The following is a 72,089-nucleotide window of genomic DNA, read 5'->3' on the forward strand; positions in this document are numbered from 1 at the left end:
GTGGCTCACCACCACCACCTTCTCACTAGCAATGAAGGAGGAGCAATAAATCTGAATACTACTGTCAGACCCTGAACTGTAGAGTGAGTTTCTGAGTACTACACTTAAAAATAAACTGTAAGTCTGAATGAAAATGCTAGATGTTGAAATCTACAGTGAATCTCAGGCCTTTACAATGAGTTTCTGAATATTACCGAGTCTCTAGAGCAGGGGTTCCCAGCCCGGGGTCCACAGCCCCTTGCTTAATGGTATTGGTTCATGGCATAAAGAGGGTTGGGAGCCCCTGCCCTAAACAATTGAATGATATTCCAAACAGTTCAGTGAGAGTCTGAGGTGCACAGTGAGATCTTGAATGATGCGTCAGGACTCTTAACGAGCTTCTGAACTCCGTTGTGTGATTCTGAGTGTTCCATTAATAGTGAAGGGTGTTGACTGCAGTGAAACTGGAATTTGCAGTAGTATTCTATTTCAGAATGTTGCAGTGGCATACATGAGATGGAACATAGAAAACATAGAAAACCTACAGCACAATACAGGCCTTTCACTGTGCCGAACATCTACTTACCTTAGAAATTACCTAGGGTTACCCACAGCCCTCTATTTTTCCGAGCTCCATGTATCTATCCAAGAGTCTCTTAAAAGATCCTATCGTATCTGCCTCCACCACCGCCGCCAGCAGCCCATTCCACACACTCAGCACTCTCTGCGTAAAAAACTTACCCCTGACATCTCCTGTGTACCTACTTCCAAGCACCTTAAAACTGTGTCCTCTCGTGTTAGCCATTTCAGCCCTGGGGAAAAGCTCCTGACTATCCACACAATCAATGCCTCTCATCATCTTATACACCTCTATCAGGTTACCTCTCATCCTCTGTCGCTCCAAGGAGAAAAGGCCAAGTTCACGCAACCTATTCTCATAGGGCATGCCCCCCAATCCAGGCAGCATCCTTGTAAATCTCCTCTGCACCCTTTCTATAGTTTCCACATCCTTCCTGTAGTGAGGTGATCAGAATTAAGCACAGTACTCCAAGTGGGGTCTGACCAGGGTCCTATATAGCTGCAACATTACCTCTCGGCTCCTAAATTCAATCCCACGATTGATGAAGGCCAATGCACTGTATGCCTTCTTAACCACAGAGTCAACCTGCGCAGCAGCTTTGAGTGTCCTGTGGACTCGGACTCCAAGATCCTTCTGATCCTCCACACTGCCAAGAGTCTTACCATTAATACTATATTCTGTCATCATATTTGACCTACCAAAATGAACCGCCTCACACTTATCTGGGTTGAACTCTATCTGCCACTTCTCAGCCCAGTTTTGCATCCTATCAATGTCCAGTTGTAACCTCTGACAGCCCTCCACACTATCCATAACACCCCCAACCTTTGTGTCATCAGCATATTAACTAACTCAACTCTCCACTTCCTCATCCAGGTCATTTATAAAAATCACGAAGAGTAAGGATCCCAGAACAGATCCCTGAGGCACACCACTGGTCACCAACCTCCATACAGAATATGACCCGTCTACAGCCACATTACACTGTGAACATTGCAGTTAGCCTCTGAAGCCAGTGAAATTTTAAGTGATAATGAGACACTAACATTTACTGTGAGTCTCTCACCTCGACACTGAAGTTCTGGCTGCTGCAGCCTCTGAAATCTATTGTATCCATATGTTACAATGTGAGTCTGATTCTGATCTCCTCAGTGAAACACTGAATCGTAATCTAAACAGAGCAGTAAGAATCTGTAAACTACAATCAAAATCTCAACAGTGCAGTAACATCCGGAATGCAACGGTGAAAGCTTGAAACGTTCTGTAAGGTTCTGAATTATGCAGCAAAATTCTTAATGCAAAAGTGATACAGTGGATTCCAGTTAACTAGGATACATCGGGGCCAGTACATTTTGGCCCAATTAAGCAGCTACCCCAATTAGCCAAAGTTGCATGGAAATAGTTTAAAGGTATAAAAAGACAAACTGAGTAACAAATTATGTTTTCAAATGAAATACAGAACAAATTGGAACACTACCAATACTATTACGGTACTATAAAACTGCATTAGTTCCTAATAGTGTATGCTGATGTGCTCTTTTGATTGGCAGTACATGAACAAAGCCAGCTCAGACATCTCGTGCAGATAATGGACTGCCTTCAAAAAGTGCTTTCGGTGATTACATTCTCCAATTTTTCATTTTAACTGTAACATTCAAGATGATTGTCGATACTTTCAAATTCTTTGCAGTTCCTAACTTGGTGAAGTCATGAAATAATTTCAAATTCACTCCCAGCTGTTTCTGACACTCACCAAGAAGACCTCTGCAGGATTCCTGAATACTTTAAACCGCAGTGAGCAAAACAGTTCTGAATTGTCTTACTGTTTATTGCCACAAACATGCAAGTGCACTAAAAATTTTTGTTCGAAGTATGGTGTAGTATCGAACGGTCACAGAAAAACATGCGACTTATACTAGTTAGAAACTGTTCAGCAACAATATCCTGTCCCAATTAGTTGGAACAGTGGCCCAAATAACCAAAGGGAATCCGAGCAATTTTCTCGATTAGATTTTGTTCTTTAAGAATTATCCCAAAAAAGCAGCTGTCACAATTAACCAATGGACCAATTTAACTGGAATCCACTGTATTCCTAACGTTATGGTGAGACCGTAAACTCAACAGTGTGTCAGTGAATCCTGCTGCAAGGATCTGAATGTGATGGTGCAAATGAAAAGCTGTCAGTTCTCAGTGTTACTGTGAGACTCTGAAAAATACAGTCAGATTCTGAATGTTACTGACAGATCACCGGAGCAGCTATGCATGTGCAGGGAAGGATGGGCTCTGGATTGGCATTGTCCTCAGAGATGTCAAACTAGCGGGAGAGAGCATCAGCCTTGGTATTCTTACTGCCAGGATGGAAGGTGAGGGTGAAATTAAACCAGGTGAAGAACAGACCCCAATGGGCTTGATGGGAGTTGAGTCTTTTGGTATCACGAATGTAGGAGAGGTTCTTGTGATCTTTCCATACCAGAAAGGGGTGCTCTGCTTCTTCCAGCCAGTGCCAACATGCCTCCAGGGCTTCCTTGACAGCCAGACATTATCAGTTCCTGACATCTTAGTTACACTCTGCAGGAGTCAAGCAAAGGGGAAAAAAATCAGAGGTGCAGTCAGTTATCTACTGAAGAGCATTCAGAGAATACATCTCCAATGCTGACATCAGATGCATCAGCTTCAATGACAAATAGAAGAGATGGGTCTGGATGATGCAGCACTTGGGCACTTGCTTTAGCACTGATAAAGCTTGGTCTGCTTCATTTGTCCACAGGAATCCTGCAGAGGTCTTCTTGGTGAGTGTATTTATAGGAGCCACGATGGAACTGAAGTTTCTGATAAAGCAGTGATAAAGGTGTGCAAACCCCATGAAGCACCTCACCTGTTTGACTGCAGGTGGATTGGGCCACTCCGTGTCTGCCTGAACTTTACTTGGGTCCATTTGAACACTGGAGGGGCTGAGGATGTAGCCCAAGAACGACACCTGCTCCTTGTGGAACTCACACTTCTCTGGTTTGGCAGTAAATTTATTCTCAAGGAGCCAACTGAGACTTTCTGACATGCAGGATATACTCCTGTTGAGAGCGGGAATAGATAAGAATAAAACCAAACTGATTCAACATGTCCCAGAGCATGTCATTGACCAGGGCCTGAAAAATAGCAGGGTCACTGACCAGACCAAATAGCATCACGAAGTACTCATAGTGCCCAGTGGAGGTGTTGAATGCTGTCTTCCATTCATCCCCTTATTGAATGAAAACCAGGTTGTAAGCATCGCACAGATCTATCTCAGAAAATATGGTTACTCCCTGGAGATGTTCGAACGTAGAGGCAAGCAGGGAAAGAGAGCAGCAATTCTTCACTGTGATGTTGTTTCAGGCCCACAATTCATGCCATCTTTCTTGCTCACAAAAAAAGAAGCCCGCCACTGCTGGTGAAGTTGATGGACGGATAAACCTTAAGGCCAATGCTTCTTTGATGTATTGTTCCATGGCCACCGTTTCAGGACGAGAGAGGGAAAAGAGATGGCCCCGGGAGGACTGGTACTGGGTAAGAGATGAATGGCACCATCATATATCAAGTATGGAGGTAGGGAGGTGGCCTTTTTCTTTCTGAAGACCTCAAGAAGGTCAGCATATTCGGCTGATTCACCAGACAGGTCCACACCAGCAGTTAACTCAGGAGGGGATAGGCTGACAGGGGCTTGAGCTGGACAGACAGGAAGACAGGTATGCCAGTCCCCACTCTTGGAGCGCCTTTAGACACCAATTGACCCACGGGTTGTGTTGAGAGAGCCAGGGAAGGCCAAGCACCAGTGGCGGTTCAGGTGAAAGCTATTCCCTATGGTTGTCCTCTAGCACAAGTTGGAGGGTACTGTGGAAAGGTGAATCTTGCCAGTGCCTAGAGGCCGACCATCCAGAGCCTTGATATCAATATTCTCTCTCAATTGTTGAGTGCAAATTCCCCATCTGTGAGGCATCCATGAGGTTCCTGGCTGCATGTGCATCAATAAATACCAGAGGCTGATGGGTCTGAGACCCCCACAACAGGAAAGCTGGGAGCATTACTCGATTAGGGGATAATATTTTGCAGGGAGAATTGACCTGTCAGAATTTTCCTTCTTACTGACGGGTCTCCTCTTTTACTTGGGTGCTTGGGACATGATGCCTAGAAGTGCCCTGGAGAGCCACAGTAGAGGCAGCAATCTGCTCATTCCCCCTGAGATAGGTGCAGACCTCCCACATGCATGAGCTCCTCTGTGGACTGTGTACTGGGTGACAGGAGGGGGCAAAAGCAGGCAGTGATCTAATGAGGAGGAAGCTTGGGGCATTCTCTCTCTGCACCACCCAGCTGCCTGGTTGCCTATTCAAATGGCCAGATTTATCGTCATCTAGGCTGTCCCGTTCTTCATACACTGCGATTTCATGTGGGACCACTGTGCACAGCTCACGCTAAAAAGTAGTAATTGGAGATCTCTTTTCCACGTGGTCTCAACCGCAACCATGCAGAACTTCACTGCACAGTCCCTCACTGGCCCTCTCCCTTGGCGCGTCCAGGAGTTAGTAGGAAGCCTCCTGACTCCATACTAAAAGATCAAGCACTCTTTTGAACTCAACCAGAAGTTGCTGGAAAGACTGTTATTGCAGGGAATTGAACAGGCTGAGTGGTGGTCCACCTAAGAGATTCACCATATAAGCCAGTTTAAGCTCATAAACACCAAACCACCCTGGCTGGGCTTGGAAAGTCAGCTGACACTGGGTAATAACGTTCCGGCAGCTATCAGGGTCACTGCAGTATCTGCCTGGCAGAGTGATGCTTGGTTCTGGTCTGGAAGCTGCCAAGTGGATTGGGGCGTTAGTGGCCGAGGCTGATGAGACTGTTATAGAGGAGGGTGGGGAGGTGCCAGTGCTGGGAGTGGGACTGTCCCGACAGAAAGCTGCTGATCAGCAGCAGCAGGGGCAGTAATGGCTGCCAGTCTGTGGTGAGTTGCAGAACCATGTGCTTCCACCTGTTCTTCCAGCTTGGACCAGGGTACCACTCCAAGAGTAGTTGTCACACTGCGGGAGCCATTGCAGCCAACACAGACTCCACTGTCTTTAGCTTCTCCCCTGCTTGATCAACAAGCTTCTGTACCTCTTTCCAAATGGTAGTTGTGAGAAGATGGCATAACCCAGATGATGGGGATCTTTGATGATAAATGTTGCCTTTTTGAGGCAGCTGCTCAAGTAGATACTATTGGTGGTGTAGAGGGATGTGCCAGTGATCTATTGGGCTGAGTCCACTGCTCTCTGCGGCTTCTTACGGTCCTGCACCTTCAAATTGCCATACCAGACCATGATGCTACCAGTCAGGATACTTTCAACAGTACACCTGTAGAAGTTTGTTAGAGCGCTCAGTGACATACCAAACCTCCTTAACCTTCTAAGAAAGTAAAGGCGCAGGCGTGCATTTCACATGGTTGCGTCTATGTGCTATCTACTCTGATTACTATAGTGAGAGATTCCCACTGAAATTTCTGAATAATACTGTGAGTATTTGTATACAGAAGTAAATGTGCCTTATTACAATTCCATAGGGTCTTATTGTGATTTTATTGTGTACAGTCTTGATCTCCCTACTTAAGAAACAATCTACCTACCATAAAGGGAGTTCAGCAAGGACTTATGTTTTCTCTAGAGCAAGGGTTCCCAACAATTTTTATGCCATGAGCCCTTGTCATTAACCGAGGGATCCATGGACCACAGGTTGGGAGCCCCTGCTCTAAAGGTTAAAAGAATGAGAGATGATCTTATCAAAACTCAAACCTAAGGGCTTGACAGACTAAAGACAAGGAGAATGTTTCCATGGCTGGGGAGTCTAGTATCTGAGGGCTGAGTTTCAGAGTGAGGGATAGGTGAACAAGGGCTGTACTGAGGAGAAACTTCTTCACAGAGGTTGATAGAAACACAATCATTGTATTCGCTCTAATTACAGATTGATAGATCTTGGAACATGAAGTTATTCTGGGGTTATTGGGATAGCCCTGGAAAATTGTACTGAGGTAGAAGATTAACCATGATGTTGACATTCTTGAATCAGCTTGTATAAACCCCAACCATTACAGTTCGACAATGCTATGAACACTTCAATTATTTTGCTCGAAATAGACTTTTTGTTCTAGCTGTGATTTTTTTTCTAAAATACAGTGTATAATTTATGTTTTTTTTTCTTATGAATGCTGCTTATCTGATGCTTTGTGCCCATGAAGCTGTTGCAAGATTTTCAATGCATGGAGTCATACATATACAGTACTTGTGCGTATGACAATAAACTTGACTTTGCTTTTGAATGGTGGGGTAGACTTGAAGAGCCAGACAGACTGTCCTGCTCTTGTTTCAAAAAGTTCAAAAAAAAGTTTAAAAGTAAAATTTATTATCAGCGTACATGTATGTCACCACATAAAACCCTGAGATTAATTTTACCTGTGGGCGTGCTCAGCAAATCCATAGAATAGTAATTGTAAACAGGATGATTTAAAAATCAAGAAGAGCATAAAAGACAACTAACTGTGCAAATACAAATATAAATAAATAGCAATAAATAATGAGAGCATGAGATAACAAGATAAAGAGTCCTCAAACTGAGATCTTTTGCTGTGGGAACATCCCAATAGATGAGTGTAGCTATCCTCATTTGTTCAAGTGCCTGATGGTTACTATGAGATTAAAATCTGGAGTGAGATTCTAAATTCTATGATCAGACTGGGAAATCGGCAGTGAGCTTCTGAACCTTAAGTTAAGACTCTAAGTACAGAGAGGATCAAAATTCAAAGTATTAGTTTAAGGCAGAGCACTACTGAGGTTCTGAACAGGACACTGAGACTCTGGATGTGAATGTAACTTATGTCAGGATGCTGTTCATCGACTACAGCTCAGCATTTAACACCATCATTCCCACAATCCTGACTGAGAAGTTACAGAACCTGGGCCTCTATACCTCCCTCTGCAATTGGATCCTCGACTTCCCAACTGGAAGACCACAATCCTTATGGATTGGTGATAATATCTCCTCCTTGCTGACGATCAATTCTGGTACACCTCAGGGGTGTGTGCTTAGCCCACTGCTCTGCTCTCTCTATACCCATGACTGGGTGGCTAGTCATAGTTCAAATATCATCTATAAAATTGCTATTCATACAACCATTGTTGGTAGAATCTCAGGTGGTGCCGAGAGGGCGTACAGGAGCGAGATATGCCAATAAGTGGAGTGATGTCGCAGCAACAACCTTGAATTCAACGTCAGTAAGACGAAAGAGCTGATTGTGGACTTTAGGAAGGGTAAGATGAAGGAACACATACCAATCCTCATAGAGAGATCAGAAGTGGAGAGAGTGAGCAGTTTCAAGTTCCTGGGTGTCAAGATCTCTGAGGATCTAACCTGGTCCCAACATATTGATGTAGTCATAAAGAAGGCAAGACAGTGACTATACTTCATTAGGAGTTCGAAGAGATTTGGTACGTCAACAAATACACTGAAAAACTTCTATAGATGTACTGTGGAGAGCATTCTGACAGGCTGCATCACTGTCTGGTATGGAGGGGTGGGGGAAGGGGCTACTGCACAGGACCGAAAGAAGCTGCAGAGGGTTATAAGTTTAGTTGGCTCCATCTTGGGTACTAGCCTACAAAGTACCCAGGACATCTTCAGGGAGCGGTGTCTCAGAAAGGCTCGTCCATTATTAAGGACCTCATTACCCAGGGCATGCCCTTTTCTCACTGTTACCATCAAGTAGGAGGTACAGAAGCCTGAAGGCACACACTCAGTAATTCAGGAACAACTTCTTCCCCTCTGCCATCTGATTCCTAAATGGACATTGCTCACTTTTTTAATATATATTATTTCTGTTCCTGTATGATTTTTAATCTATTCATTATATGTATACTGTAATTGATTTACTAATTTATTTGTTAATTATTTTTTTCTTCTTCTGTGTTATGTATTGCATTGAAATATTGCTGCTAAGTTAACAAATTTCACGACACGTGCCGGTGATAATAAACTTGATTCGGATTCTAGTCATTTCAAAGATGCATTCCAAAGAAGTTGCACTTCCTACATTCCTATACGTGACTGAGTAATGAAGCCAATAACCAAGTTTTGAACTTCCACTTTAGCAACCTTCACATGACACCAAGATGTAACCTGCTGTCAAATGACTGCAATGATCCTTGACCTATAAGAATATGGGATCTAAGATTTGCACTCCACAGCAGCATTGAACAACAGAGTCAGATTGTGAATAGTGCAATGAAACAAAGAATGCCACAGTGAGTCTCCGAACTGAACAATGAGACTCTGCACTCTTTCACAAGCACTGCAGTGAGACTCGAAATGCTGCCATCTCCACTGACTCCACTGAGATACGAAACCTTAGAGTGGGACTGAACTCCACAGTGAGATTCTGAGTACTCTGTGAAACTGATATTGAGCACCACAGTGGTTCTGAATATAACGCTGAGACTCTCAGCAACCAGAGTTGTCCACTAGAATCAGCTGCACCTCAGTGAAGTTCCACTTCCTACATTCCTGTATGAAAACAAAGAAATGAAGCTGATTGCCTCTTTTTGAGCTTCCTGTTTATTGACCTCCGCGTGACACTGAGTTCACACCACAAGAAAGTTAAGGTTTGCAAGGACCCAGTAGGCAATCAGCAAAAGTGACAAAACTCAAAAATAAATGCCATCACACAGCCTGCTGTCTGCTTTCAGTTCAGCTCTTAGATAGTCTGTGCTCCAAGAGAGATGTCCGACAGGCACCTGACCACAAGCAGAACAAAACTGTTCCAACTCCACAATTCAGTGCTTACCTCTCACGTTAGTTCCTCTTTCCATCCCTATAAGTATACAGACCTTGCAAGAAATTTCAGGGATGAAGAGACTATTGAAAATTAAAGAAGAAGGGGGAGGGAGCAGGGAGAGGTGGGAGAGGAGAGGAAAAGGTAGAAGGAGACATTGATAGACCATGCAGGACTCTGTGTGAGGTACACAGATAGGAGGAAATAGTGTTATTCGCAGACAATGAGTATGACATGCAAGCAAGAGCAATTTTTTCCCTATTGACTGTATTTCTACAAGGCACAAATCCATAGTATACTTCCTAATCCAAAAGAATTTTTGAATAACCAGTCTCTTCATTGCTAGAGAAATGTGTAGGTTAGCCCATGAGTGGCTGGTCACATAGGTGGCATGAATCCCAGACTTTTGTTGTTACTGATTGATTTCAGAAGTCACATAGGAAGCCCAACCTAGCTGTACAATATCTATCCATGTGTGGAACTCTCACAGGCACAACATTCAAGCAGAAAATCTGCCCCAATTGGTGTGGCTGAATCTGCAAACAAGGTTGCCTTCGTTGATTTCAACCTGCAATTCAGGTAAGGTCTGCACTTTTAACTTACAGGTGAGCGACAATTCATCCTCCTCCTATTGCCCACTTTTCCAGTTGAGCCTGCAGTATTCCATTGGTACTTGAATAGGCTTTAGCATTGCAACAACAGCATCAATATTCAATGTCCCTTCCTACCTATATCCGTGGCTTATTTACCTTGCTTTAACACGTAATTGTGGAGTGCTTGAGAGAAAGGCCTCTGGTATAGAGCACCATACATTGCCTTAGGCCGTGGTTGCTTCTGAATTTCCCATTTGATAGTCCTGGAACAAAATGTCCTTTGGACCACCTTGAAATGAATGACTAACGTGTCCCTACTGATGAATAGGCAACTGCTTTTTAATATGCAGATCTGTGGACCTGCAACGCATGTTAAAACACTGTTCTACGTATGGGATACTATGATCTGTCATGGAATAAGATCTCTGCTACCATTTTGTGATTTATCAAAAAATGCTTCCTGCAATAATCCCTATTATTATGCTTAGGAAGTGAGGTAATATTGAACTTATTGATGATCCAATGTGGAAGTCATAAGTAAGATAATATATGTAGTTAATGTTAAATGGACAGAGGAATGTGAGATGCTTGGTGTGTTACTATGGAGTTTGTGGTGGCATTGCTAATTAAGGCCATTAAAAAGAAAAAAATGAATCTTTGGTTTCTCAGCAAGATGTGTAGAAAAGAAAGATAAGGAGGAAAGACACTAGTTTTACCAGATCTTCTCTAGGTCACAGTTGAGGTACAAAGACGTACAGCAATTCACATGAAGGAAATGAAGCCAATGGTAATGTTTCAACAGATATCTGCAGATATGAGAAACTCAGGCTTTCTTATGGTAATGTTACAGCTATATAAGACCTTGGTCAGACACCACTTGGAGTACTGTGCTCAGTTCTGGCCACCTCACTACGGAAAGGATGTGGATACTATAGAGCAGTGGTCCCCAACCACCGGGCTGCAAAGCATGTGCTACCGGACAGTGAGGAAATGATATGAGTCAGCTGCACCTTTCCTCATTCCCTGTCACGCACTGTTGAACTTGAACATAGGGTTGCCAACTGTCCCATATTTGCCAGGACGTCCCATATATTGGGCTAAATTGGGTTGTCCTGTATTTCCCCTGCTAAGGTAGAGCGTTCCGATGAAACCTTTCGTGCCAAAATGGCGTAAAGCGCAGAAGCAATTACCATTAATTTATATGGGAAAATTTTTTGAGCATTCCCAGACCCAAAAAACACCTACCAAATAACACATAAAACCGAAATAACATTAACATATAGTAAAAGCTGGAATGATATAATAAATACACAGCCTATATAAAGTAGAAATAATGTATGTACAGTATAGTCAGGAAGATTAAGGCAAAACCGATTTGTGGGGAAAAAATCGGCACACACGCGCATGTGCACATAGGTTCCCGTGCAAGGCTTCATGGTCATGGTAGTCTTTCCTGGGGTAAAGTGTCCCGGGATTTGACTGCTACTTTTGTCCCTTATTTGGGAGTGAGAAAGTTGGCAACCTTAACTGTAAAAGACATGTTGAGGTGAGTTTAATCCTACTTGAACACCCGCGCCCCCCCCCCCCCGGGTCGGCCGGTCCTCAAGAATATTGTCAATATTAAACCGATCCGCGGTGCAAAAAGTTGGGGACCCCTGCTATAGAGAGAGTGCAGAGGAGACTTACAAGGATGTTGCCTGGACTGGAGGGCGTACCTTATGAGGATAGGTTGAGTGAACTCGGCCTTTTTCCCTTGGAGCGACGGAGGATGAAAGGTGACCTGATAGAGGTGTATAAGATGACGACGAGCATTGATCATATGGCTAGCCAGAGGCTTTTTCCCAGGGCTGAAATGGGTAACACGAGGGGGCATAGTTTTAAGGTGCTTGGAAATAGGTACTGAGGAGATGTCAAGGGTAAGATTTTCACACAGAGTTGTGGGTGCATGGATTGTACTGCCGGTGGTGGTGATGGGAGCGGTTACGATAGGGTCTTTTAAGAGCCTATAAGATAGGTGCATGGAGCTTAGAAAAATAGAGGGCTATGTGGTAGGGCAATTCTAGACAGTCTCTAGTGTAAGTTACATGGTCAGCACAACATTGTGGGCTGTAGGGCCTGTAATGTACTGTAGATTTCTATGTTCTATGTTACTGAAAGTGTGAGACGATTTAATATTGACCTTTGGAAGGTTTTCAGGATATTTGAGGCATATAATAATTGAAATAATGTTAATATGTTGTAAAAAACAAAAGACATAGAATTAAATAAACACAGAAACACAATTGTCAATCTGGATGATCAGAATGTGACCTTCTCTTGTTAAATCAGGTTTGAAACTAAGTGAGGAACTATGACATTAATAATCTAGTATATGACAGGACGGGGTCTAATATTAGTAAACCAATGTGGGATTAGATTAAGTGCCATTTTATTGGGCTAGTTGGTCTTTTACAACACTTACAACGAGCTTTCATGGTAATTTTTCACGGTGTATTGTGATGGGATTATAACGTGAGCTCTCACTTCAGCAGTTTAACCATGAAGTACCTGTATCCTTACCATGAGTGTGAGGCACCATTCAAAACACTGGAATCTGAATCCTTCTTCATGCAAATTTGTTGGGAGTACATGCCCATGGTGCAGCACTATTTTGGAGTTGAAAGTGTGATGAGAAAAGGATAGATATCACAGTGGCACTATGGGTTTCTCCTGTTATCCCAGAGAAGTGCTGCAGTCCATACATGTCTCTGAATTATGAGGTCTCTTCTCTCTGAGACGTGGAGAGGCCAATCCTGACTTTAAAATACACAATGGTTGCACTACGTTTAAGTCATCCACAGGCCTTGTTTACGTAATCTTGCCTCACAGAGACGACTGAAATTGTATTACAAATTTTCAGTAACTTGAACATTTTGTTTAGGGAATAGAGTCCAGATTTACATTATCCCAGGAATGAAGAAAGCTTTCCAACCACTAGATTGAATAGGCAAATCAGATGGCCGATTCTAGATTCCTCACCAGATGAAGGAGTCTATCCTTTCAACGTTTCAGTGATCTCAAACACCTTCATTAGATCATTACTTTATCTTCTATAAATCTAGGAAATATAAGCCCAACATATGCTGCTGTCCTCATGGTTTTATCCATTTAACACCTGTCTGATGAGTAATGGCTTGCATTGTCAACTGGCTCCATAATGAAATCAAACCATTTCTCATGTTTGTCAACGGGCAGAGTAATTGAGGGCCACAGTGAAGCTATTGGCATCCTACAGGAGGAAGTGCTGTCCTAGAGGCTAAAACTGGCTCCTCCTCACCTCTAATTGTCTTTGTGGGTCTTACCTAGCCGCTGGATGATTCACTGAGGGAGAAGAGGACATGACGCCTGACAAGTTCATGGTGGCATCTACTTGACACTTTGGCATTTGGACAATTGTGTAAAATGGACTTGTCAGATCAGGCACAAGTCATACCTTTCAAAAACTGCATTTTCACTGAAGTTGGTAAAAATAAGTTACTGTTTTCTACACACCTTAATTTGAAGATCACTGCACTGCCACTTAGTCTCAAGCTGTTCTGATCTTAATTGATTTATTTAATATATTGTGACCTGAAGGCATTAGCTGAAACTTTTGATGTGTGGTGTAGTTAGTTATTCAGTCTCTGCTTTTCAGCATCAGCTGTCTGCTTGGTGTTTGAAGTAAATTGGTCACAGACAACTAGAGATGGTTGACTTCTCTTTAAATGTACACTTCTGTTCCTTGCCATAGCAACCACATTGTAAACGCGATTAACTGCAGTGTGCTGTCTTCGTCATTAGTTAATCACCAGAAGAAGGAAGGAGGTTAATCACTGGTCAAAGGTTCATTCACAAGAAGATATATTAGTAAGACATTCTAGTTCTAATAATCACAGTAAGCATTACTTTATTATCCCTTCGTTATAGTTACTGTAGTTGCAATTCTCCTCTGCTTGTTGGCATTGCAGAGATAAAGAAGAATGCAATTGTAAAATGAGTCTTTATGTTTTATGAAGGCATTAACTGTAACACAGACAGGTTCCTTCATAAAAACTTCATCTGTATTTACTCAGTTACCTTCCATTTCTGAATTCTTTGCTTTTAATGGAATACAATTATATCCAAGACTAACTTGTGACAGGGGAGTAGTAGGTGAAAGTTAGTAGGGATTCTGACAAAGAGCTCTGTATTACAGAAATTTAATTTCATTCTGCCTAAAGCTCCGGAAAATTGCTACAAATCCAACGTAGAGAGCATTCTGACTGGCTGCATCACAGTCTAGTATGGGGGTGCTACTGCACAGAATTGAAGTAATCTGCAGAGAGTGGTACAATTAGTCAGCTTCATCATGGGTACTAGTCTCCATAGTATCCAAGGTATCTTCAAGGAGCAGTGCCTCAAAAAGGTGGCATCCATCATCAAGGACCCCCACCACCCAGGACATTCCCTCTTCTCAGTGTTACCATCAGGAAGGAAGTACTGAAGCCTGAAGGCACACATTCACGCTGACAGAATTGTATTTCTAAGCTATATTGACTGTTCTGTAATATATCTTACTGTACATACTATTTATTACAAACTAGTATAATTTGCACATTGCACGTTCAGACGGAGACATAACGTAACGATTTTTATTCCTCGTGTATGTGAAGAATATAAGAAATAAAGTCAATTCAATTCAATTCAATTCAATATTTCAGGAACAGCTTCTTCCCCTCTGCCATCCAATTTCTGAATGGACATTGAACCCAAGAACACTTCTTCACTACTTTTTTATTATTTCTGCTTTTGCACTACTGTTTGTAATGTAACTAAGATACATATATATACTTACTGTCATTGATTTACCTTTTTCTATATTTATCATGTATTGTATTGTACTGCTGCCGTCAAGTCAACAAATTTTACGACATGTGCTAGTGATATTGAACTTGATTCTAATTCAGTGAAAATCCAGCTCTTGCTCCTCGACTTATGTATTTATTTTTCTATATATTTAGCTCAATAAAAAAAATGAATAACATTATTGATAATGATAGGGGTTTACTTTAAGATATGCGATAACACCACAACTTAACATGAATTGCATTGTTGTATGTTTGCAGACAAGTTGCCAATCATATTCCATTGCTTTTACAAATTGAAGTGATAGTGGTTCAGAAGAAGTCATTAGTCAAGATGCCAAGATCTTTACTATTGACTGAGTCACCAGAACAAGGAAAACAATTTTGGACTTCATATTTCACTCAAACCACCATATTTCTTGGATTACTTTGTCGTAAAGAGAAATCCTCTTCTCAGTGCTAAGGACATGCAGAAAGTGTTTTTCTTTATTAACATTGGTCACTATAATGATGTATTCTTTTGCCAGTGAATCAGGTCACCTCCATGCCAAAATTTCTGCTTTCTTGGATCTGAAGCAATATACCAATCTTTCGGAAACATAAATTCAACAGAAGAAAAAGATTTAAACAGGGCCTGAGGGGGAAATTAATGGGTGAATTGGTTGACACCCAACTACCTTAAACATTCATTTCCCCACAACCAGCTGACTTTTGAACAAAATTGGTTAATTAAGATTACACCTGACTTAATTGACTATTAACACAAAGCCTAGTCCTATACCAATTTTTCTGCACAATATCATCGTGTTAGATCTGTAATGATAACACAAGTGTTGACAATGGACCTGTAAATGAGCTACTAGAGCTGCATTATGAATAAATCAATTGAAGTTGCAGATATTGGCATTGGACCTGCATTGTGATGCCCTGGGTCACTAGTCTCATTTTGAATCTAATGCAATAATAATATCACTGTACTGGTATGTTTTGGTGCTCATTATAACTGATAATGATATTGAGCTGCAGTAGCCTCTACTGATGATCGCTGTCACAGATATTTTAATTCATATTTTTGTAAGGTGAGGTGTTACTGTTTTAACCACTGATAACTGTGCTAGAGAAGATGGTGGTAAGCCACCTTCTGAAATTACTGCAGTTTTTTGGATGTAGGGGTCCCACAAAGTTGTTGAGTAGTGAATTCCATGAATTAGATGCTGTGCAAATGAAGGAAAAGCTATTTATTGATATAAACACATGGACTGAATTGAAGAGGCTGAAGGCTGGTTTCTGAGATGCAGAGGATCTTGGATTGAAGGCAAGATGAATCATCCACTGACCACGTCTGGCTGAACATGGTTGCAAAGAGCCTCAGACCTCTCTTTATGCTTATGTGTACTCACAGATTATTCATTTTCTGAAGAATATTGAATAGAATTGAACATTGTACAATCATGCAAACTCATCTATGTTGTGATGAAAAGGTCATCAATAAAGCAGTAGGAGAAGAATGGACCTAGGGTTCTTCTTACCCTTTGGAAAACCTGCAGTAATAACATAGGGTAGGGATGGCTGACCTTCAACATCCACCAGCATTCTGTAGAGGTGTGATTCCAACCATTGAAGTATCTTCCTTTAGAAGTTCATTAACTTTGGTTCCACCAGGTCTCACTTGGTCACATGCTGTCCTGATATCCAGGGAAGTTATTCTTATTTGGAATTTAATTCTTTGATCCATGTTTATGCCAGACCTACAGTGAATCAGAATCGGATTCCAATTCTGGTTAAAATCGCATGGTCCTAGTGAAAACCAAACTGGATATCGCTGAGCAGGTTTCTTGAGAGTAAATTCTGCTGGGTTCAAAGTTCAAAGTCAATTTATTATCAGAGTACATATATGCCACCATATACAACCCTGGGATTCATTTTCTAGTGGGCATACTCAATAAATCCATGGAATACTAACCATAACAGAATAAATGAAAGACCACACCAACTTGAGCATTCAGTCAATGTGCAAAAGACAACACACTGTGCAAATACAAAAAGAGAGAAATAATAATAATAAATAAATAAGCAATAACTATTGAGAAAATGAGATGAAGTGTCCTTGAAAGTGAGTCCATAGGCTGTGGAACAATTCAGTGATGGGGCGAGTGAAGTTGAGTGAAGTTATCCCCTCTGGTTCAAGAGCTTGATGGTTGATGGGTAATAACTGTTCCTGAACCTGATGGTGTGAGTCCTGAGGCCTCAATACCTTCTTCCTGATGGCAGCAGTGAGAAGGAAGCATGGCCTCCGAGGGTCCCTGATGATAGATGCTGCTTTCCTGCGACAGTGTTTTGTGTAGATGTGTTCAATGTTGGGGAGGGCTTTACCTGTGATGGACTGGGCTGTATTCACTACTTTTTGTAGGATTTTCATTCAAGGGCATTGGTATTTCCATACCAGACTGTGATGCAGCCAGTCAATATACTCTCCACTACACATCTATAGATGTCTGTCAAAGTTTCAGATGACATTGCTAATGATTGGAAGAGGACCGACTGGGCAACAATCAGCCAATTACATTTGTCCTGCTTTTGTATGGACAGGACATGTGAGAAATCTTACACATTGTCAGGAAAATTGAAGTGCTGTCATTGTATTTGACTGGAGGCATGGCATTCTGGAGTGAGTGTTTACTACGTTTTCTCTAGTCCCATAAACTTTGCCATATACAGAGTTCTCAGATATTTCTTGATGTCACATAAGGGAGCCACAAGAAAGTGATGCAGGCCATAGGGTTTCAAGCTATGGTGGTGGGCACTTTTACTTTTGTTTATAATCTACAGTACCTCATAAATGCCAGGGATTCAAACCGCCATGTATTTATCCTACTTAGTGTGAGTACTATGCCAACCTTGCTATGGAAGATATAGTCCGAGCTCACTTCTGTCATGGGCAAAAGCATCTGCAACTGAAAGATTGACCAAGATTAGGGCAAACAGGTTTAACCTTTCATTGGGTTGCTGTAGAAAGCCACCTGGAAGGCAGAGGTTGTTAGGTTCTTGATTAATCAAGGCGTAGAAGGTTACGGGGAGAAGGCAGAAGAATGAGGTTGATAAGGAATGGCAGAGCAGACTCGATGGGCTAAATGCCCTTCTGCTCCTATGTCTTTATGTACAAGAACTAGAGTTATAAACTAAAGCAAAGGAACAATATTAATGAATTGAACTTGGGACTGGTAACACCAATAATAGTATCAGATACTTTCCAGATATCAGTTATTCATCCTGCTGGACCTTCTTAGATGTTTATTCATTTCAGTAGGCATTTGCCTTCCCTTCAGCTTATAAATTATTGGAAACTAGTCTTCACGAAGCAAGTGAAATATGTACCTATTCTGAGTTTAAAGCTGATTTCCAGCATTACAGGTGTTCTGTGTACAGATCTGCACCATGGCATCAGTAGCCACCTATCTAGGCTCATCTGATAGCATTGGCTCATTCAAGGCAAAAATATATGAGTCCAAGTTCCATTCAGATTCAGGACAAAATCTGCACTCTGCTTCTCTATCCAATGTGCTTCCTGACCTGCTGTGTATTTTCAGCACACTCTGTTTTTATTTTGGCTTCCAACATCTGTGACTGTTTTGATTTCAGTTGAAGAACATAATTTAGATTGACGTTTCAATGCATTTCTGAGCCAGAGATTCAAAGTCACAGTGCACTCTGATGCTAGGCTTGCACGAAGTCAATAATGCAGTACTTAAAAAAACACGATATATTTGAAGTTTTAGCCTCTATATGAATGAGATACTAAACAGATCATTGCTTGCTTTTCAGTTGTGTGTAAAGGACCTTGTAGCACTAAGGAAAAGCTGCAGTGTTATAACTAATACGTATGCCTCAAATAATATTACTAAACTATGCAGTCATAAACACAAGAGATTCTGCAGATGCTGGAAACCCAAAGCAACACACACAAAATGCTGAAGGGACTCAGCAGGTCAGTCAGCATCTATAGAAATGAATAGATAGTGAGCATTTCAGGCCGAGACCCTTCTTCAAGGCTGAGAAGGAAGGGGGAAGATGCCAGAATTAAAATCGGGGGGAGGGAAACGAGGTTAACAGGAAGGTGATACAGTAGGTGAAGCCAGGTGGGTTGGAAAGGTAAAGGGCTGGAGAGGAAGTAATCTGATAGGAGAAGTGAGTGGACCACAGGAGAAAGGGAAAGAGGAGGAGACCCAGGGGGAGGTGATACATGAAAGGAGGGAAGAGGTCAGAGTGGGGAATAGAAGAAGAGGAGAGGAAGAGGGAATTTTTTTAACCAGAGGGAGAAATCGATACTCAGGCCATCAGGTTAGAGGCTACACAGACAGAATATAAGGTGCTGTTTCTCAGCCCTGAGGGTGGCCTCATCTTGGCACAAGAGGCCATGGACTAAAATGTTGAAACTATGCAGTCGGTCATTTATCGCCTTGCTTTTTGTGGAACTTTGATTAGCTCAATTGGCCAGTCATCCTACATTACAAATGTTCCACAGCTCAAAAGTACTGTTGCCCATCAAGTATCTGGGAAGCCCTAAGGTTACAAAAGGTCCTTCATAAATCCAAATTTCTTCCTTCTAATAACCACAGGAAAAATACCTCCATCCCTGCCCCTCTCCATATTGTTAGTTAAACTAAATTTATTTTATTTTATTATTTATTTATAGATACAGTGTGGAATAAGTCCATCCGGCACTTCGAGCTGCGCCTCCCAGCAACCCCCAATTTAATCCTGGCCTAATCACGGGACAATTTACAATGACTAATTAACCTATCAAACAGTACGTTTTTGGACTGTGGGAGGAAACAGCAGCACCCGGAGAAAACCCACGCGGTTACAGGGAGAACGTACAAACTCCTTACAGGCAATGGCAGGGAGATAAGACACAGTGACAAATATCTTCCAAAGTTGTTATAAAAACACCATTTTATTGATATCAATACCACCAGAAAGCTGAGGAACATTAGTGCAACTTGTTCTATATATGCATGAAACCTGTTTTTTTTTCCAACCATCATGAAACAAAGTATAAATAACATACAAAAGCAGAGAGAATGCACGTTAACCACATGACTAATGTGCTTTTTCACTGCCCAAGGTGATCCAAAAGGGTTTTCACTTTTTGATATATAGAGATGATAAATAAGTTAAATACACTTTAAGATTTTATTTACCTAGAGGCTGTACACATGAGGTAGAAAAATAATTTTACTTTCCCTTAGAACACCACAGATAAATTAATAAAGCAATGGGGTCTGCTCTCGTTCCTTAATGGTCCTTTTAGATGGCATCAATTGATCCTATCAAATAAGTCACAGTGCATCATGTCATAGGGTTCACAAGGAGATAGATAAAGAAGTATTATCATAAAATGTGTTACTTTTCATGACTCCTTCATGATGAAGCTCCAAGTGTTAATAACCCTAACTTTCACTGCCTTCTCTTGTTGGAGTGTTTTATAATATGCAATCTCTCACAGCAGCATGTTTAGCCAAACTAATATTAATGATCCACTGTGACCTGTGCTATTTCTAATTACTTTTAATTTTAATTGCAATAAATCAACTGTTTTTAAGCATTAAGGGACAACTTTTCTTTCTGGACTACTTTCAGCACATTTGTTAACATGTGCGCTCATGATAAATTCCAATCTACGTCACTGTAATTTTGCCTTGAGTTGAGGACAGTACATAACAGGATGGTGTTGTTTTTGTAGTGATTGTACTGAACTGATTCAAAAATATATTTTAAATAGGTTGAATGTTGCATTAAAATAATAGACAGAATTTTTATTCATCAAGCCAAAATATTACACAAAATTAAATAAACCCTAAAGCACTGCTAATCATAAGTGAAATTTAATCAGCTTTGCTTAGCAAAGTGTGGAATTTCCTTTGTACAGAAAGAAAATTTAAACACAAATGTCACTTGAGAAGCTGTGCTTTTCTTTAATACAATGGGAGACAAAATTTGGTAATATCGTCAGCCCTGTGTACTGCTGCCATGCCTTATGCAAATGCTTTAAAATTACAATTCAATGAAGAAGTCAACAAGGTAAATAAAACAATCCCTCTATTTCTTTTCACCACCAAAACCTCCTCATAGGGACTAAACTCAAATGTCACAAACTTCTCTGTACTTCGAGCGTGTCTCAGGCAATGAACAGAGAATATATACCATTTGTCTGAATATCCATCTATGTACAACTGAAGGAAATTTGAAAAGTTAATGGAAATTCTTGTGAATAAATATGAATACTTAATGCCCAATTGCTGAGACAAATATTATAGAATTATGAGATTCTATAGACTATAGAATCTCATAAAATTATTTAGAAAGGTATAAGAAATGGTAAAAAAAAATATAAAATAGTTTGGGGAAAGAATATGGAAATGGGAATAAAATAGAATTTAAATTAGCTATTGCCAGCAAAGGCAATGAGGCCTGTGAATGTCCTCCCACTGTCATCTTCAGGAGACTTTGAGGGAAACATACTTATAGTACAGGCCTTTGATTTCCTCTTCTGGATCAGACTGTTGTCTAAAATTACTGTCATATAGTAACTGAAGATTTGTCAATTGTCTTTTATTCCCATTTCCATTATGGTCACCTATAAAGTGGAGTTATGCTTAATTAAACACTTTAATATTGATCAAGTAGATGAACACACTTAAGATTCGAGAAGCCATTTGGCCCATCTTCTCTCTTCTATCCAGGATAAGAAATTTGGACTCATTTTGACTAAATGTTTCTGAATCAACCTCGAGCTTTTAAGTACACCACCATGGCTAGTGATTATTTCATTAGTCATAGCAATCTTCCAGCTATCTCCCCTAAATGACCCTACACCATGTTTAACCTATTATCCTAGGCTCTACTAAGTTATAAAGTGCTATTATATCCCAATAAATGCATTACCATAAATAACATTTGGATCTAGGTTTCTTTATGCAGAGTTGAATCTCATAATTACTGTTAATTGAATCATGTTTTTCATTCGTCTACCGTAAACTCTAACAGTATCAAAGGGAGATGCATAGACAAGGTCTCCCCAGATTTCTAAATGCTGCTAGCTCATTTTCAGCTAAGTAGGTTGACTTAATTGACATCATATGAGCCTTCTGTTTTTTTATAAACTTGCGGAACAAATTACAATATTGTGGATTGTGCCATCATAATCTCATCTTTCTTCCCCTAAATCATCAATGTATAATATCAGCCCATCATCAGCTCCTTTCATCATATTCTACCATTCAGTTATATATGAGCTGATCTGTATCTTAACACCAACTATAGGCCTCGGTTCGATAACCTTTATTACTCCAGCCAAACAAAATTCTACCAATCGCATTGTTTAAACTTTCAAGCTTTTTGGGACAACCAAGCTTCATTTTGAGTGAAGAATTAAATGCAAGCAATGGATTTTTAATTACTTTTCAAAGGTTTATATCACTGATCAATCTAAATCAATAATGTCTTGAGAGGCACAGAAGAACATACAAAAACTCATCTCTCTGTTTGGGCTGACAGAAGAAACGTTCAACTGAAAATCTGTGGAAAGGGAAACAGAGTAAAATTTCATGCTGAAGACTCTTCAACAGAACTGACAGCTCTGACAACTCTGCTTAATTCTGATTTACTCTAGACAGATGCTGCCTGACCTGCAGTGTGTTCTGATATTAATTTAGATTTGCAGTATCTGCAGGCATTTTTCATTTTCCACCCACAGCAACCATTACTTCCACAATGCCCTGACTTGATCAATAATCTTCTCACAACTACCATTGGCAGGAGGTACAGAAGCCTGAAGTCCCACACCACGAGGTTCAAGTACAGATAATTAACTTCAACTGTTCAGTTCTTGAACCATCCTGCACAACCCAGTAGTTTAGTATAGCAACACTATGACCGCTTTGCACTATAGAGGACTTATTTTTGTTCTAATTGGTTTTTCTTGTAAAAATTGTGTATTAATGTTTAATTTATATTTTTCTTGTGAATGTTGTGTATCTGATGCTATACACCTGTGGTGCTGCTGCAAGTCAGTTTTTCGTTACATTGGTGGTTACATGTACTTGTGTGTACGTCAAAAAAATCGGCTTTTGTTAGGCTCAGCTTCCAGTCTCCAAATGCGATTATACACGACAGTTAACTATTGTAAAAGATGTTAATGTACCAAAGAGTGCTTGCCAAATGAACTGAGAATGAAATAGTAACATTAAGAATATAATTGATGTCTTTGTGATTAGATTGAGGCACAATGTACATTTAGTACATTTCTGCTACATGCCAGATATATATTTAAGTAAAATTATAACTTGATGCAGAATTGTTCAGTTTCCATTAGTATTCAGGTCCAAAGTTACTTCCTAAACTGGTGCTGTTAGTAGAAATGCACCTATTCCAGTTTAGATTAAAAAATAAACTTTCTTACAGTAGTCAAAACTTGTAAAATGATCATCAATATTTACATTATAGACATGCACCAATTACCATATTTAAATAATATACTTTAATTGTCAGAAATGCTATGATCTTACTCAGCTATCATTTGCTTTATTAACCTATATAATATCAATTAATTAGTGAATAAAGAAAGATTCACAAATTATCACAACTTCTCTTGCATATGACTAAATCAATATTTATAAATTGAGTTTAGATTTATTTGTCATTGTGTGAGGTTATCTCAGTTATCTCAATTTCCACATTTGCAAGCAGAAGATCTGGCTTGATACATATGAATTGCCAAAAGTTACACCCAGTTTTTTTGAAAATAAAAGACATCATACTTCTCAAAATGAAGGTGGAAATTGGCATTGCTTGTCTAAGCAAATTCGTCTTTGAAATGAAGGAATGAATTCCACACGTTTAAAAATGGGGGAACAGTCAATTCAGTTAGAAAACTCTCACCTCAAGTATAGCATCTTATGGGAATATAAGGTAATTAGAGAAAAGAATTGAGGAATTAAGTGAGAAAGTGATAAGGAGGGTTCAGTGATGTATTGCATTCATCGGTCATCCCTTTTGTTACCTGTCCTGTGTGTGATACAATAGCTTAACAACATTTTATAGACACAAAATAATTCATTCTAACACCACAGCCAGAACTACAAACTTTAGATAAAGATGCTTAAAGGAAAGATTTTCTTTTTTCAAACTGGGTATTTTTTAGCATATTATATTTTTAATTATTAATTTTTTGAAGTTTTCAGAAATTAAGTTAGTACAATTACTTCATTTTCATGAATTAGTGGCAACTGCCCCAGAATCTGTAGCTTCCAAGAACATTGCCAATTGTGTATATGTTTCATTCGCGGAATTCTCTAAGTGGCAGAAAAGGGGAAGGAACGCAGGAACAAACCTCGAAAAAGGTTAATGTTGTCCTGGGGGCATGTTGGTTCAAAACCTGTGCAAAGGTTAAACAAGAAGCCTCCATCAATCTGACTGAAAGATGAAGGCTGCTTTGAACAATGATCGTTACAGGAAGTTACACATTCCCTCTCATACCTGCACTGCAGGATGTTTTGTTTGCACACTTTATAGAACTGGCCTCAAGATCACAAGTAGTTCCATCTGCTCCCCAGCACTGCACCCACACTTTCAAAGAGAACATATTTAATTAGTGAAATAACCATTGTGAACCATTATTTATTTACCAGTCACTCTTTAACTTAAATGAAGGAGATGTTTGTAGCTTTCTTCAATCAGATCTTCCCTACAAGCCCACCTGAAACCTTGATATCTACTCTTCACTCCTCTAAAGTTTGGATAGATGTTAGTTCAGCTGAAATCTTCTGAATACAGATTCTTTAATCTGAAGGCATGTACACTTTCAATAATATGTTCAGTAAGGCTTAAGTCTACAGTATAATCTTATTTTTCCAAAGGCTTTCTGACTTTGTCTCAGAAGAGCATGCACAAACCGCAGCTTAACTTGCAACTTCAAAGTCTTGTTCTTTCCTTCACCTGTGTTTTTCTTGTTGTCTTATCTTCTTACTACTAGTGTTTGCAAGTATAGATCTCCTCCCTTTGAGAACACTGCTGGCACTCCACATAGCAGCACCACTGCACTTGACAGTGGCAGGGTCGGTGCACCAGGAGACTCTGGGTGTTGTAACCCTGCCCACAGCACATACTCTCACAGTTTGTCTCCTTTGAGCACACCCTGCCTGCAGTCCCAGGAGAGTATTTACTTGGCCGACAGAAACTCGGGGAGTCCTCGATGTAAACGAGATCTGTAGTCCTTGGGATGTGGTTCTTCAAGGTGTAGCTGTGCTTTTTGGGGCTGATGAGCTCAGTCTCACCTGTGGCATCGTTGGTAACACTGTGGACTCTAACGGCTGTTTCATACTTGTGTTTGAGAAGCTTGCCTGTTTCATGAAAAGATGAGAGCTGCTTCCAGCAGGTTCGAACCGCACAGGATCCAGATACGCCATGGCATTTACATGTGGTTTTCAAACCACTTTTTACAGCCTGGAAGAGAAAAGGTCAGGTGAGAAGACAAATATGCATGGTGACCTATTATATTAGAGCTTAGCTACCCAATGGACTACTTTATTGTACACTATGTTACACATGATGCACAGAAGACCATTAAGTTCTATTGGCCCAACATCAAAAGTGTATTAAAGTGCTTTTCAAAATATAATATTAAAACATTCATCACCTTCATCAACCACCAGTACAAAATCATAGATATTTCATTACCTATGCTTTTTGTACACACTTTTCCAATACAGAATACTTCATAATCATCCACAATAAATCCATCAACTCTTCACTCAGATTGATAATTGATCCAGATCCTCTGCCCTCTGGCTGGATGACCACCTGACTGATAGGCTGAGTTGCTGTACAGTATATATTGGTAAAGGGTGAAATGATGTAACATCCAGTGCAACATTGTAGGTTTACTGGGATCAGGGCAATTCAACAGGGTACATTGAATTCTGCCAGGGCAATATAATGGAATTTTTTTAATTGAATTTCCTCTGGGGCCATGAAAAAATTGCATTAAGTTCTTCTGTTTTAATCTATTATTAAATTATTCATTTGCTGCAGATCAAATTAGTAGTTCATAATTAGGTGTTTGAATATGTAATGGATTAATGAGCTTTTCTAATTGTATTCTTCATAATGTCTGTACGACAGAACATTCAAGGAACTCCCAGTACAGAGTTACAAAGCACAGAAACTCAGCTCACTACATTTACATTCATCTACACTAATTCCACGTTCCTTCTCACATTCCCATCAACTGCGACCTGCCCAATTCTCCTGCTACCCATCTATACTGAGGCAATTTACAATTATCTTCAAAATAAAAATCCCTCAGCTCACTAAATTAAAGTAGACAATGTAGCCCCTAGCAACCTTGGGGATATGGGAGAAAACAGGGGCACTTGGGGAAACACACACCTTTCGGTGTGAACTACAATGACAGCATCCAAGATCAAGATTATCTGTGAAGCTCTGAGGCAGTGAGGCTCATTACAGTGCTGTCTAATGCCATCACAATGTGATTATTAACCTTAATACAGAATGGTGGAGGAACTCAGCAGGTCAGGCTGCTTCTGTGGAGGGAAATAAACAGTCAACTTTCAGATCAAGAACATTCATCAGGACTGGAAAAGAAGCTAGAATAAGAAGGGGAATAAGCAGTGACTCTGCTTCTGCCCCTTTTCTTTCCAGTCCTGATGAAGGGTCTCAGCCCAAAACGTTGACTGTTTATTCCTCCCCATGGATAATGCCTGACCTGCTGAGCTCCTCCAGCATTTTGTGGGTTTTGCTGATAATTAGTCATATTCTGTTATGGCACTTTTAAAGTTCACATATTGTGGAAGTACTTCACCTTTGTACATTAATGCAAATATATTAACAAATTTTAGTAGTGTAGTGGTTAGGAAAATGTAATTACAGTGTCTCTGACAGTGTGTGGTTTCCTCCCGGTGTTGCAGTTTCCTCCCACATTCCAAAGACATACAGTGAGGTTTAGTGAATGGTGAGTATGCTGTGTTGGCGCCAGGAGTGGTGCTACGCTTTCGGGCTTCCGGGCACAGTGCTCACTTGTGTGATTTTGACACGAACAATACACTTTACTGTATGTTTCGATGTACATGTGACAAATAGCTAATTTTAATTTTCAGATTGGTGGCTAACCTGATCTCTCTCCACTTTAAAAGAAAGACATTCCGTAAAGGTGCAAATTGTCACCTGTTCAACACGACAGAGAAATAAGCTCCTTGACTTCACATTGCGTTTCTAAACTATATTGATCATTATCCTTTCATTGTTCTGGAGTTAACTTGGCTTGAATTGAAGTGAAAACAGAAATCAGGAAATTTACAGTTCATTCAATGCTGCATTCTGCATGGAAGTTACTGCTTGCCATCCAGTGATCAATCTACTCCACGTAAGCAAAAGTAAAGGCAGAACAATGAAATGTGAACATTATTATAATCTCACTAATGACACATAGGGCTGAAACCTCACACGCGTGATTTCTTAACATTGTAAAATAATTTTCTTTTCCAGTGATGAACCAAAATACATAAATTTTGATTCTACAAAGATTTCAATTTCAGTCAGACTGAATGTTAATGGACCCTCTGGCATCGGATTTCTGGACAGTGAAGTGAGGGTGAGAGCCTCTGTCAGTCAGAGTGACCATGGATGTTGTGTCCTAGCTATCTAAATATCCAAGCCTGGGCAGTACGACATGGAGAGTAAGCTGTTGCTCATGTAGCAAGCTCCCCGTCTCCACGCAACAGATGAACCCAAAGGAACGGCAGAGACTAATACAGTTTGGTACCAGCAGCATCGCAGCAGTTGCCAGTCGGCATTGAACTCAATGCAAGACTGTCTTAGGGACTCCAGCTCCGGATTTTTGTCTCAGGGTTTACACCCAAAGCCTTCCACATGAATAGGTATAGCTGCAAGGCAGCAAAGATTTGAGATCAGAATTTCCCTTCTCCTAGATACACTGACAACCACGGCTGACGAGCCCCACCAGCAAGAAGCGACTTGCCTTAAGGCTCCAGTAACCCTCTTTGCCCCTTCTCCTGTCAGTAGAAATGGTTCCATCGCGCTTAGTAGCCAAGCCACACGTGAAGGCCCGGAGCTTTTCTTGGTTGTCAGAAGCTATTTGAGGTACATGCCATTGGGAGCATTTAATAGGTAGTGGGAGCTTATCTCCATTCCCACCCCCAGCTATGAACCTTAAGGAACAGACAATGAACCACTGCAACACTATTTTTGCTTTCTTTTCGCTCGCTCGTGCCCTCTCTCTCTCTATATATATATATATACACACACTGTATTTTGTATTGTAAATTATAGTATTTTATGCATTGCAATGTACTGCTGTCACAAAACAACAAATTTTACAATATTTGTCAGTGATATTAAATCTGAATCTGATTCTAAACCCATTTGGGAATCACCCAGGTTCATGCCATCATCTTAAACTTTCTCAGTTGCTTGTGCCTTGTGTTTGAATCCAGCGTACAATCTCTCACATTTCTTTCTGTACAGTTTATCAGCAAACTTTACCACAGTTAAATCAATACAGCATTAAACTAGTCATAATCTGAATCTACTTGTAATCAATATGGAATTATACATACATTCATCCTTTCATGATTAGTTTGGAGAATCGAAAGGGCGCACTGGGACAAATTCAAGAAACTTTCTGAACATGGTTTAAAAGGATTGCTAGAGATCCAAATAAAGCGAAGTACAGGGATTAAATGTAAGAGAGGCCTGTGCTTTATTTAATCATAAAGTCCATTGTGGTCACACTGGAGACAGGAATAGAAAATCTTCCATCCAATAGTAATTCTCTTCAATATGATAAATGCCCTAAGTGAAATTAGCAATGTAATTTCTAAACGTAGATGAGCCTAGTAATTATGCATTTCCTATATTACCATACATATGTTTAATTTATTCATCATCATTTTAGTTGCTACATTAGCACAGCATTGAATGAAATGTGATGGAAAAATATTTCAAAAAGCTAAATTGTAATTTCAGCGAAATTTTAAAAGGCTTGCTTTTTCAGGTGAGGGCAGTCTGAACAGGTATAACTTTGATGAGTCAATGAGCAATACTTGTTCCAATTATTGGGGTATCTGATGAGCTTCAAATACTTAAGTGATCATCTCTGGTTTCCTGAAAGCATTGCAATGCTTTGCTCTCTGCATAAACATGCTTTGTCCTGACTAATTCCTTATTTGCAGTTCTTTGCATTCAGTCAGTAAACACACTTCAGGCAATGTTTCTTATCAGGCTGGCAGCTAACTGCTAACCTTTGCCTCCTGTTAGATTAGTGCTTTGGTACCTGGAAGCTGCAATTTAATACAAAAAGAAAAAAATGGCTTTTGATGACTTTAGCACAGAATCTTTTGATATTTTCCTTTCAGAGTTTCCTGTGGCAGGTATTTAAACTTAGCATCATTTAACCTGAAGATAATTTTTCTGCTGTTTGTTGTGCTTCTTTTAATTACTTTCCATTAAAGAAAATAAATGTGTAAACAGTGAAGAGTTAGATTGATTGTAACCACCTGTCAGTGAGGAAACAACAGTTTTCTTGCATTGCCATCAACATCAAACACAATTAATTCAACATATAGTAAATAGCAAGCAAGAATCTTAGGAATTCTATATGATTTGTTAACAATTTTCAAAGTATTTGAAACATTTTTTTTATTTCTAAACAGCTAGTACTTTGGCAAGTGGTAGCTCATTCTTGCAATTCCCTACCAGCTGAAAGTCTGACCTGGGCTGTTGCAGCAGTCTGGGTCCTTGCATTGTGTGTGCAGAGAGCCCAATTAAACTTACAAAACTATCACTTTCTCAGAGAGCAGCAAATCTTCAAATCTCAAAAATAAATTGCAATGACCAGAAACCATGCTCAAGTTTTCCCTTGTTTTGTCCTTTGAGTTCACAGTGCTCATTGAGATCTTATGAATGCAAACACCTAAACTGGAGATGCCAGGAACCCAGTTTAGGAATTCACTCACATATTGGGTCCTGAACTAACTGTCTGCCTCCTCAATAAGATCTCCAAGCACACAAAGTTATGATACAGTAAATTATATAAAATCTGCCCTGCCATTACAGACTTAAGGAGGAAAAAAAGAAAATGTCCAAGGACACAATTCAGGTGACACACTGGTAGAGCTGCATCCTCACATCACCTGGGATGCTGTCTAAGCGGAGTTTGCATGTTCTCCCCATAACTACACAGGTTTCCTCTGGGTGCTCTGGTTTCCTCTCCAAAGATGTGTGGTTTGGTAGGTTAACAGACCCCGAGTAAGTTACCCCTAGTGTGTAGGTGGGTGGTAGAATCTGGGGGCAATTAATGGAATGCACGGAGAATAAATTGGGATTAGCATAGGATTGATATAAGTGGGTGTTTGTTCATTTGTTCAGGGTCCTATCATCAGTGGGTCCAGAGCTTGAGGCCTCATGTTCGGTGATTGGCGCATCCAGGGTTCAATGACAAAGGTCAAGGCCAAGGGATGAATGGGAAGTCCAGGAGTCACGGCGCGTTGTTCAAAGCTAAATCTGGAAATATCTGTGAGTCCACTGAGGTGTGGCAGTCCAGTGTCTGACGGCCAGAGTCCACATCCACTGGAGACTGGTGGCCTGTCCTGGGGTTAAAGGTCTGTGTGTGTGCGTGCCTGGGAGGAAGGAACAGTGTTTGTTTTTGTTGATGTTGTTTTGTTGGTTGTTGTGTTGAATTGTTCAGCTGAGCACCGTGCCCATGTTAGGTTGGCACCGGAATATGTGGTGAAGCTTGCAGGCTTCCCCCAGCACACTCTCGTGTGTGCTGGGGTGGTTAATAAAAATGGCACATTTCACTGTATGTTTCCATGTACACATGAGTTACCGGTGCGTTTAAGGAAATGGGATTTTAAACTCCCTATATAGACTATCTTGCTGGCAAACGTGCAGTCTCTGGTGAATAAAATCGATGACTTCAGAACCAGAGTGCTGAATCAGAGGGACATTAGGACCGTGTGTCTTTTGTTTCATGGAATCCTGGTTAACCCCTTCCATACCGGATGCAGTGATTCAGATCGACGGGTTTACTATACACCGTCAGGATAGATCTATAGAGTCTCTCAAAAGCAGAGATGGAGGAGTATGCCTCATGGTCAACTCTTCTTGGTGCACAAATATATCAGTGCTGTCCCAATTCTGCTCACCAGACCTGGAATATCTAGCAGTAAAATGCCATCCTTCTTACCTACACGGGAGTTCTCTGGGTCATTTTGGTAGCAGTATATATACATTCCATCTCAGGTCAATGTCAATCAGGCTTTAGGTGATCTGGGCAATGGGATCAACATGCATGAAACAGCACACTGAAACGCCTTCACCATCGTTTTGGGAGATTTTAACCAGGCCAGTCTGAAAAAATCACTAAGCAATTATCATCAACAGATCACGTACAATACCAGAGGAAACAGCACACTGGACCATTGTTACACCACCATCAAGAATGTCTACTGTGCTATTCCACACCCTCACTTTGGGAAGTCTGATCACCTGGCTGTACTTCTACACCTGAGTATAGGCAGAGACTGAAGACTGCGGCACCAGTAGTGAGGGCCAAGAAGGTATGGACAAGGGAAGCACAAGAGCACCTACAGGACTGGACTGGAGTGTATTCGGGGATTCATCTTCAGACCTAGATGACTATGCTGCAGTTGTTACCAACTTCAATAAGACCTGTGTGGATGAGTGTGTGCCTACAAAGACTTACCGTACATTCCCAAACAAAAAGCCATGGATGAACCAGGAGGTATGTCATCTGCTGAAGGCTAGATCTGTGGCTTTCAAGTCTGGTGACCCAGGCTTGTACCAGAAATCCAGTATGATTTGCAGAGGGGTATTTCAAGGGCGAAGAGACAATTTTGAATGAGGTTGGAGGAGACATCGGATGTACTACAACTCTGGCAGGGTTTGCAAGACATTACTTTCTACAAAGCAAAACCCAATAGCATGAATGGCAGCAATGCTTCACTACCAGATGAACTCAACGCCTTTTAGGCCTGCTTTGAAAGGGAGAATATAACTACAGCTGTGAAGATCCCTGCTGCATCTGATGACCCTGTGATCTCTATTCCAGAGGCTGATGTTAGCCTGTCTTTAAAGAGAGTGAACCCTCGCGAGGCGGAAGGTCCCGATGGAGTACCTGGTAAGGCTCTGAAAACCTGTGCCAACCAACTGATGGCAGTATTCAAGGACATTTTCAACCTCTCTCTGCTATGGGCAGAAGTTCCCACTTGCTTCAAAAAGGCAACAATTATACCAGTGCCTAAGAAGAATAATGTGAGATACCTTAATGACTATCGCCTGGTAGCACTCACATCAACAGTGATGAAATGCTTTGGGAGGTTGGTCATGACTAGACTGAACTCCTGCCTCAGCAAGGACCTGGACCCATTGCAATTTGCCTATCGCCACAATAGGTCAACGGCAGATGCAATCTCAATGGCTCCCCATACGGTTTTAGACCACCTAGACAACACAAACACCTATGTCAGGATGCTGTTCAACGACTTTAGTTCAGCATTTAATACCATAATTCCCACAATCCTGATTGAGAAGTTGCAGAACCTGGGCCTCTGTACCTCCCTCTGCAATTGGATCCTCAACTTCCTAACCAGAAGACCACAGTCTGTGCGGATTAGTGATAACATATCCTCCTCACTGACGATCAACACTGGCGCACCTCAGAGGTGTGTGCATAGTTCACTGCCCTATTCTTGATATACACATGACTGTGTGGCTAGGCATAGTTCAAATACCATCTATAAAATTGCTGTTCATACAAGCATTATTGGTAGAATCTCAGGTGGTGACGAGAGGGCGTACAGGAGTGAGATATGCCAACTAATGGAGTGGTGTTGCAGCAACAAGCTGATTGTGGACTTTAGGAAGGGTAAGACGAAGGCACACATACCAATCCTCATAGAGCGATCAGAAGTGGAGACAGTGAGCAGTTTCAAGTTCCCGGGTATCAAGATCTCTAACCTGGTCCCAACATATCGATGCAGTTATAAAGAAGGCAGGATAGTGGCTATACTTCATTAGGAGTTTGAAGAGATTTGGCATGTTAAGAAATACACTCAAAAACTTCTATTGATGTACTGTGGAGAGCATTCTGACAGGCTGCATCACTGTCTGGTATGGAGGGGCTACTGCACAGGACCAAAAGAAGCTGCAGAAGGTTGTAAATCTAGTCAGCTCCATCTTGGGTACTAGCCTACAAAGTACCCAGGACACCTTCAGGGAGCGGTGTCTCAGAAAGGCAGCGTCCATTATTAAGGACCTCCAGCACCCAGGGCATGCCCTTTTCTCACTGTTACCATCAGGTAGGAGGTACAGAAGCCTGAAGGCACACACTCAGCGATTCAGGAACAGCTTCTTCCCCTCTGCCATCCGATTCCTAAATGGACACTGAACCCTCAGACAATACCTCACTTTTTAAATATACAGTATTTCTGATTTTGCACGATTTTTAATCTATTCAATATACATATACTGTAATTGATTTACTTATTTATTAATTTACTTCTCTGCTAGATTATGTATTGTATTGAACTGCTGCTGCTAAGTTAACAAATTTCACATCACATGCCGGTGATAATAAACCTGATTCTGATTCTGAAATAAATCTGAATCTTGAATCAGTGCAGACAGTCGGCTGAAGAGCCTGTGTCATGCTATGTATGTCTTTGACGCCATGACTCTATAACATTGACAAGTCAAAATTGAGTTTCTGCGATTGTGTGCATGCACTATCATCTGAGAAGAAAGAAGATGGATTCAGACAAGAGGGAAGAGAGAGGTTTTCGTACGGCACACAGAAACTATTAAATGCATGGTTCAAACTGCTTAGAAAAATGGTATTACTAGGCAAGGAGACTGCGAATTTAGGGAGAAGCTGGTAGCTTGATAAAAAGAACTGACTCAAAGACACTAGAGTTACAAACGAACAAATTCTAGTGCCTCGCACGGAGGGGGCGGTGTTTGTGTGTGTGTGTGTGTGTGTGTGTGTGTGTGTGTGTGTGTGTGTGTGTGTGTGTGTGTGTGTTTGTTTGTTCGTTCTTGGTTTATATGGAAGACATGCATCAGTAGTAATGAAAGAAGACCTGCCTAACCGAATCTTGGGCACTGTGAAGACCATTACAGGTAGATAGACAGATGGCATGTTAATCTTTGTTGCACGAGGGTGGGGGGATGGGCAGGTTGAACTGAAAAAGTATGAATGCTTTGGTGAGAGTGGACAACTCTTACCAAATCAGCCCTGGCCTTATCTTGACAAACTGCTAAACACAGCCTACTCCCAATGTTGCATCCTTTCCAACTCAGGGACTCTCTTTTGTTACCCTCCACTCCCACATTCCCCTCACCAAACCCACAATCTCCCAGTTTTTCTTTGTAGAATTAGAAAATTGTGCAAGATCTGACCTATAGCAACCAATACTTTGGAGTTCATGAATTAAAACAGTAGGCCCTTGACCCACCTCACACCACTGATTCAAATGCTTGAAACAGTGCCAAGTGCTTTCTGGGTCATAATAAAGAAAAGAAAATAATATTGTAACATTGAGTGAGATATTTTAATGCTCTATTTTACAGTGTCCTTAAGGAACATGTGATAAAACTGAATATGGAAAATAGTCCAACACGGTATTTGTAAACAATACCACCATAGGTGTTCACAAATGTTATGATTATAGAGAGATAGAAGGTTGGTGAAACTTTACAATCCATGATATTCCACACCTATCTCTAAGGTCATTTAAGAAGTTGATAAATTTACCTTTAAAGCCAATGTTACAGACAGGAGTTAGAGTTTTATAAAATGTATCAACACACAAGGGTTAACTCCAATTTCCCTGACCAAAGAGCGATAGACTTCTGTTCAGACCCCTGTAAGAATCTGAAAATATCAACGCAAAAAACAATTGTGAATCTAACCAATCGAAAAGGTTCAGTCCTCACCTTGATGCCCACATTGGTGTTGTGCATATCAACTCTGGCTCTCAGGTCTTTGCTGGCTTTCCTCTGCCCCAAAAAGTGCTTGATGAACTTAATGCTGTATTTGAGGTTGTCCCCACAGCCACCCCATTGCCACGCCTCTTTGTTCTCCAGGTCAGGGGACTCATCACAGGTACAGCGCTCCATGCGGCCTGAACTACAAGCTTTGGCCAGCGAGTGGGTGAGGCCAGCTGAAGAAATCGCAAACAGAAAGGCCGTCTCCTTAAACCCTACAGGAGAAGGAACAAAATGATTTGCATAAAGTTGTCTAAAACATGAGTGGAGGAGGTGACACATGGCTGTGATTATGTGTCAGCTAATTTATTTAAACAGGAACTGCCACAAATTCCTGATTGTTTAAGTGGAGTATTAATGTACAGTACATTTAAGTTAAACTGCTGGTCAGTGAAATCCTGAAAACAGCCTTTATGCCAAAAAACCATCATAACCACATTCACTCCAAACTCATCACACCAGATTCCATTGTAGCACCTTCAATGTGAAACATTAATTATTTCTCTTTCCACAGATGCTGCCTGATCTGTTGGATTTTTCCCCAGCATTTCCTGTTTTTATTTCAGAATTCCAGCATCTCTTAGCCGTTCTTATCATCTACTGTTTCTCCCCCAGTTTCTATCAAACTAACCACTCGAGCACAGCAAGCCTCTAAGCCAGTGATTCCCAACAGTTAATGGTAAGAGTCCATGACATGAAAATGGTTGGCAACCCCTGCTCTATGTTTTCCAATTCTGTCCCTGATAACCTCTGTCCTTCCAATGGCAGCATTGCCTTCAACCATGCACATTCTGAGATCCAGAACTACAATTCCAAAGACCTTCAACAAAGATGCCAAGCTTGCAACTACGTCACTACTCCTGAGCTGGCTCAAAGCATCTTCAGAAAATGCCTGCACGTTGGCATGTCCAAGCTCTCATCTAATGGGTGTCAGTCACTACAGCTGATTTGCTGTCCATCGGTTGTATGATAATGACTAGGTCTTTCATTGGTACTATCAGTTGGCTGACTGCTACACTCCACTTTCCAGGTGTCTGATAGTTAATATTGCATACAGTTAAAGCACAGAAGCAGTCATTTTAGCTGGTGGTCAATTCTTGATTTACATCACACACAGACTCTTCCCACTTTATTGAATTAAACCTTCTCATCTTAAACTTCTATTTTTTTTCCTTCTATATATCCAGCTTACCTTATTGTATTGATGCTATATGCTTTAACCATACCTTCAAATTCCATAAGACCATAAGCGATAGGAGCAGAATTAGGCCATATGGCCCATTGACTCTGCTCTGCCATCTCATCATGGCTGATCCATTTTCCCACTTAGCCCCAATCCCCTGCCTTCTTTCCATATCCCTTCAAGCCCTAATTAATCAAGAATCTATCAGCCTCTGTCTTAAATATACCCAGTGACTTGACCTCCACGGCTACCTGTGGCAACAAATTCCACAGATTCACCACTCTCTAGCTAAAGAAATTGCTCCTCATCTCCATTCTAAAAGCATGCCCCTCTATTCTGAGGCTGTGTCCTCTGGTCCTAAACTCTCCCATCATAGGAAACACCCTCTCCACATCCACTCTATCAAGGCTTTTCACCATTTGATAGGTCTATGTTCTAACCATTGGAGAACAAACCTGTTAAAGAGCTTTCTTCTGGACTCTTTATTGGTCTAATCAGACATCATTTTATATTTATCACTAACAGTTTGGGAACTTACACAAGTCAAAACATTGTCTCTATGAAAGCCAGTCAGGACCCCTTTTATTTTGTCAGTGAGCATTTGTTCTCAAAGAGAAAAGTCCCAATCCGTTTAACTTTTAAACCTACCACTTGAGCTTTACAATTACATTATCTAACTTTCTATTAGAAGCCACAAATAAAATTGTTATCTATGGCTGCATTCCAGGTGTCCACTATTTAACATATTAATCTTCCATTTGGTCTTAAACTCAGCTTCGAAAAAAGGACAATTAGATTCATTTAATTTTCCAAGGTTGGAAATCCCAGTAGAGGGTCATCAGTTATAAAGGATTAAAACAAACATACATTAAGAATATAATTTTGCGGCTAGATTAATATTCTTGTGAGCTGGATTTTTGCCTTCTAGTGCCCAGTTGTTCAAAGGATCCTGTTGAGTACAATCATCCCATAATGATTCCAACTTCTTGCCTGTACTGAGGTATACAGTCCCAGCAAGGGGAGGAACTGCTGGTGCAACACCTGATTAGAGAAAGGGGCAAAATCAGAAAGAGCTTCTGCTCCTATTTGCTACCCACAGACTCACATTTCAAAATATGTCTGATGAGTGTGAGACGAGGAGGGAACTAGGCCTGGCTGTAATAGCCAGGTACATGTTACATGACAACTGCCTGTACAACTACACACAGATTATCAGCAGAATATTGGATATAGTTAAAGAGAAAGAAACTTCACTATCTACTGTCTTGAGAATGAGGAGATGTAACAGTGACAATGCTCACTAACAAAAAACAACCAGGATGTCACAATAAGCTGCTGTCTTCCTGTAAGCACAAGAGAAAATCTGCAGATGCTGGAAATCCAGAGCAACTCACATAAAATGCTGGAGGAGCTCAGCAGGTCAGGCAGCATCTATGGGAATGAACAAATAGTCAAGTGCAGGCCACAACCCTTCCTCAGGACTGGAAAGGAAGGGGAAAGATGCCAGGCGGTAGAAGGGGAAGGAGAATAGCTAGAAAGTAAAGGCATGGAGAAGAAGGGATCTGATAGGAGAGGAGAAAGAGAGGGAGGGGACCCAGGGGGAGGTGACAGGCAGGTGAGAGAAGGTAAGAGGCTAGTGGGGAATAGAAGAGGAAAGGGGGAGGGAAAAAGAAAAGAAAAAAGATTACCAGAAGGAGAAAGCAATGATCATGACCTCAGATTGAAGGCTGCTTAGACGGAATATGGGGTGTTACTCCTTCACCCTGAGAGTTGCCTCATCGTAACAGAAGAGGAGGCCATGGACCGACATGTCGGAATGGGAATGGGAACTGGAATTAAAATGCTTGGCCATCAACATTTGGCTGATGGAGTGGAGGTGCTCGGCGAAGCAGTCCCCCAATTTACATCGGGTCTCACCAATGTAGAGTAGGCTGCATCGGGAGCACCGGACACAATGGACAACCCCAGTGGACAATTCATTTCCTGTAAGCTTATTCCCAATATTATCTCTTTAGGCTATTAAACTAAACAATAAAATATGTATTTCTACAGATATTATTGCATGACCTATTTACTTAGCCCAGAGAATGCCTTCAGCTAAAGTATGATTATTTAAAGAGGGCCCACATCTTTAAATAATCCTCTGAGTTAGAGGGGTGTTATACATGCACAATGAATTACCATGGACTCATTATATCAATAATGCTGCTAAAATTTTAGAAGGTCATTCTGATTTGCTTTTATTTTATTAATTTAAAAGTCTATTGCAGTATTCCCTGTAAGCAGCGTGGGTGCATGGCCGCACGGTGACTGAAATGCTCCCGCTCACATAGCCTTTGTTGCTGCACAGCTGGAATTGGACGCAGCTAGAAAATGTTTACAAGACATGGAAGATTTTCTTTGGCGCCTTCAATTAATAAATAAAATCAAAGGTCTGTGATTTTTCAATTTTCAGTCGAAATATTCATAGTACGCATATGACAAAAAATAACATTTAAATTGTCGCACAGTTTTCAGGCCGTGTAAAACTTTCCTGCTCAGAGCAATGGTTGGTCCATGCAGCTGTAAAAAAAATTAGAGGGTTGGTTGGTCCATTGTATTCTTAAAATCACTTCACATATAAATTCCAATATAATTATAAAGCATATCAAATCTCTCAAGATGTCACTTGTACATAGATACTATTTCCATGAAGGAGGAGACATACACTCCTATTGTCCCTTCATCAAGGCCATTTTAATGTGGTAAAAATTCTTCTGAAGTTTACGTGTTTGTACTTAACTGCACCAAAAGAAATGTAATTGGGATGCCACTATCAGCTGGGACTTCAGTGCTCTTTCTTTAACTATGACAATGCAAGAGAGTATTTATTAGTCCGTTGTAATAATTTTCAGTTAAGCAAGTTTTCCTAAGCTGTTACCAGCTTTGTTATACATACCTGTAAATACATAAATTGTTATACTGCCTTCCTTTACAAGCCAGGAATGCTCCAGAGTGGATCGTAGTTGCAGCAGAACTGGCTGATCTCCGCCAGGTGTTTGGGAGTGCAAAGGTTGACCTCTGAGTCCTCGGGCTAAGGAGGTTGCACAAAACCAGCAAGATTCCTAAACCTGATGACTATCCACTGACCCCTAACCTCATGAAAATTGCCCCCGAGCAAGAACGACAAGACCATTGCTGCTTTGGAGCCTGGACACCTTGAGCACATTCTAAGCTGGATATCGTTAGAGACCCACACTACTGGCACAGGTGAAACACTCACTCATCAGTGTCCAAGAATAGAGAGCCCATCCAAAGTTTCAGTGTGAGTTGAATTCCTATTCCCAAGCTTGTCTGTCAGTCCATGCAAGGACATGGCTGCAGCTGTCCCAGCCTAAGCCACCAAAGGTAAAAGTGAAGAGCTTCTCAGAATCAAACAGGCTGGAGTTCTATAGCTGGCAGGAGTATCACTCCAAACTAGGAAACTCTCCAGTCAGCAGGATCCAAATCAGACACCAGGGTATCCCCAGCCTAAATTACAGTACATTATTAATCACACTGGTAGGGTTAGGCTGCAGGGCTCTTGCCTTCAATAGAACTCCACGAATTCCTGCCTTTACAAGAATAATGAAATAAATCTCACACTGTTTCCTATAATGACTGACAGTGTTGGTGGGTTGTGTATACAGACATACCTTTGACAGAATCATAGCACAGCCTCTCAAACAAATATATCACAGTGGCATTTTAATCCTGCTTTCCTGTTGTAGTCAGGAATTAAATGGAATAAAAGACTCAATTTACGCCACTTCAAGTAACTATGTAAACTCTTACCCAAGATGGAATTAATGTATATTGGCGAGAGAGGGTGGCTGAGTTTGAATTTATATCACTATCCACCCAACCCCACACACTAGCCATACCCTCACTCACTAAGTGGCCAGTTTCACAACTGGAAGAAAGGCAAGGGAACTTCGGCTGCTGGAAATTTGAAATAAAGACAGAAAATGCTGGAAATAATCAACCAGATTCTGTGGGGAGAGAAGCAGAATTAACGTTTCAGGCTGATGACCTTTCATAAGTTGTGGAACATAACAACTCTCCCTTCAGAAAGATTAGTGAAAAATCTCATTGTCTCCATCGTAATTGCTGAATGGCCCCAGGAAAAAATATTGAGTGAGTTTTCAAAGTACCATAATCCAATTGTTTTTGTGTGTTAAGATGAAAGAGCATTTTTTTAAAAAAAAAACACTAGCTTGAATCTACCATTTAAAACCATCAATTTATGCTTTGGAATGATTCCAAATTAGGAGTGGTTTTTAATCAGATAATGAAATAATAATACATTTCCAGGAGCAAGTGACAATTTAGAATATTTTAAAAATTGACTTCTCTTTTCAAATGATTTTTTTTCTCCCCACACCCTATTCCAATCCTTGATATTTGCTGGGAATATCACTTTCCTTTAGTCCTATATTCAAATGTCAATGTCCCATGACATCTTGGCTATTGAATGCCAACTGATTGCTGGAGCAGACAAGCACAATCGTTTATTCTCAGTTGATATCCATTACCATGTACTGTTCAGTAGGAACTATCATAGAGGCATACAGCTCAGAAATGGGTGACAAGTGAGGTGGAAAATCTAGTCAGGAGGAAGAAGGCAGCATACATGAGGTTTAGGAAGCAAGGATCAGATGGGTCTATTGAGGAACATAGGAAAGCAAGAAAGGAGCTTAAGAAAGGGCTGAGGAGAGCAAGAAGGGGGCATGAGAAGGCCTTGGTGAGTAGGGTAAAGGAAAACCCCAAGGCATTGTTCAATTATGTGAAGAAAAAAAGGATGACAGGAGTGAAGGTAGGACCGATTAGAGATAAAGGTGGGAAGATGTGCCTGGAGGCTGTGGAAGTGAGCGAGGTCCTCAATGAATACTTCTCTTCGGTATTCACCAATGAGAGGGAACTTGATGATGGTGAGGACAATATGAGTGAGGTTGATGTTCTGGAGCATGCTGATATTAAGGGAGAGGAGGTGTTGGAGTTGTTAAAATACATTAGGACAGATAAATCCCCCAGGCCTGACGGAATATTCCCCCGGCTGCTCCACGAAGTGCAGGAAGAGATTGCTGAGCCTTTGGCTAGGATCTTTATGTCCTCGTTGTCCACGGGAATGGTACCGGAGGATTGGAGGGAGGCGAATGTTGTTCCCTTGTTCAAAAAAGGTAGTAGGGATAATCCGGGTAGTTATAGACCAGTGAGCCTTACGTCTGTGGTAGGAAAGCTGTTGGAAAATATTCTTAGAGATAGGATCTATAGGCATTTAGAAAATCATGGTCTGATCAGGGACAGTCAGCATGGCTTTGTGAAGGGCAGATCGTGTCTAACAAGCCTGATAGAGTTCCTTGAGGAGGTGACCAGGCATATAGATGAGGGTAGTGCAGTGGATGTGATCTATATGGATTTTAGGAAGGCATTTGACAAGGTTCCACATGGTAGGCTTATTCCGAAAGTTAGAAGGCATGGGATCCAGGGAAGTTTGGCCAGGTGGATTCAGAATTGGCTTGCCTGCAGAAGGCAAAGGGTGGTGATGGAGAGAGTACATTCAGATTGGAGGATTGTGACGAGTGGTGTCCCACAAGGATCTGTTCTGGGACCTCTACTTTTCGTGATTTTTATTAACGACCTGGATGTGGGGGTAGAAGGGTGGGTTGGCAAGTTCGCAGATGACACAAAGGTTGGTGGTGTTGTAGATAGTGTAGAGGATTGTCAAAGATTGCAGAGAGACATTGACAGGATGCAGAAGTGGGCTGAGAAGTGGCAGATGGAGTTCAACCCGGAGAAGTGTGAGGTGGTACACTTTGGAAGGACAAACTCCAAGGCAGAGTACAAAGTAAATGGCAGGATACTTGGTAGTGTGGAGGAGCAGAGGGATCTCGGGGTACATGTCCACAGATCCCTGAAAGTTGCCTCACAGGTGGATAGGGGTGTTAGCTTTCATAAGTCGAGGGATAGATTTTAAGAATCGCGATGTAATGATGCAGCTCTATAAAACTCTGGTTAGGCCACACTTGGAGTATTGTGTCCAGTTCTGGTCACCTCACTATAGGAAGGATGTGGAAGCATTGGAAAGGGTACAGAGGAGATTTACCAGGATGCTGCCTGGTTTAGAAAGTATGGATTATGATTAGAGATTAAGGGAGCTAGGGCTTTACTCTTTGGAGAGAAGGAGGATGAGAGGAGACATGATAGAGGTGTACAAGATAATAAGAGGAATAGATAGAGTGGATAGCCAGCGCCTCTTCCCCAGGGCACCACTGCTCAATACAACAGGACATGACTTTAAGTTAAGGGGTGGGAAGTTCAAGGGGGATATTAGAGGAAAGTTTTTTACTCAGAGAGTGGTTGGTGCGTGGAATGCACTGCCTGAGTCAGTGGTGGTGGCAGATACACTAGTGAAATTTAAGAGACTACTAGACAGGTGTATGGAGGAATTTAAGGTGGGGGCTTATATGGGAGGCAGGGTTTGAGGGTCGGCACAACATTGTGGGCCGAAGGGCCTGTACTGTGCTGTACTATTCTATGTTCTATGTTCTAAATAACTCTTTTGACCCAGCATCTTCAAGCCCACCATCTGAACGGTGATCTTGAGCAAAGCTCAAGACAGTTCCCTCACTCTTTTTTCAGTCTAGGGTGGCTGAAATTAATTCATGATCCCAATGGTTGTTCAAGATAACGTAAACTAAAATAGTACAGACAGACAAATTACAAGACCTTACAGTCAATATAATATGGTCCAATACCATGACATAAGTATCCACTAGGTGATACACACTCACTCTATTTATCAGTCTGAGAATAGATCAAATGAAATAATTTACAATTAAATTATGCATATAAGGTTAGTCATAACTAATTTGATATTGCATATGAAACTCCATTTTGTGGCTGCTACTCATAACATAGATTAAATGTATTTCAAAGTTGTGAAACATTCTGCAGTCCTTATTTTCCATCTCTGACAGTTAGTGAGACTGAAACACTGATGTAAACAGTGTTCTTGCAACTTCAGCATAACTTTTAATAACTTGGAGAACAGAAAAGAAGTTTAGACTGTCCACTCTGTTGCAAACAGTTATGGAGATTTATGTACCACAATTCAAGCACTTTCCAACAAAATAATCTCACAGAGGATAATGTCCAGTAGAAAGTCAGACAAATGAAAGGGAGAATCTGCAACATTCCACTCCAACCGCCTCAGGCAAGCAAAACCAGCCAGGCTTTCACTACCTGTGCAAAATTGTTACAAATGATCCCCACTTTGCTGGATGGTACTCTGTTGTCCCAAACATTGGTTATAAGTAATGCTATCTCTGTTAAAATACCATCATCCCAAAAAATTACATTTTGTGGGAGTATTACATGCACGCTTATTACATTTATATGAGTTTTTAACTGAATTAACAACAGATCTTTCTTGAAGTAATGAAATACTGAAATGCATTGTGCTCATCCATAATCCTAACAATGATGAACGGACTCTGGTGATAGTGATCCTAAATGTCTCTAAAATGTGATTCGGGTAGAATCTGGGTACTAGTGAGTTGAGCTACACAAGTCTGGGAACTGGCATTGAATTCATTCCAGAATGTGTGGATGCAAGCCCTATTTCTCCACTTTTAAAAAGGGGTTGACCATTATAACTTACGCCAAGGATAAAGTAGGCTTCTTTAATAAAACTGAATTGAATTAAGCACTACAAGCCTTTTGCTTCATGTACATGCAAATGCCATTATGAGAAGTGAAATGCCTGGCACCTATTATTTTTAACATCATTTGGACTCCTCACTTTGTAGAACTCAAAGAAACTCATAAAAAATACAAAAATTATATAATTAAGTTGTGCTTTTACCCTAATATCCTTGTACATGTCTGAATGAGTTTACATTACACTAGAACCAATTCCTATCATCTTAGATTCACAGCAAAGTTGTGTTTTAAGACAGTCTAAGCTCTTTAAATATATGGAGAAATTACTTGAAACTAAAAAAATTACTCTTATGAATAATATTGATCAAGAAATATTTAATTGTGTTTAAGCCAATTCTTGACAACCATTTTGAATTAGCTAATTACAGAAACACAAAATATGAATTACTTTCTGGAGAAGGCATCTCAAAACTGCTTCTATCTTGAACTGATTCTTCCCACAATAAATTAACGACCATCCTAAAAATAATACTAATCATACAAAAAAGTTTGTGTTCAGGAGAACCTAATGACTGACCACAAAAGTGGAAGAAATAATGTGGAGAAGATTAGAGTGGTAGAAAGCATTTGAGGTAGGGTACTGATACAATTGTGATACCAGACCAGGGGATATGAATGTTTGACATAGAATTTGTTAGGAAATATGTCCTCTCTTGTTGGCAGTTTAAACTAATTTCTTCCATGGCTTTGCTCTGATATGCTCCACTCCATTCACTGTGTGCGAGCAGATGAATAGACAGAGCCTTTGAGACTAACATTCACTTGCTTTGCTTTCCATTAAAAGCCACGCAATAGTATTTAATATAGTATACTGTATAATGCACAGTGCAAATTCGCTTAGGTACAATGCAGTGATGGTAATTACATGTCCTGGTTACAATGTAGTAATGGGAAGTATACGTCACAGGCTAGAATGCAGTAACGGGAATTATGCGTCACAGGCTAGAATGCAGTAACGGGAATTATGTGACACATGGCTCCAATGCAGTAACTGGAATTATGCGTCACAGGCTACAATGCAGTAATGGGAATTATGTGTCACAGGTTTCAATGCAGTAATTGGAAATATGTGTCAACGGGTACAATGCAGTAAATGAAATTATGCGTCACAGGCTGCAGTAGCGGGAATGATGTGTCACAGGCTACAATGCAGTAATGGGAGTTATGCGTCACTGGCTACGATGCCATAATGGGAGTTATACATCACAGGCTACAATGCAGTAAATGAAATTATGCATCACAGACTACAATGCAGAAATGGGAGTTATGCGTCATAGGCTTCAATGCAGTAATGAAATTAGGTGTCACAGGTTACAATGCAGTAACGAGAATTATGTCTCACAGGCTACAATGCAGTAATGGCAACTATGTGTCACAGGCTTTGATGCTATAATGGGAATTATGCATCACAGGTTTCATTGCAGTAATTGGAATTATGCCTCAATGGGTACAATGCAGTAAATGAAATTATACATCACAGTCTACAATTCAGTAACAGGTATTATGCGTCACAGGCTTCATTGCAGTAATGGGAGTTATGCGTCACAGGCTACAATGCAGTAACAGGAATTATGTGTCACAGGCTTTAATGCTGTAATGGGAATTATGCATCACAGATTTCAATGCAGTAATTGGAATTATGCGTCAATGGGTACAATGCAGTAAATGAAATTATGCGTCACAGGCTGCAATGCAGTAATGGGAGTTATGTGTCACAGGCTTCAATGCAGTAACAGGGAAATTATGTACTACTTGTTTCAATCCAGTAATGGATCATTGGCTTATTATGTATCATTGGCTTCAATGCAGTAACAGGAATTATGCGTCACAGGCTACAATGCAATAATGGGAGTTATACATCACAGGCTATAATGCAGTAAATGAAATTATGCGACACAGACTACAATGCAGTAATGGGAGTTATGTGTCACAGGCTTCAATGCAGTAATGGGGAAATTATGTATACAGGCTTCAATGCAGTAATGGGAATCATATGTAACAGGCTACAATGAAGCAATAGCAATTATGTGTCATACGCGACAATGCATTAATGAGAATTATGCATCACAGGCTACAATGCAGTAACAGGTATTATGTGTCACAGGCTTCAGTGCAGTAATGAGAATTATGTGCTACTTGTTTCAATCCAGGAACCAGTATTATGCATCATTGGCTTCAATGCAGTAAAAGGAATTATGTATCACAGGCTACAATGCAGTAACAGGAATTATGTATCACAGGCTACAATGAAATAATGGGAATTGTGCATCACAGGCTTCAATGCAGTAATGACAATTATGCGTCACAGGCTTTAATGCTGTAATGGGAATTATGCATCACAGGCTACAATGCAGTAAATGAAATTATGTGTCACAGGTTACAATGCAGTAATAGCAATTACCTGTCACAGGTTTCAATGCAGAAATGGATTATGCATCACAGGCTACAATAGAGTAATGGGAATTCTGTGTCACACGGAACAATGCAGTAATCAGAATTATGCGTCACAAGCTTTAATGAGGTAACGGGTGTTATGCATCACAGGCTTCAATGCAGTAAGAGGAATTATGTGTCACAGGCTACAGTGCAGTAATGGGAATTATGCGCTACAGCTGTCAATGCAGTATTGGGTATTATGCATCACAGGCAACAATGCAGGAATGGAAATTATGTTTCAAGGGCTTCATTGCAGTAACGAGAATTATGCATCACAGGTTTCAGTGCAGTAGTGGGGGAGTTATGCGTCACAGGCTTCAATGCAGTAACGGGAATATGCGTCGCATGCTACAATCCGATTTTTTTTAACTAAGACGTTTTTTGAACTAAAGACACAGCGTTACATGGTTGTGACCAGCAATGTAAGTAACCATGAGAAAATTATATGATTTTCAATTCATTTGTTCAGTTTTCTTCATAGAGAAGACAATTAGATTGTGCCAAGAATTTTCTAGTTTGCGCCATCTCACGTTGTGTCAGTTTTGGTTGCTGCCTCTTGCGCTTCATCTTGAAAAATGTTTCCCTATAACTTGTATGAGAAATCATTGAAACCCACAATTACCTTAGCAGATGCAGGACATGATATTATCAGGTTTGCAGGTTGATTCGTTGGTTAGATATCTGAGATCTATTTATTCCCACCGTATTACGACCAAAATGCTTGCCAGCCTATGGACCAAACACAGCACTACTAAAAACAGAAAATGATAGAGACACTCAGCAGGTGCGATGCCATATGCGGAAAGAAAAAAAAACATTTCACACTGAAGCCTCTTCTTCAGTTTGCAACATTCATTCTGTTTGTCTCTCAACAAATGCTACCCGTCTTGCTGGCCATCTTTGTTTTTATTTCAGATTTCCAGCATCTTCGGGAGTTTTGCTTTTCAAAACTCCACTTTAGGGTGGTTTAACTGATCTCAGTGTGAGCAATGATAGGGGCTCTAGTGTGGCAGATTCTGTGATGCTCTCGTGATTGAATACAACTGCCTCGGGCACATAGCAAAACACATAGCCAAGGAATTGTCAAGATAAAACAATTATTTAGTGTCTTTAATTAAAATAGCCATTCCAAAATGCCATACCGTGTGTTATTGTGTTTCAGTGACTTTCAAGTATGGTTGCTATTGTATTATCCCCATTCTATCCAGGGCTATCCCATTCAGAATCACAAAGACGAATTAAATTTGTTGGAAGAATTTTTTCTAGGAACGTGAAGTATACTGAACTCCGCCATGAACGGTCCCAAGCCAGGCTGCGAAAGGAGGAGATTTGAACATCGGGCGGGCAATCCCACCTCATAAAAACCCAGAGCTATAGAAATGCCAACAGAATCTCCAAAGACCTGGGAGAGGAAGGATCTTCGCCTCTAAGACGTATGAAGTCGGGTGGTGTATGGGAGAGTCACAGGGCAGAACAACCTTCCGCAGGACAGATGACTCTGGGGAGACGCTGTCGCCGGCCTATGGCCCAGTAAGGGTAATGGCTTTAAGAAGAATGGCATTAGTCATTATAGCTGTTGAGTGAATACTTCTTTGTTAAGTGTAGAAACTTTATCGTAAATGCTGTCAAAGTTACCTGAATGGCTGCAGTCAGCAGTCATTCCTTTGATGATACCGTTTCAATACTCTATAAACCAAAGCAAAGTTGGCGAGAAGCCCTTTGCCTTTAAGACACCATCCATTGCAATGAAGCCTACATTACGACTGGTGTAACAACTAATTACTGGTAAAATAGTCTTGGATTTTCTGATGTGAAAATTGGTTGTTTCAGGACGAAGAGCAGGAGCTGCATATTCTATACATTTGAAAAGGTGTCTCGGGGGTCCTTTGTTTTAAAGGGAGATGCATCGTTGTTTTTATATTTTCCACTTTCTTTTCTGCGGTTAAGGTACTCAACGGAGGTCCAGGATATTCAGTATTCCACAGGCGGTTAGATGTGTGTACTTTGCCCTGTCCGGGTTCATTAGGCGCAATTGGATTGCTAACAGGCTATTGGGAAGATCAAACTTCACCCTGGTCGACCCCTGAGTTATTTGAAAGTGTAATTAATAGCGGTTGGCGAGTAACAAACGCAGCACTGAGCTGCAGGAATGATAAGGGGGTAGAAAGGGAAGAAGGTGAGTGGTGGGGATGTGCCAACAGCTGCCGAGGGAGAGGGAGCAATTTCAACCGAGGCAAAGCAGATCATTGCAGGGCCGGAAAACGAGTGTAAAATCGACAAGGGCATTTGCTCTGTAAAATTAAAGCACTTAAAATAACACCCTGAATAGCACAATACCACACGTACTAATATTCTTGTTTTTTTTTCCCCCCGTCTTAAATTCACATATAGTCGGGAATGAGAATGAGAAAGTGGAAGATAAATGCGGTGGGTCAGGGGGAGATGGATGAATGGAGCGGCAAGTCTATTTGTTATGTGTTGGGAGCAAGCATATTGTGGTGATCACTATAATGTCTCAGACACATCCTTCCACTTCACCAACACGGAATAGTTCGTTCCAAGTTCTAATTACAGCACTCCTATCTGTAAATCCTGAAATGCGATCAAACTGCTATCATAACTAGATCATTTTAACCAATTCTTGAACCCGCGGAGGTGAGTTAAAGCATAGAACAGTACACCACACGAGCAGGCCCTTCGGCCCACAATGTCTGTGCTAACATGATACCGTTTAAGAAAGAAGAGGACGGTGAGCTCCCTGATACTTCCTCCCCGAGTCTCTCTACCCTCCTTTCGGACGGTACTTTTTTGTTGGAAACTATTCTGATCTGCTAGTTTGATAAATCCCATTGGGTCTTGAATGGCTGCACTGTGCTGTCGCTTTATTTGGATAAGGCAAACAGGAGGTTGCTGTGAAATAAAAACACAAGAGATTCTGCGGATGCTGAAAATCCAGAACAACACACACAAAATGCTGGAGGAACTCAGCAGGTCAGGCAGCATCTATGGAAAAGAGTAAACAATCGACATGGAATGGACATTGCAGGTGGTTATAAGCGGCTTGGAGAGATGAGTTCCGGAATTTGAATTATCTAAAGTCTATGAATCAAATTGAACAATGTTCTCCCCCCCCCCCCCCCCGCCTTAAATTGAATCGAAGCTGTGCCCGCGGAAGTTTAAATAGATTGGAAAGTGATTTGTATAAATCAGGCGGAGTGGGAGGTACGGATTACGATCAGACTCAGTCCATGGTATCTACTTATACTGTGTGTGTGTTTGTCTGTCTTTCTGTGTAAGTAAATGTTTGTGTCTGTCTTTCTGTGTGAGTGAATGTCTGTGTGTTTGTGTGCCTCTGTCTGTCTTTCTGGGTGAGTGTGTGTTTGTGTGTGTCTGTCTTTCTGTGTGAGTGTGTGCGTGTTTGTGTGTCTGTGTCTGTCTGTCTTTCTGTGTAAGTGAGTGTTTGTGTGTCTCTTTCTGTGAGTGAATGTGCGTGCCTGTCTTTCTGTGTGAGTGAGTGTCTATGTGTGTGCTTGTGTGTCTGTCTATTTTTTCTTTGAGTGAGTGTCTCTGTATGTGTGCTTGTGTGTCTGTGTGTGTGTCCGTCTGTTTGTCTTTCTGTGTGTGTATGTGCTTGTGGGTCTCGGTGTGTATGTCTGTCTTTCTGTGTGAGTGAGTGCATGTGTGTGTGTGTGTCTGTCTTTCTATATGGGTGACTGTGTGTGTGTTTAGGATATGCTGTGTGTCCCGACAGGCTAAATTTAGGGTTTAATCCACTTGAAGAAAATATTACACCGAAAGCGAACTTGATTGATTAAATCGTGTTATTAAATCGATATCGCAGCCCATCCCAGACAGCGCATTTTATTTTGACTTGAAATTCTGCCGAGATTAAAGGCGCCGTTTGCGTGCATGGGCTCATATCCGAACGCCCTTTTCCTTTGGGAACCGAACGCCTTTCCGATCTAAAAATAATCCGGTAATTAGAGAGATTTCCAGATGAGCCAAGGATGAGCGAACCTGGTATGGGAAAGAATGATAGGGTGTTCTGGGAATGGGGTGGGGTGGGGGTTCATTCATACATTGAGTACATCATTCATCCGACTGTCACTATCACTCCGTACTGTCCACAGAGTAGAATTGACCTGTGGTCCCTCCCGTTTCCCCACTGCGCCTCATGCGCTGCTTATGAACACATTTTTACCAGACTCCATCTCTGAAAGGGTTAACGTGCGGCTGGGTGGAAGGCGATGTCATTTCACTGTCAGGAATCATGTGGTCATTGCCACGGACCAGTGGGAATTAGAATACAGGAGAGTGCAGCACAAAAGCAGGCCCTTCGGCCCATGATGGCTGTACCGAGCACCACGCCAAATTAAACTAAATTACTTCTGCCTGAACGTGATCCACATCCCTTCCCTGCATATTCATGTGTCTAATACCACTACCGTATCTGCATCCGCCACTACTCCGGCAGCCCGTTTCAAGCACCTACCAGTCTTTGTGTAAAAAAAAACTTGCCCCCCACCTCCCTGCGCCCCCGTCTCTCTCAATGATAATGAAAAGAGAGCACGGCCTCACATTCCAGGGATCTGAGACGGTTCCTGGACCATTCACTGCCAGTGGTTTCGTATCCAACCCCAGTTCCCGAACGGACTAACTCGCGCCTGCCCCTCCCGGGCCGGGCCATGCTGTACGAAACAACAGACAATTGCCCGTGAGCTGCTCTGAAGCGCTGTTATCTGACATATGCTGAATGGAGCCACCCGCGTGTCCTCCAATTGTGAACATGTACTATTGGAGTTTAATAGATAACACATTAGCGAATATTTCAGCCGGCTGCCTTTTATTAATTATTAATGGTGTAAATCAATGAAACGGTAAAATTAGCTATAAAGGGATCTGTTTACATTACAGAACATCTCTCTGCGTGGGACGGGTGTGGGACTGAGACAGAGAGGTAACATTGAGGAAGGGATGTATTGTAATAGTATACATTCTTCCCAAAGATAATCTATACTGTAATAAATGCGCTGCTCCAAAGGTCAGGTGACACAAATTATACAAATCTGTATCCATATTCCGACATTGTATCCTAATCATACTGCAAGTTTTACGATCCAGATGCACTAACAAATCCGCATATCTCGCCCGAAGTAATGCGAACGCATTGTGGTTCTACAGGTAATCTGGGGCTCCTTTAAATCCCCCAATACTCTAAATGGGTAAAGGGTAAGAAAAGTATATCTCTCTATTTTCACTCGCTGTCTCTCTCTCTCTCTCTCTCTCTCTCTCTCTCATACACACACACACACACACACACACACACACACACATTATAACAATAAGAACATATTAAAAGCAAAACCTACGGAGAGTGGGGATACGATAGACCAGGGCCAACCTTGGAATGACAGAATTCGTATCACCCGCTAAAGAGCTTAGCGGCGACAGATCACAGGAGTGCGAGTCACCACACAGATTCTTCAGACAGAACAAGACTGTAGGGCCACTTCGGATAGGAGAGGCTGTGGAGAATGGTGAGGTGAGATGGCCGGAGGTGACATGCCCTCAAACTACGGCAGCGGAGATCAGATGAACATCTGGCGACCATCCAGCCGGGGGGGGAGGGGGGGAAGCTATCCTACATTCGAGTCTCAAATTCTCCCTCAGGCTCATAGTTTGGGAAATGGACCATGGTGAAAAAATACGACTGAATGTTCATTCACCTTATCACACGAATTGTGGATTCGGTGTTGTACGGCACCCACACACTGTTCTATTCAGGACACAGAAACAAATCGTGTTCCACAGGTTGAAAACTTGCTAACAATTCCGAGAGATACCAGCAACACTGTTGCACATTAGTATAGCATTTCTGTAAAATAAGCGCTCTGTGTTTAACTAAAGTAAATTAAAACCTCTCAGTGATTTAACGTGTTTATAACGAATACAATAATATAATTTTCTGTAATAATTTCTGTTCATGATATATTATACTATATATGACTATATTGAACCATCCAATCATAAGCCGTATCGTAGTCAAAATGTTATTTGTTATGCTGAAATCTTCAATGGGTTGTATCGGTAATCTACCCTGAAGTATCTTTCAATATTCTTTAAAGAGCTATAAAATTAGTTAACTAATATCTGGAAATACGATCTAATATGCTGTAATCCCCTGTAATACCACAAGTCATTCGCTGATCTTCTTGAATATACCAGCAGCGTGTAAATTTCAATAGTAAACGGGTTGATACACCCTCACGTTTTATTTGTTGACAGAGATGTGGGCGTTGTCGACAAGGCCAGCAACACTGAGCACAGTTAACAACCCGCCTTCTTCAGTCGTTGAATCCTGCTGAAAGCGTTCAAACTGAACCCCAAGCTGAATTACCGCGAGTGAGTTCCAGGATTTAGACTTGGTGAAGATAGTCCATGTGCCTCTATTTACTACACGTTGCTACCATGCTCTATAAAGTCCCTTGTTAAGTGAGCATTATGTTCAGTGGTATTCTGCAATACCTTACAATAATAATAATATCGTAGTGTATTATAGGATCATATGAAGCATAATAATTTAATGACCCGTGATACAATATCAAACTCTCACACGCAGTAATTGTATGTAATGTTCTGTCTTGAGTGCTGTCTGCCTACTTGTATTTGTATTGGCTGCTGAGTTCAATTAGTCTGAGATGTTCCCAATTACATCAGGCTTTGGTTCCTAGTGTCTTTTTAGAGATGTAGTGCGGAATAGGCACTTCGGGGCCTTCGAGCCACGCCGCACAGCAGTGCACCGATTTCACCCCAGCCTACAATGACAAATTAACCTACTAACCGGTACGTCGGAGGAAACGTACAAGCTCTTTCCAGAGGATTCTGGAATTGAACTCCGAACTCTGGCGCCCCGAGTTTTAATAATGTCGCGCTAACCGTGGTGCCCCGGGTATTGGGACTGCTTTTACTTTTACCATTACACCTGCACCCCTGTCCGCTCTGCGCAGCAACCTTTCCTTCTGAAACTGCACTGTTTCCCTGTTAGGCTTTGTTTTGACAGGTTTATTGCATGGGAATGAGTAATAAACTACCACACCGACAGATTCTCCTTTCGCTTGCGAAGTACTTATGACATTAGTAGGGTCCAGCGGGAAATGCGGTGACGGGCCATCAGTGAACATCGGAGAGATTTCGCCGAGGGAGGGATTGCGACGTTAGGAATACTGGTCGGTGGCGGAGGAGATCGCGAGAAGTGGCACTTGGAAGCAGATAACAACTAAGCCGTCGATTCCTTCAGCAGTGAGAGACAGACACAGCAGTTGTAAAGTACCTCTTACACATCGCCATTCATGCGAGCGTGAATTAAACTGTATCCTTCTCAAACTGAAACGGATTACTCGCTAGATTAAATCTCTGTCATTACAGTTTAATACAATGATTAGTGGTTCTGTTTAAAGTTTAAACCAATTAATGTCCCACCTCTGATCTTCGCCTTTAACACAAGTGGCTGTGTGTTTTTACCCGGGGTTTGTACCCTGACTTACCTCGCTTGATGAGGCTCCCTCTACCCTCGAGACTGCAGTTCCAGCGCTCCGACCTGAACTGGTACCGGCACTCAAGCGTGCTGAGACGGATCGCTTCCCGCAGACCTTCCGCTAACCCGGGCTCCCTCCGACACAGCCGCTTCTGCCTGCGGAATAGTTTCAAGCTGTCGCACTGCTTCAGATGAACCTTCCCAGTGCCGAAATCCTCCACGATAGGGGTCGAAAAGACAGCCAAGGGTTCCTTCCCGGTCAATCTGCTTAAAGGAAGAAGAGAATCAACGAGGGGAAGGGAAAGATGTACGGGAGGGAAACAAACGGCAACCGGCATTTACCAGGGAACCTCTGGGCAAAGGGACCCGATCAATCTCTTCTCCAAACAGTGCATGGTTCATGCTGCAGAAAGACATCTCCACTGGATACTCAACTTTCCAACTTCAGGCGCTGTGTGTGGATCTGTATCTGTCTCGCTTACCCCTCACATTCTATAATACATTGCATGTTTAAGTGGAATACTAAATTGCTTAAATGCTGGTACATAGCTTTATGGATTGGAAAGGGATGGACCATATCAGTAGAACCGACCCAAAGTAAGACGACCCAGGAACGATGATGCTCGCTGCCGTGAGCAGGGTGATCAGAGATCCAGTGCTCGGGAGCCGGCAGCGCATTTTGTCGAATCTCTGCTGCTCCTCATCTCGTTTGGCGGTGCCTTGAATGCCTCTGCAGAGCAAGTCAGGCGTTCACTGCACTAAAGGACCGTGCGACCAGGGCACACCCCAAACCGTCGTACACAGAACTCGTCCTATTGGACTGTCTCGGGCCATCCAGCGATCCATTGGCTGGATTTGGCGGAGGGCGGAGCTTTGGGGCTCAGGTGCATTTTAACACCTGGAAATGGATCGGAGGTGGTTTGTTTCCAGTCATTCCAATCGGTTGTCCCACTCCTTTCCATAAGGAATTGGTGGTGGGATGTATGGTTCGCGTTAAACGCAAAGGTGAACAGCGGACTCGCTGACCAACGGACTGTTCCCAAAGGATGTCTGTCCCATCTAGATAGACATCAAGGGAAAGAAGACCTCTTGGTCTGCCCGAAACTTGTTGGTCTCCCAGCATGGCGAGATGCCCATAACGGAATGCTGCTGTCTGGCATATTCCAGTACGTGCTGAGAGAGGCACTGAAGCCGATCCAAATACTCTGTGCGAAAGGACCACAGTCTAGGCTCCTTCCACGGAGGCTGAGTCGGTGGGGAAGTTCCTCAAGCATGAGTGGCAATGGTGCTCCGTTTTTTTAAAGCAATTAACGCTACTGAATGTTTTGACCATAAGACGCGAAGAATGTTTTCGCATTGTTTATTCTTTTGTCTAGATAAAAAATAAACCGGCCAGTTGCCCTGACTGATAGTGGGATACTGCTGGTACAGAGAAGTTACCAGTCTCCTCAAAAATCACTGCATTCCAAAAGGAACCGACTGTGCAACGGTCCTCCAAGCTCACAATACATCATCGTAGCTCCAAATCCTTACCGGAGTGTTGGCAATACTAAACGGTTAGACAAATGTTGCTACTGCAGATGGAGATGAGGCCGTACTGCACTATTTCTGCAGTTACCTGTCCAGATACCTAGGGACTTTTCAACTTGTTTGCTGTACCTTACGGCAAAGGCGAATGACTTGCCCAACACGGACATGCGCAGCCACCGTTCGTTCCCTCCTTTTAAAAGCATGCAGGCAGGTATATAAGAGACTTCAGCTGTAATAGCATCTCACGGTCACTTTGGTAGAGGCGTCGGCTGACGCGGCCTGTGTGCGCTCCGTAGTAGTGATATAATGATGAGATCGCCTACTTTAGTGATATAAATGTTGCGAGTTCTTTCCAGCATCCCGTGTGATATTTGGGCTCCTCCTGAGAGGGCCCATGGGATCTGGAATTTATATGATGCCAGCACTCTCAACTAAGGAGCAGGACTGTGGCGATAGGTCTCCTCCTTGAGTCCCTAACCCACGGCGCAACCCCATCACCTAGACAGTATTCACAAATTCTACAATTCTAATTGATGTCACATTTTAGGGAAGAAGTGGCAGAGCCAGAAACTGAATCACAACCGCTAATTTCATGTCATCTTTCTGACCTGCGTTTATACTGCAAGCTCACGAGTCTAATCCGATTCAGTGCTCCAATAAACTCCAGCGTTAAGGCACGCTTAAATATTAACACTTTCCTTTTAAAAATCCGTTTAAATCGCTGAGAACTATAATATTTTTCCTGAACCAACATAGCACTACCTTGCACGGTCCAAAACAAAATTAAACGACCGCAAGCAGGAATGAAGTCGGCTCGCTTTTGTTTTTGGAAATACTTGTTCTCGGGTCCCGAGTTCTAACTGAAGAGAAGATCGGTGTTGATAGCTCAGCTCGTGGTACAGGTGGAAAGACACTCACTGCCTTTCGTGTGGTTATTGACTGGGTGAAAACACGAGTATTTCCAGTGTTATTCGTTTCCAATTAATAATATATTTATAAAGCACTCTTCATACGGATGATAGAGTTCAATGGGAAAGAAGTCCAAACATTAGAATAAAATAAATATAACTAACCACATTGACAAAATATATTAGTTAAAGGCAGTATAAAGAAATAAGTTTTGAGTTGGTGTTTAAAACTGTCAACTGAGTCTACATCCCTTATAGTTTTAGGTTTTGAATTCCACAGTTTAGGAGCGTAGTTCAAAAAAGCTGTCAATTATCTTTTGGGGGAGACCGTCTACATTTAAGAGACCGGCAGAAGAGGTAAAATAATTTACTTGACTACCAAAGTCCCAAAATAATACAATGATTTATCCCAACGTGAAATAGGTAATGAGTTCCAGATGTTTTATAAATATTCTAGGTATTTAGGTATCGGTAGTTTTGTCGTTTGCTCCCATTAATGAGATGTGAAATTAATGATAATTATTCAGGGTGTCCGTGAATCGCGGCATCCTGTGTGATTAACTTCCATTCCAGCCGAAATAACCTTCAACGTTTCCGAACCTCATCAATCACTTTTGCGAGTGTGTGAAGGAATTAACATATTTTAATTTGGATAATACGTTTATTTCAAATAAGCCGTCAATCATTCGATCAATCGTGAATATTGGAAGCAATCTGCGGTGCGAATTAAACCAGAACGGTAATCCAAACTGAAAGCGAACGAGGTAGGGTCAGTACACGGACCAAATTAAATCATGTCCTCGTGTAACATTATCTCCTCATAGAAATCTCCGCTAGTTCTAATCACAATCATGATGCACTAGAAACCCCCTGAGTGACTAGCGATATTCTGTAACTGGCAAATTGGCCTGCGTAAGAAAGTGGCCCGAAATTACGAGGCAGTTTTTACCAAAAGTTACAGATGTTAGAACTGACGGTTTAAAACACTTTGCGGACATTCTTCTCTGTGCGGGTCTGGTTCAAGAAACGATTATTTGTTCAGTTTATTTTTCAACTCGTGTTGTTAGAAGTTAATGATTTTATGGAGGAAAATACAAAGGCTTAATCAGAAACAATTCTGTGGATGGTTATATAAATAGGGTAAAGAGGAAAGGACGCTTTAGATATTTTAAATGTTTTCAACTATGTTATTAATGTATCTTTCCAGTTAATATATATATTTATACATTTTTAAATTGCTGGCCAGCAAGAAGGCTCAAGATACCAGTCACCTTCATGTTCCAGGCACCCCACCAACTAATACTGTTGCTGCTTCTCCAAGACAAAAGAGACTTCTGAAGATTGAATCTGGAGAGAAGTAAAGAGCTGGTGGAAGAACTCAGTGGATCAGGCAGCATGTGTGGAAGGAAATGGGCAGTCGATGTTTCGGGTTGAGACCCTTCCACATGGACTGAATCTTCCTTCAGCAGCTCATTTTTCACTCTTCCCCAGGTTCTGTGAATAAAATGTACTTTCCATGTGAATTTAGGTTTCACCTCTTTTCATATGAAAACGGAATCAGAATCAGGTTTATTATCACCGGCATGTGACATGAAATTTGTTAACTTAGCGGCAGCAGTTCAATGCAATATGTAATCTAGCAGAGAGAGAAAAAAATAATAAATAAAATAAAACATAGTAATAAATAAACCAGTAAATCAATTATGTATATTGAATAGGTTATTAAAAATGTGTAAAAACAGAAATACTGTATATTAAAAAAAAGTGAGGTAGTGTTCACAGGTTCAATGTCCATTTAGGAATCGGATGGCAGAGGGGAAGTAGTTGTTCCTGAATCGCTGAGTGTGTGCCTTCAGGCTTCTGTACCTCCTACCTGATGGTAACAGTGAGAAAAGGACATGCCCTGGGTGCTGGAGGTCCTTAATAATGGATGCTGCCTTTCTGAGACACCGCTCCCTGAAGATGTCCTGGGTACTTTGTAGGCTAGTACCCAAGATGGAGCTGACTAGATTTACAACCCTCTGCAGCTTCTTTCAATCCTGTGCAGTAGGCCCCCCATACCAGACAGTGACGCAGCCTGTCAGAGTGCTCTCCACGATACAACTATAGAAGTTTTTGAGTGTACTTGTTGACATACCACATGTCTTCAAACTCATAATGAAGTATATCCACTGTCTTGCCTTCTTTATAACTACATCAATATGTTGCGATCAGGTTAGAACCTCAGAGATCATGACACCCAGTGCTCACTCTCTCCACTTCTGATCCCTCTATGAGGATTGGTATGTGTTCCTTCGTCTTACCCTTCCTAAAGTCCACAATCAGCTCTTTCATCTTACTGACGTTGAATGCCAGGTTGCTGTTGCGACACCATTCCACTAGTCGGCATATCTCACTCCTGTACACCCTCTCGTCACCACCTGAGATTCTACCAACAATGGCTGTATCATCAGCAAATTTATAGATGGCATTTGAGCTGTGCCTAGCCACACAGTCATGTGTATATAGAGAAAAGAACAATGGGCTAAGCACACACCCCTGAGCTGTGCCAGTGTTGATCATCAGTGAGGAGGAGATGTTATCACTAATCCACACAGATTGTGGTCTTCCGGTTAGGAAGTCGAGGATCCAATTACAGAGGGAGGTACAGAGGCCCAGGTTCTGCAACTTCTCAATCAGGATTGTGGGAATGATGATATTAAATGTGAGATGTAAATAAATATTCACCCCTATCCCGGCACTGAGAAGCTAACCTTTCTGCTGAAATGCTTAGAAGTGGGGTTAAAATACAAAAAAAAGCTTTACACAGAGCATTAAACCAAGGGAGCGTAAAACTGGTGTAAAATGGGCTGGTCATCTATTTAAACGCAGTATCTCAATAAATAAATAACAAAGGAAATCGGGAGCTGGCGTTAACGATGCTTAGTTATTCCACCGTAGTTAATAGCCCCTCTCTCCTCCTATGTCTTAAGGCCTTACGCTCTCTCGCTCTCTCTCTTACTCTCACTCTCACTCACTCTTTCATTCTCACTCTGTCTCTCTCTCTCTCTCTCTCTCTAATATTACACATTAACAAATAATAAAGTTCGGAGCATTTGGAAAGTAAATGAGGAATATTGATGGGGACATTAATATTCCTCTACAGTTCAGTATGGGGAGGAATGACAAATTTATGGAGTGCTGGTAAACACTTCCTGATTAGATTTACAGGTCGCATTGTACAGCTTGTTTCTCTTCCATGGAAATTTGAGCCGTAAAAAGATTTTGCTCATCACTCACAAGTGACTTGATACAAACGCAGCAGGTTATCAATAAGAATGGTCACATTAACATTTGCTTAAAATATGTGGCATTGTGTAGTGGGGTCCTGTGTCAGCATTTCGTAATGAACTGTTCAACATCGAGCAACACACACAAAATGCTGGAGGAACTCAGTAGGCCAGGCGGCATCTGTGGGGAAAAGCAGAGTCTACGTTTTGGGCCAAAACCCTTTGACAGGACTGGGGGTTCAACATCGATGCCATTCTTGAAATGTGACAAGAAGGATTCACATCAGAATGTGTGGCCATAGGACACAAAGGAATGATGCATTTCAACAATGTGGGTTGGGTAATGTTCATGGGCAGAGTATAGTCAGATATGAACGGTGTGCCATAAAAAGGCGTTGGACTGACAGGAAATTATGATTTAAATTGCCTGAAATAGAGTTAGTGGACCCGGTTCCTGCTCTCAATTCAAAAGTTATTTATAGATCAGTAAATGACTGCAGTTGATGATGCAAAATGTTTATCCACTTATTATATCATTTATTTTAAAAGTTCCTTTCCTGTTTTATTCTCATTAAATGAATCAAATGATTGCACCAGTCCATTTAACCCTTGCATTTAACTCATCCATTGTCAACGATAGTCATTGGCTGAAATTGTGATATCTTACAGCAATACCTGGCAGCCTTCTCAAAATAGTGAGTCGTGTAGTCAAGGCAGAGTTAACCTTTGCTATTCCAAGGGAACCAGTCAACACTTGTAATTGTTTCGAAAATTTTCATCGATGTACCAGCAGTTTTCTGGCATTCAGGATGCTCCCATTTCAGTTCTGCAGGCTCAGAGGTGGTTGATGAGGCCAATGTGGGAGCTGCAGACTTGTCCAGACATTGGGGTAGAGGTGACTAATGTGGAAAATGGATAGATAGTTTGTAAGAAGGTCCATTCCTTCCGCAACTGGGGAAACCTTCACAAACTTCTGCAACCCCCAACGACTGTGATTTCAGTCACTGAGGCCAATGTGTGAGCATCCTGCAGGTGTGTGAACCCACAGAGCATCCAGCCCAGACTGGGTACCTGACTGAGTACCATAAACCTGTGCTGATCAACTGGCTGGATTGTTCACCAATATCTTTAACCTCTCGCTTCAGCAGTCTGAGGTACCCACCTACTTTGAGTAGCTTTCTTTTATACGGGTGCCCACAAAGACCGTGGTGACCTGCCTCAATGACTATCATCAAGTAGCACTTACATCCACTGTGATGAAGTGCTTTGAGAAGTTGGTGATGAAACATATCAACTCCTGCCTGAGAAGCGACTTGGATCTGCTCCAATTTGCCTACTGGCACAACAGGTCCACAGCAGATGCCATCTCATTGGCCTTTCACTCAACCCTGGAACATCTGGATGGCAAAGATGCATACATCAGGATGTTCTTTATCAACCACAGTGCAGCATTCAATACCTTCATCCCCTCAAAACTAATCAGTAAACTCCAAGACCTGGTCCTCAATACTTCCTTGTGCACTTGGACCCTCAATTTCCTCACTTGCAGATCCCAATCAGTTCAGATTGGTAACAACATCTCCTCCGCAATCTCCATCAGTACAGGTACACCACAAAGCCGTGTGCTTAGACCCCTGCTCTACTCTCTTTACACTTACGGCTGTGAAGTTAAGCATAGCTCAAATGCCATATTTAAGTTTGCTAACACCAATGTTTTTGGCCAAATCAAATATGGTGGTGAATCAGCATATAGGAAGGAGATTGAAAATCTGGCTGAGTGGTGCCACAACAACAACCTCTCACTCAACGTCAGGCAGACCAAGGAACTGATTATTGGCTTCAGGAGGAGGAAACCAGAGGTCCATGAGCCAGTCCTCATCAGAGGATCAGAGGTGGAGAGCGTCAGTAACTTTAAATTCCTTGTGTTATCATTTCAGAGGACCTGTCCTGGGCCCAGCACACAAATGCAATTACAAAGCAAGCACAGCAGTGCCTCTAATTCCTCAGAAGTTTGCAAAGATTTGTTATGACATCTTAAACCTTGACAAACTTCTATAGATGTGTGGTTGAGTATACTGACTGTTTGCATCACAGCCTGATATGGAAACACCAATGCACTTGAACGGAAAATCCTACAAAAGTATTGGATACAACCCAATCTATCACAGGTAAAGCCCTCCCCACCATTGAACACATCTACATGGAACGCTGTTGCAGGAAAGCAGCTTCCATCATCAGGGACCCCCACCACTCAGGTCATTCTCTCTGTCACTGCTGCCATCAGGAAGAAGGTACAGGAGCTTCAGGACTCACACCACCAGGTTCAGGAACAGTTATTACCCCTCAACCATCAGGATCTTGAACCAGAGGGGATAACTTCATTCAACTTCACTCTGCCCAGAACTGAACTGTTCCCACAACCTATGGACTCACTTCCAAGGACTCTTTATCTCATGTTCTCAATATTTAATGCTTATTTATGATGATGATGATGATGATAATTATTATTATTATTCTCCCTTTCGTATTTGCACAGTTTGGCATCTTTTGCACATTGGTTGTCTACCCTGTTCGGGACAGTCGTTCATTGATTCTATTGTGTTTCTCGGAGTTACTGAGTAAGCCAACAAGGAAATGTATGTTGGGGTGGTATATGGTGAAATATATGTACTTTGATAATAAACTTACTTTGAACTTGAAACTTTGAACACCTCACACAGGACTTCTGAATGCTCCCAATTCATAGCCTAGATGGTGTCAGTTCCATCGAAAATGTTCTTTCCCCATTTTGAGTAGTCATGTTCTATATTTTCTTATGACATTGAAAGAGGTTGTTCATTCAGTTGACTCCATGCCAGTTTTCAGAGCATTCCCTTTCGACCCATCCCCCCAATGATTTCCTGCAACCGTTACTCTTTCATAGACTCATCAACCCCATTCTTCTACCCAATTCCCCTGCCACCTACCCAATCTACAGTGGCTAAATAACCTATCAGCATGCCTTTGGGATTTGGCAAGAAATATACACAACCACAGGACAAACCATCAAACTCCACACGTACAGCACCCAAGGATGGAATCAAACCCCGGCCACTGGAGCTATGCAGACACAGTTCTAACTACTGCACTGCAGTGTCATGGGCCAGCAATTCCTAAGAGTCAGAAGGTGCAATGTTTCTTCAAGAAAGCTCTGACCACATCATTTAAACTTCTTCTCTATCCACAGGGTAATCTTCACCAATGAAAGAACTCTGAATAAGGTGCCTGTTTATGGAGACATGGCCTGCCTACCATAGCTGACCAAGAGTAACTGGAGCTGGGGATGTTGACCTGGGAGAGGACATGGACATCAGACTGGTTATCTTACCAGTAAATTGGAGAAGTTTGCAGAGATGACATTGGGAGATACTTTTACATAGAACATAGAACATAAAACAGTACAGCATAGTACAGGCCCTTCGGCCCACAACGTTGTGCTGACCCTTAAACCCTGCCTCCCATATAACCCCCCACACCTTAAATTCCTCCATATACCTGTCTAGTAGTTGCTTAAATTTCACTAGTGTATCTGCCTCCACCACTGACTCAGGCAGTGTATTCCACGCACCAACCACTCTCTGAGTAAAAAACCTTCCTCTAATATCCCCCTTGAACTTCCCACCCCTTACCTTAAAGCCATGTCCTCTTGTATTGAGCAGTGGTGCCCTGGGGAAGAGGCGCTGGCTATCCACTCTATCTATTCCTCTTAATATCTTGTATACCTCTAGCATGTCTCCTCTCATCCTCCTTCTCTCTAGAGAGCAAAGCCCTAGGTAGTGTAGGTCTCAGAAAAATGCAGGAGAGCAAGAATCATTCCTGTCTAGTGGGCCATGAGTTTTATTCCAGATCTAAAGTCTTGGTTTGCAAACACCCTCTTCTTCAATTGACCATTGACTATTCTGATGCATTGAAAGTGATGATGAATTTCAACCTCAGTCTTTGCCAGAAGTGGCTTCAGAAATTTGGGAAGTGACCCATATTTTCTAATATCTCACTCTGAACATCCATCATTAGAGTGTAGTGTGGTACAATGGAGGCAAGCTGGTAGAGGACTTCTGTTTTCCAGACATTGCATGTAAGGCCTGTGCTTTCATATGCTTTGGAAACAAGTTGACAATGTGTTGGAGGAGTGCCTCAGAGTGTGCACAAACACATGCATCATCTGCAGCTCCACAACTGATATTCAGGTGATATTGGTGCTGTAGTGCCATCACAGTGGGTTGAAGAGTTTCATATCAGCTCTGTAGATTAGCTCCAGTCCTACAGGGTCCATTGCAGGTGAGATGCAACTTTACAAGAAGAAAGTGAGCAGAAGCAACTACAAAACATGGTCATCTCTAATTTCTCCAAAGCCTTTAGCTTCATCAATTGAGAGGGTCTCAGGAACACCCTTTTCAAATTTGGCTGTCAAACTTCAGCTTCATCATATGTTTGCTCTATGACTGCTCTATGATTCTAAACAACCAATTTAGTTCCAAATAAATCTCTGTGAAAACCAGTGTCAAACGAGGTTGCATCATTAAGCTTATAACACAGGAAAAAGATGCATTACCAGTTTCTCAGTTGAGAATTCCTCCTCCATTCAAGCTGGCTTGGCCCTTGAATGTATTTATCACTTCCCTCCTCTCCCAGATCCCAATTGATCATAAAACTGTTGGAATTTATCAGAATCAGGTTTAACAGCACTGGTATATGTCATGAAATTTGTTATTATGCGGCATCGGTACATTGTGATAACAAATAATAAAAACTGTAAATTACTGTAATATATATATTAAAAAGTTAAGTTAAATGTGTAATACAAAAAGGCAGAAAAGAAGTAGTGAGATAGTGTTTTTGGGTTCAGTAGCCATTCAGAAATCTGACAGTGGAGGGGAAGGAGCTGTTCCTGAATCACTGAGTGTGTGCCTTCAGGCTCCTGTACCTCTTTCCTGATGGTAACAATGAGAACAGGGCACGTCCTGGGTGATGGGGGTCCTTAATAATGGACACTGCCTTTCTGAGACGCCATTCCTTGAAGATGTCTTGGATGCTGTGGAGACTAGTGCCCATGATGGAGCTGACTGAGTTTACATCACTGCAGCTTATTTCAATCCTTTGCAGTGGCCCCCCCCCCCCACCCACCCCATGCCAGAGGCGATGCGGCCAGTCTGGCATGGCGGGGTTACTTTTTAAGCACAAAAAGAGAGCATTCAGACTATCATGTCAGTAAAAAATGAACGCTCCTGTTTTCCTTTTGTTTTTTCGCATGCTCATCCTGGTACCTTTTAAACAGGACATGGGCTTCTGCACCATTTTACTTGCAGTCAGTGAGTTTCAGACCTTCACATCTCCAAATTCTATCGAATTGTTCCAAAATCACTTTAAACCTCTTGTAATTGTCTCCTCAACTCCGAGAAATAAGTAATTCCTGTACACCATCTCTGGTCTTCTTATAATTTTGTATATCAATTAAATCTCCATGGTCAATGTAGTTCAAACGACAAAGCTGTTCGGGAGGGAGTTCCAGATTTTGATGCAAAGAGGGTGAAGGAATGGTGCTATATTTCCAAGTCAGATTGATGTGTGGCTTGGCGATCAAATCCCATGTTGTGCTGTTCGCATGCTTTTGTTGCCCTTGTCCTTCTGTCTGGTTGAGGTCTGGCTGGGAGATGATGTCTGAGGAGTCTTGGTGAGTTGCTTTAGTGCATCCTGTAGATGTTGCTATTGTGTGTTGGTGGTGGTGTGAGTGAAAGGCTTTGGTTTGCTACATACTGGAATCTATGGACATGCACTCCAAGATCTGTCTGTTTCTCTACACGTATTAATCTCCTATTATGATCATGTATTCTTTTATCTTAATTGGCCCCTTAAACTTCCCAATTTTCTGCCTTGAATTCCATTAACCAATTTTGTACCAACCAAGCTATTGATATCCTCCATTATGTTACAACTTTCTTCCTCACTATCACCACATAGCAAATTTTGTTCTATCAGCTAACTTCCTAATGATGGCCACAACTGGATTTCCCTTTGTTTTGCCACCTCACCTACCCTCACATTTAATGGATCATTCTCTGTTCTTTTTACCAGCCCCAGCAACAATCTCCCCTCTTCCTCCATAATCCCCTCACCCCACTAAGGCATCTCTCCATCTGCACTACCCTGGTCCTTCCTCTTACAATCTCCCCTAACTCCTGCCCTTCTTCCACGAGCACCTTCCTGTGCAAGTGCAGGATATACAGCGCCTGTCCTCCAACTTGCTACATTACCCCTATCCAAGTCTCCAAACTGCCCTACCAGCAAAGCAGCAATTCACCTGTGTGTCCTATAATTTAGTAACAAGTGTTCACCATCCACGTTGAACTGTCTACCATACGAATGAAACCAAAGGCAAAGCAAATGATCTTTTATTGATTGCCTCCCTCAGTCCATAAACATGACCCTGAATGTTGTGTTTAACTTTTAATTGTACAGCCCTTTATAAGTGCTGCTTCTATGATGCTACTGTATGTGCCAGTGATGCTGCTGAAAGTAAGTTCTTCATTGCACTTGTGCTTAAAACAATAAACTTGACTTTGACTTAGACTTCCATAGTATTATGAAAAAGTTTAGTGGGAGCTCCTATCAAAGAATCGATCAGATAGGCACAATGCAGGCTTTTAGCCGAACAATGAATTCAGCAATTGCTGATCATAACCATCACTCCAGCTTTTGTTTTGGACTGCAGATGCTAGTAAAGGTTCCATTCTCACCTCCTCATGAGCCATCGTTCATTCTTAATGTCTGTTACTTTAGGCATCCTCTTATCACTCTTGTCATTTAGTCTCTCTGACCTTGCATCCAAGCACAAACAGTCCCTTTTGTTTCTCCCTTCCCTCCCATTTTCCCTGCCTCCTAAATCTCTAAATATTGTCAGTTTATATCAATGGTCTCGGACCTGAAATGCATTCAATACCTCTGTCCATATCTGCTGCCTTTATGGTAGTTTTGCTGCTTTTATTTCCTAATTACAGTATTTTCCTTTCTCATCACAGTCCAGAACAAGTTAGGCACATGTTCTGCTGCCTAATTTTCATTGCAGGTAGCAGGTAACTATTTCTTTTATATACAGTGTTATTATTTTATCAATTTATCAATAAACCTGTGACACTTTTCAATTATAAACAAGAGAAAATCTGCAGATGCTGGAAATCCAAGAAACACACGCAAAATGCTGGAAGAACCTAGCAGGCCAGTGTCCTGATGAGGGGTCTTGGCCAGAAACATTGACTGTTTACACTTTTCCACAGATGCCGCCCGGCCCACTGAGTTCCTCCAGCATTTTGTGTGTGACACTTTTTGAGTTAACTTAGGTATCAGATTTGTTCCAACAAATTGTCTCATTTTGAATTCATCTGGGTTATGTACCAGTCTGTCCTTATACCTAGTACTCTTTAATCCAGGCAACATCCTGATGAACCTCTTCTGCACCCTCACCAAAGCCTACATAACCTTCCTGTAATGCATTGACCAGAACTGCACATAATGCTCCAAACATGGGCCAAATCTAAAGTTTTGTCCAGCTGCAATACAACTTTCTGACCCTTTTATTCAGTTCCCATACTGATGACAAAGTCTGACATACACTTTCTTTCTACTGGTGTTGCTACTATGGAATTACACCCAGAATGATGAAGGCAGAGGGTGACGAGGTGGAGGTGCATCTCTACCAAAGGAGGCGTGAGGTGCTCCTTCCCTCCGCTAGCCTGCAGGTTACCCTTGGGCAAGGTGTAGCACCTGCTTAGCCCCCACAGTCAGGGTCATGTGAAGCCATGGGAGCAGGTGGTGTTTGGTCACACAAGCAGCTGATGCATATCACAAGTCCTGGTTATGTGAACACTGATGCCAGGCAGTTAATCTCTGAAGAGTGTTGATAACAGCTGGGGTCACCCGTCTTGTAAAGACACTGCCCAGATGAAGGCAATAGTAAACCACTCCTGTAGAAAAATTTGCCAAGAACATACATTGGTCATGGAAAGACCATGACTGCCCACATCATACGACATGGCACATAACAATGATGACAATTATGGTGAGGATTACTGTACTTCAAAGGCAGAATGGTAGGGTATTGATCAATGCCTGGAAAGGGAGTCAAAACCAGTTCAGGACATTACTCATGATACTCCCGGCACCCATGAACAGTCACATGCTGTTTTCTCTAAAATCTGCTATTTGACTACCCATTTGGATGAATGCATATACCAATGGTAGGAAAAGCCTATAAGTTCCAAAACTGGTAATAGAGATCAAAAGTTCGAACAAACAATGTTCGAACTACTCAGCAGATCGGGCAATATCTGTGGAGACAGAGAAACAGAGTTTATATTCCAGGCCTATTCCCTTGATCAGAAAATAAACTGAAAAACTACAAAGAAGGGGATGGGGAGAACAAATATGATTTCTGTTATAGGGTAGTGATCAAGAGAGGATGATGTCCAACAGCCAGTATAGCTCAGGGTATTGGAGAGCAGAGTTCATTTCCAACACGATCTGTAAGGAGTCTGTACATCCTCCCCATGAACGCGTGGGTTTCCTCCGGATGCCCCGGTTTCCTCCCACAGTCCAAAGACGTACTGGGTAGTAGGTTAATTGGTCATTGTAACTTATCCTGTGATTAGCTAGAGTTAAATCAGGGGTGGCTGGGCAGTGGGGCTCACTGGGCTGGAAGACCCTGTTCTGCGCTGTATCTCTAAATAAATCAAATTGCAAAGTAAATTTTCTTATCAGAGCACATATATGGCATCACGTACAACACTAAGGTTCTTTTTCCTGCAGGCATGCTCAACAAACCTATAGAATAGTAACTTATTTAGAGCATAGAAGATTACAAACTGTGTGAATGCAAATATAAATATATAGCAATAAACAACAAGACCATTAGGTAACAAGATAAAGAGTCCTTAAAGTGAGATTATTGGTTCTGGGAACTTCTTAATACATGAATGCAGTTATCACTTTTTGTTCAAGAGCCTGATGGTTGAGAGGTAGTAACTGTTCTTGAACCTGGTGGTGTGAGTCCTGAGGCTCTTGTCCTTCTCTCTAGTGGCAGCAGTGAGAAAAGGGCATGGCCTGGGTGGTAAGGAACTCTGATGACGGATGCTGCTTTCCTGTGACAGTGTTTCATGTAGATGTGCTCAATGGTTGGGAGCGATTTACCCACTACCGAATTGGGCCGAATCCATTGCTTTTATAGGGTTTTCTGTTCAAAGGCATTTGTGTTCCCATGTGATGCTGTTAGTCAGCACACTCTCCACTACACATCTATAGAAGTTTGCCAATGTTTTTGATGGCATGCTGAAGCTCTGCAGACTCCTGAGGAAGTAGAGGTGCTGTCGTGCTTTCTTTGCAATTATATTTATATGATGGGTCCAGGACAGGTCCTCTGAGATGGTGACATCCAGGAATTTAAAGTTATTAACCCTCTTCACCTCTGATTTTCTAGTGATTACTGGCTCATGGACCCTGGTTTCCCTCTCCTGAAGTCTACAATCAGTTCTTTGGTCTAGCTAGCATAAATAAATAAATAAACAGAAGATGGTAATACTGGGTAAGATAGGCAAGTGAATTTTTGTTAATCACAGTTGATCTATTTGAGAGGGATGTACATAGAAGGGAGATGAATAAGAAGAGAAAATAAAAGCTATACAAAAATTGAAATACCAAACACTATAGTTGCAGGTAATCTGAATAAGCTCATCAGCATTGGTTAATTATTGTTACGCGTACTGAGATACAATGAAAAACTTATTTTTGTACACTATCAAGCCAGGTTATGCAACACATAAGTACAATGAGGCAGTAAAAAGAAAATAGAATGGAGAATATAGAGCAGCAGCTCCAGAGAAAGTGCACTGCAGGTAAGGAAATAAAGTGGAAGGCAGTGGCAGGCACGATTGGGAGATAATTTATGTTAAAAAAATAAAGAAACAGTAATTAACAGAGAGGAAAACTGAGTCAACAATGTAGGCCATTGACCTTTCATCAGAACTGGCAAGTTCAATTCTAAACTAGAAAGGCAGGTTATCTGAAATTGTTGAGTTCAAAGCTGAGTCCTGAGAGTTGTAGGGTGCCTTGTGCGAAGGTGAGAAGCTGTTCCTTCAGGTTCACATGGGCTTGGTTGCGACACATAAAAAGATCAAAGTTGTCTGCTCCATTAAGGATAAACAGAGAGTAAGAGGTGGAGAGTTTCTTACATGCATCTATTTTAATGCTAAGAGCATTGTAAGAAAGGTGGATGAGCTTAGAGCATGGATTGATACCTGGAAATATGATGTTGTAGCTATTAGTGAAACATGGTTGCAGGAGGGGTGTGATTGGCAACTAAATATTCCTGGATTTCATTGCTTCAGGTGTGATAGAATACGAGGGGCAAGAGGGGGAGGTGTTGCATTGCTTGTCAGAGAAAATATAACAGCGGTGCTTTGGCAGGATAGATTAGTGAACTCGTCTAAGGAGGCTATTTGGGTGGAATTGAGGAATGGGAAAGGTGTAGTGACACTTATAGGGGTGTATTATAGACTACCTAATGGGGAGCGAGAATTGGAGGAGCAAATTTGTAAGGAGATAGCAGATATTTGTAGAAAGCACAAGGTTGTGATTGTGGGAGATTTTAATTTTCTGCACATTGACTGGGAGGCCCATTCTGTAAACGGGCTGGATGGTTTGGAGTTTGTCAAATGTGTGTGGGATAGTTTTTTGCAGCAATACATAGAGGTACCAACTAGAGAAGGAGCAGTGTTGGATCTCCTGTTAGGGAATGAGATAGGGCAGGTGACGGAGGTATGTGTTGGGGAGCACTTTGGGTCCAGTGATCATAATACCATTAGTTTCAATATAATTATGGAGAAGGATACGACTGGACCCAGGATTGAGATTTTTGATTGGAGAAAGGCTAACTTTGAGGAGATGTGAAAGGATTTAAAAGGAGTGGATTGGGACAATTTGTTTTATGGGAAGGATGTAATAGAGAAATGGAGGTCATTTAAAGGTGAAATTTTGAGGGTACAGGATCTTTATGTTCCTGTTAGGTTGAAAGAAAAGGTTAAAAGTTTGAGAGAGCCATGGTTTTCAAGGGATATTGGAAACTTGGTTCGGAAAAAGAGAGGGATCTAGGCAGCTTGGAGTAACTGAGGTGCTCGAGGAATATAAAGAATGTAAAGAGAATCTTAAGAAAGAAATTAGAAAAGCTAAAAGAAGATACGAGGCTGTTTTGGCAAGTAAAGTGAAAATAAATCCAAAGGGTTTCTACATTTATATTAATAGCAAAGGATAGTGAGGGATAAAATTTGTCCCTTAGAGAATCAGAGTGGACAGATATGTGCGGAGCCAAAAGAGATGGGGCAGATTTTGAACAATTTCTTTTCTTCGGTATTCACTAAGGAGAAGGATATTGAACTGTATAAGGTAAAGGAAACAAGAAGGGTAGTTATGGAAAGTATGATGATTAAAGAAGAGGAAGTACTGGCGCTTTTAAGGAATATAAAAGTGGGTAAGTCTCCGGGTCCAGACAAGATATTCCCTAGGACCTTGAGGGAAGTTAGTGTGGAAATAGCAGGGGCTCTGACAGAAATATTTCAAATGTCATTAGAAACGGGGATGGTGCTGGAGGATTGGCATATTGCTCATGTTGTTCCATTGTATAAAAAGGGTTCTAAGAGTAAACCTAGCAATTATCAGCCTGTGAGTTTGACGTCAGTGGTGGGTATATTGATGGAAAGTATTCTTAGAGATGGTATATATAATTATCTGGATATACAGGGTCTGATTAGGAACAGTCAACATGGATTTGTGCATGAAAGGTCATGTTTGGCAAATCTTATTGAATTTTTTGAAGAGGTTACTAGGAATGTTGACGAGGGTAAAGCGGTGGATGTTGTCTATATGGACTTCTGTAAGGCCTTTGATAAGGTCCCACACAGAAGGTTGGTTAGGAAGGTTCAATCGTTAGGTATTAATATTGAAGTAGTAAAATGGATTCAGCAGTGGCGGGATGGGAGATGCCAGAGAGTAGTGGTGGATAACTGTGTGTCAGATTGGAGGTCGATGACTAGTGGTGTGCCTCAGGGATCTGTACTGGGTCTAATGTTGTTTGTCATATACATTAATGATCTGGATGATGGGGTGGTAAATTGGATTAGTAAGTATGCAGATGATACTAAGGTAGGTGGTGTTGTAGATAATGAAGTGGGTTTTCAAAGCTTGCAGAGAGATTTAGGCCAGTTTGAAGAGTGAGCTGAAAGATGGCAGATGGAGTTTAATGCTGAAAAATGTGAGGTGCTACGTTTTGGTAGGACTAATCAAAATAGGACATATATGGTAAATGGTAGGGCATTGAAGAATGCAGTAGAACAGAGTGATCTAGGAATAATGGTGCATAGTTCCCTGAAGGTGGAATCTCATGTGGATAGGGTGGTGAAGAAAGCTTTTGGTATGTTGGCCTTTATAAATCAGAGTTGGGATGTAATGTTGAAATTGTA

The 72,089-nt window shown here is 41.5% G+C and overlaps 1 protein-coding gene across 1 annotated transcript; it reads right to left on the reverse strand.

Moving 5' to 3' along the window:
* Positions 1 to 24,861: 24,861 nt before the first annotated feature.
* wnt9b (wingless-type MMTV integration site family, member 9B) lies at positions 24,862 to 54,554 on the reverse strand. Its single transcript, XM_072249009.1, has 4 exons — positions 54,436 to 54,554; positions 53,854 to 54,107; positions 34,897 to 35,162; positions 24,862 to 25,344 (listed from the first exon to the last, which is right to left on the reverse strand). Exons 1-4 carry the CDS (start codon positions 54,519 to 54,521, stop codon positions 24,871 to 24,873), a joined length of 1,080 nt encoding a protein of 359 aa, XP_072105110.1. The 5' UTR covers positions 54,522 to 54,554; the 3' UTR covers positions 24,862 to 24,870.
* Positions 54,555 to 72,089: the final 17,535 nt, after the last annotated feature.

The sequence above is a fragment of the Mobula birostris genome, chromosome X, assembly GCF_030028105.1.
Source record: "Mobula birostris isolate sMobBir1 chromosome X, sMobBir1.hap1, whole genome shotgun sequence".
Classification (NCBI taxonomy): domain Eukaryota; kingdom Metazoa; phylum Chordata; class Chondrichthyes; order Myliobatiformes; family Myliobatidae; genus Mobula; species Mobula birostris.

Coding starts and splice junctions, on each gene's coding strand:
- wnt9b (XM_072249009.1), bottom strand. CDS start 54,521: ATGCGCTGCCGGCTCCCGAGCACTGGATCTCTGATCACCCTGCTCACG. Junction 54,108..54,435: donor CCTGGGTCGTCTTACTTTGG/GTCGGTTCTACT, acceptor TCCTTTAAGCAG/ATTGACCGGGAAGGAACCCT. Junction 25,345..34,896: donor ACACCAATGTGGGCATCAAG/GTGAGGACTGAA, acceptor TTTCTCTTCCAG/GCTGTAAAAAGTGGTTTGAA.